The sequence below is a fragment of the Ochlerotatus camptorhynchus genome, unplaced genomic scaffold (genome assembly GCF_037179485.1).
Source record: "Ochlerotatus camptorhynchus isolate MF236.1 unplaced genomic scaffold, CSIRO-AGI_Acam_v1.1 ptg000146l, whole genome shotgun sequence".
Taxonomy (NCBI): domain Eukaryota; kingdom Metazoa; phylum Arthropoda; class Insecta; order Diptera; family Culicidae; genus Ochlerotatus; species Ochlerotatus camptorhynchus.
In genome coordinates this window covers 2,580,321-2,652,409 of record NW_027040636.1, presented here as the reverse complement: position 1 = coordinate 2,652,409, position 72,089 = coordinate 2,580,321, and the positions used below count along the sequence as shown (strand labels likewise).

The following is a 72,089-nucleotide window of genomic DNA, read 5'->3' as shown; positions in this document are numbered from 1 at the left end:
AAAGCTTAAACGCGTCGGACTTTTTACGATAAACCTCAGTGCATTGCTGGTCCCACCAAGGGGAAGGAGGATTCCTACGGAAAGACGTTCCTGGAACCGGCCGAGTTTGAGCTTGAAGCGCGCTGTCCAAGATCAGATTGGAGAGGAAGTTATATTCCTCCAACGGTGGAAGCCCTTCTACCGACGTAAGGGCATCTTCTATCACATTCTTGAACTTTGTCCAATCGATATTACGGGTAAGATCGTACGCGACGTTAACGGGTTCCGACGGATTGAACCCACTGGCAACTGAAACTTTGATCGGCAAGTGATCACTACCGTGGGGATCTTGGATCACATTCCACGTGCAATCCAACGACAATGAGTTAGAGCAAAGTGTGAGGTCTAATCTACTTCCATTCGAGGATGGGCCAGCCAAACGTGTTACTTCTCCATTGTTAAGAATTGTCATATTAAAGCTGTCGCAGAGGTCATATATCAAAGTAGAACGGTTGTCATCATACAGTTCCCCCCAGCCTGTACCGTGGGAATTAAAATCTCCCATAATCAACCGTGGAGCAGGAAGTACCGAACAGATATCTGAAAGTTGTTTGCGATTAACAACGGCTCTAGGAGGAATACAAACAGAAGCAATACAAAGGCTCTTACCTTTAATAATAGCCTGACATGCAACAACTTCAATACCTGGAAATTGTGGAAGATTCACTCTATAGAAGGAATGGCACTTTTTGATCCCCAAAAGTACCCCTCCTCCACGCGAATCCTCACGATCCAGTCGAATAATGTTAAAATCATAAAAAGGAAGATCGATATCTGAAGAGAGCCAAGTTTCACAAACAGCAAATGCATCACAATCATTATTGTGAATTAAAAACTTAAAAGAATCTAATTTAGGAATGAGACTTCGACAATTCCACTGTAGAACAGTGATCAAATCCCCGACCTCGTTTGGAAAATTATCCATCGAAGGAAATGATTGCTGCAATGAGGGGCCACTTCAATGTCAATTGCTTCAAGAGAGTCTTCACAGAAGGAAGCATTGCCAGAACAATGCTTTTGAGAGGATCAGAAATATTGAGGTACTTGAGAATATCGTCCACAATTTTATCAAATGAGAACAACCCGGATGAAGAAGGGGCTTCTGTTCTTAAAAATGGGCCAGCAGGGGTTTTTGATGTCCCCGGGAGAGATGGAAATTTCTGGTTATAGTCAGTTCTGCGGAAACCAGGAGGAGTTGAAACTTCCTTTTTTCCATCACTTCTTGATTTGGGCAAGCTGATTTGGGGTTCCTTATCTGCAACTTTCCGCGAACGGATGCGTTTTCGTTTCCGTGCAGAACCTTCCGGAAAACTGAAAGAAACTCCCTCCTCAGCCAAGTCAGAGTCAGACTCGTCATCAGACAAAACAGCAAAGGGATTTTTGTCGTTGGTTGATGGTGTGGCTGTCTTTAGCATTGCTGCAAAAGACTGCCTGGAACGCTCCTTAAGAGAGCGTTCTAGTTTCTCCCCGCGTTGTTTGTACGTCGGGCACGACGAGAGACCATGAGGAGTTCCCTTACAGTACACGCATTTTGGTGCAGTGACTGTGCAGGCGCCATCCTCGTGCTTCTCCCCGCATTTGGAACAGCGTGCCTTGCTGCCACAGTGAGAGGCCGTATGTCCCAACTGTTTGCAGTTTTGGCAGTTCATGACCCGAGGAACAAACAAACGCACAGGAAGCCGAAGTTTTCCCAACTCGATGTAGTGAGGAAGGGCTGAACCAGAAAAGGTCACCCGAAACGAGTCTGTGGGGGTAAAGCTCTTTTTACCCTCGCTGAAAGATACTGAGTTCAGCTTCTGGACTTCCAGTATCTCAACCGTGGGAAGCAAGGGGTTCTTGAAACGGCCAACCGCTTGCTTCGCCAAGATCTCGGGGGTCAGACTCGCTTCGGTGACCACACCTTCGATCTCCACATTACGAGCTGGGATGTACACTCTATACTCGAGTGTAAAGAGCTGGGAGGCAGCAATCTCGTTAGCTTGTTTCAGGTTAGAGACGACAACGCGAAGTTTATTGTACCTCACCTTCGAGATTTCGGTCACGGCCGAGAACCGCTTCGTCAGATCATTAGTAATTTGCATTACATTCAAAGGTTTCTTTTTGGGCTGAAAGTAAACAACCCATGGGCCAGTCGAGTCTTCTGGGTAGGCTCGCGATCGGGGGCTTATCTGTCCCTGTCCATTACCAGACTGAGATGACGAAGCAGGGATGGCATCATCTGATTTCTGGGATGACAGACGTTTTCGACCTTTCTTGCTATCGCGTGGCAAAGTGGTGTCATCTTCCGACAAAACGTCCATTTCGTCTTCCGACAAAATGTCCATTTTGCCGTACTAGTGGGAGCGAAAAACGCTCTACCACTGCAACGATAATCAAAATTACTCGGACACAATACACGAAGAAAAAAAATACTAACACAGAAACACAAACTTAAAATTCAATAGATGGGAGAAAGAAAGAAACAAGAACAAAAACTTATCTGATAATCCTATACTACTATCACCGAGCGTTTACACAGCAGCAGCGGTGCGACGCGCAGCTTTGATGATCTTCGATCCGCGTGTGCGGGCGGTCTTCGTTGGTGTGTGCTTGTATGAAGCTCGGCACTCAGCTGCACACACGATGATGGATGAGCGGTTTGAATGTGGAGATGCTGACACTCGATGACGATGATCCGTGTGCACAGGTATGCGTGACCACGCACCGATGGTGCGCAAAATGATTGGCGAATTGCCAATCGCAAAAACAATTTTCGATGATGCCACACTTTCTTCTCAGAAAAAAACTCACTTTTTGATAAATCTATCGGGAATTATGCCAGGAATCACTAAGCGAGAAAAACTGATTATTTACGTCAGATAATAGCGAGAAAACTTCCAAATTAACGGAGCGCGTAACAGGTCGACCGTACTTCTTGCTAGGACGCAGTGGTGTGAATGTAATGTTGTTGATCAGTCCTATTAAAACTTTTGAATGAAAGGAAGAAAGTGTCTTCACGTTGTTTCGGGTCCGGGTAATTATGTTGTCTTCCGCGTGGTCGGAATTTGACTTGTATGTGGCGTACCTCTTTTGTTGAAGCTGCACCTCTGGCGGAAATAAGTGGAACTACCGATGAGGAAAGCTTGACGTGTAACGTCGTTTAGGTTTTGTGTGATCTCTTACCGTGAGCTTCGGGGAAATATTTCGGGGTGTGAGAGATTATGCTGTTTTAGCAATAAGGTTTTCTACCCGATCAATTTCGGTGGTAGTGAAGCTGGCTCGATCTCTTCTTTTTAGGAAGATTACACTTGGACTCGCCCTTGAGGCAGTCTCATCCGGGCAAACTCAACATGGTATGCGGTCTCCTTTATCGGAGTGGCGCTTAAGCCGCATACTTATTCGAGATCGACCAGTGACGGCTACATCTTTTCGTTCAAAAACTCAAATCCACTTGAAACGACTAACAGGAAAAAGAAAACAAACCCACACTGGATGACAAACTGATGAATGCGTGTTCATCACGTGACGTCAGCGTGCAGCATCTTATACACTGGGTTAAAGCGAGGGTTGAAGCCTTTATTCAGTGTGAATCCAAAATTATCAGCTAGCGGGGCTTCATAGCCTAGTCAGTAAAGGCACGGTATTACCAAGCCGGAGGCGGCGGGTTCGATTCCCGGTCCGGTCGAGGGAATCTTTCGGGTTGGAAATTTTCTCGACTTCCCTGGGCATAGAGTATCATTGTGCTTGCCACACAATATACAAATTCATGCATTGGTATTGGCTCGAAAGCTCTCAATTAATAACTGTGGAAGTGCATTTAGAACACTAAGTTGAGAGCACGCAAGAAGCTAATATGCGCTAAGCAATAAGCTTGAAATGCGAAGAATAAGAAGAAGAAGAAGAAGAAGAATAGAAAATTATCAGGTTGCTTCGATATTCCATCAGCATGAAGGTTTCAAAATTTGGCTCAGTATAGCAACAATCAATACGAAACTAACGATTTTAAATTGGCTCACTACTTGACTAGCCTATTGGTCCCAAGCAAATCGATTACGTTCCCCATTATAGTATAAATTCCAGTACTACACTATGTTTGTTTTGATTCGCTATGAAAGTTTGACGTATTGATTGTTGATTATAGTTTTTATGGAATAATGGTCTAAAATTGATTTCAATTGAAGCGCGTGTTTGCTTCGAAAAGCACACATTTTTCTCGTTTTTTTACTTTGACGATCGATATCTCAGGAACTGGGAATGATAAAAGTTTAAAACCTTGGGTTTCTCTTAGTTAAAATGTTTACTATCAACTAAATATTTCGTAAAAAGGATTAGTGAAAGTCGATTTTTCGATTTGTGCCGCCTGGTCTGATAGTGGGATGCCATCACATCCGTATTCAAAAGTGACGCGATAGCATTTATCAAATTCGCCTCCCCATTGACCGTATTAACAACATTTTTTTTTGCCAAACCTATAGTAAACGATGAGTCCCACAGGACACGAAATGTTTGTTACCGATCAACTTGACACATTCAAGTTATCCGTGCTGAGAAGACAGTTGCACAACAACTGCGATTTTTCACCGGAAGTAATGAAGCGTTTTCAAGATAGGGCATCATCAGCGTTTGATGACCGTATAATGTCTCCACGTAGAACATGTCGTCCAGGGACCAGTCCTTCACCGTCCTATCTTCCGTACACGAATATAACTTATGAAAACCACCCCGGTAGCAACGTGTTAATGTTCCCAGCATTCACCAGCTCCAGTGTCCGTCCAGCTTTTAGTCTTATCGCCTCGCTTATCGGACACTAACAAAAACTTCAGATCCTGGCCAGCGAAAGAACTACCGTCTTCTGCGCCTTTGTCACTGCCAACCATTCCCGCTTGGCCAGGTCCCACCGGACAATGATTCCATTATTATTCGCCACGTACAAAAAAACCGATCATGGACAGTCAAACATAGACACGTTGGTGCTGTCAAATACGATGGATTTCTATATTGTTTAAATAAACATGTGTTTGAAATTAATTCAAACATAAATATTTTAGTTTTAACATCTTTTCAATTTACTTTGAATAATTCATATGTTTAGAGTAAAAATTTATATGTTTGATTTAAATGAACAAAATTTGTATCCGTGTACCTATTTGAACCATTTCCTTCAAATAATTTGAAAAACTTAGAATATTTAAAATAATACGTCTATTTAGTAGCCCTCACGCTTACCACTACACCACCGGCTTAATCTTATGTTAGTATGTTTCTTTTTAATTTTCGTGTTTAGGTGCAAATATTCAATTTTATCTGAATAACAAAAATATAAATACACATGGATAGTCTTTAAACATATTCTGACTTTTAACAAGTGAACCATCTTTAAAACTTGCTTCTGGGCTTTTCATGACAAGTTCTAGGATCCTGTCTCCCAGTATACAGTATGCCACATCCTTTACTATCCTTGATTTGTGTTTCATAGCCACTCGTCCAAATCTTAAATGAGATGAGGAATCAGGAACCAGCTTAGTAGCTGTTCGGCTGCCAAGAACGATCATTCGAACAGTGGACACTGAGCCATCCGCTTTATAGGCCAAATACGACAAATTGTTTTAGGGTGTTCTTACATCAGCGAATGGGTCCTTAAGTTCAAGTGAATTTACCAGTAGAACAAAAGCCTCGTCTTTTTCACTAATATCTTTCCTTATGGCCAACTCCTTAAGATTCCCGAAAACAAAACGTTGGTAAGTGTTCAGCAAGTTTGTTACTGCATAAATTATCAATATCAGCTAGCTCTGCGGCAAACTGATGTAACAGCGTCATTTGGCTATGAGCTCAACAACCTGGTTTCTTACTTCTTCTATTTCTAAGGGATCAGTAATACATCTACTTGGTCCGAATTAATACCAAACTGGTGGTGGCAGGTTAGATAGTCCACTCAAGCAACAATGGACTGTTCGTGGCAAAGGAGGAAAAGGTATTGGTAAAGAAGGTGCCAAGCGTCATCGCAAGGTTCTTCGTGATAACCGCCATCCGTTGTCTGGTTCGCCGTGGTGGTGTCAAACGTATCTCCGGTCTGATCTACAAGGTGTGCTGAAGGTGTTACTGGAAAACGAGATCCATGATGCTGTCACCTACAATAAACACGCCAAGCGTAAGCGTCCATGGATCTAGGTGTGAAGCGACAGAGACGCACTCTGTACGGTTTCGGAGATTAAATCATCACCAACTTTGGCAACAAAACGGCCCTTTTCTGGGCCACCAAGCTTATTCCAGTAAAAAGTAGGCATAGAATTTATCTGCTTTACACGCCCCCAACGACCACACAAAATGCTCTCCAGTTGTAATCTTGTAACCAAACTTGGAAGCAGGGGTTGCAAATGATTTTGATCGATTCTCTTCGTCAACTTTTTCTTTGAATCGCCACGGCCGGATATATTCTACACACAGTTCGATGGAAGAAGCAACAATCTAGCGTTGAATCAACAGCCAACCACACTCAGGGGATCTTGTATCGATATGGTCTTTAAGATGCATATCTCGGACCTTAGGTGCAAACGATTCATCACCTACTTCTCTTACCACCGGCCAATATTTACTGCTTTAGGCGTCCAAAGCGATCATACTGTTGGTATATATTCCATTGTGTATGTAGATTGTTGAAGCAATTTATTGAATAGTAATATAAATAATATTTTTCTTGATTACAGACCGAAGCAACAGAGATTAGTACCTATTCATTCCGTACCCTCCAACTCCAACAACCCTTTCGATGGACACCAGGAAAAAAACAACAAACGGTCCTTTTCAGGGCCACAAATTCAAAAACGGAAAGAGTTAAGATAATAGATGATCGATCAATTAAAAGAACTAAATGCTTTTCACATTTGTTCCGTCCACTAGTGGTCCTACGTCAAGCTTCCGTTCGTGCCCCTACTGATCATTCTTGTATGAAATTGGTTTGTTATGGGTTGTTTACGTTTGGAACCAGTTATGCGAGGTAGGCGACGATTGTTCGTATTTGACAGCCACCTCCCCCCTTGGTTTATCCAGAATCTGGGTACTCATCAAGATTTTGACAACTCCATACGCCATGTAAGAATGAGTATAATCTACCCAGTCATTAGGCAGAATCATTATAGCTTGTATAACATGTTATAATAAAGCATTTTACGAGACGTGTCTGATTCAACTCATTAATGAACTTTGACAGGAGACAGTTACTTAACGACTGTGAGAATCAACATCAATATCATCCAATTCTGTCAACCAAACTAGCTCCTGTCATTCCGTAAAATGGAATATAGTTTTTTTAAACACACCACAAACATGTTATAACTCAAAAGTCTGAACTTATCACTGACAAACCGACATGAATGACCATAGCAAAAACAATAAAATTTCTGACCAAAGCACACTACTGACATCTGGCTTCATGTTTGCTGAAAATATTTAGCTAAGCCATGAACCCGCATGCAAAAGTTATGAATTGCCCAACAAACATTGTAAGCGGAATAAGAGCTTATTAAGGCAAAAATATGCTTCTTCAGCTAAAAAATAGCTTATTCAGCTCTTAATCAGCACAAATTGTTTGTTGGGTGGTTCGTGTCTGATCTGTTCTAGACGAAAGTTAGCTTGTTTTCGATTTTCCGATGCGCCTGAAAGCACGCCTGAAAGAGGCTTCGAAGTGTTTCTAACGATACACCCCTCGAGCGAAAGAACTCAGCCATATTAACTTCTGCTGACTTTTGACATTTCCCGCAAGACACTAAACGAAGGCGAACACATGTTTTTGTTTACTACTCTGTGTTAGCTTTTGAGCGTTACAAACGTGCGTTTACCACCGCATTTATATTTTTTTGTAAATTCAATAGTTAATCAAGAGATTTTTTGGCAAAATGGGCAAAAGAGAGAAAAACAAGAAAAAAGGCAAAGGAGCCGAAAAAACAACGATTAAAACGGATAAAAAACTGGCGGCTAGGCAGAAAAAAATGATCGCAAAGCTTGGCGAGGTAAGCTATTATAGCCAGTTTGAAATCCAATATTAAATTTTAATGTCTAATCATAACTTTTAGGACGATATTGAAACAATTGTGGCTAAATATGAAGCAATAGAAACTAAATCTTCGGATCTAACGGAAGTTCTCTGTGCACCACCGACCGCAAGAGCCAATTATTCCATTTGTTCCCATCCGGATAAGGAAGAGATTTTTATTAATGGTGGAGAATTTTTCAATGGTCAGAAGACCTTTGTTTATGGAGATTTCTTCTGCTACAATATCACCAAGAACGAATGGAAAGTGCTTAAATCATCGATCTGTCCAGCTCCCAGAAGTGGTCACCAGATGGTTTCGGTGAGCACGGACGGTGGTCAAATCTGGCTTTTCGGAGGGGAATTTGCTTCACCATCGCAGCTTCAATTCTACCACTATAAAGATCTGTGGGTGTACCGAATTGCCAAAAAGCAATGGGAAAAAATCAATGCTGCAAACGCGCCAAACGCCAGAAGTGGTCACCGAATGGTTGTAACCAAGAAGAAATTATTTGTTTTTGGCGGTTTTCATGATAACAACACGTCCTATCGATACTTCAATGACCTACATTGTTTCTCGTTGGAGAATTATACTTGGACTAAGATAGAGCCATCTGGAACTCCACCAGCACCTCGTTCCGGTTGTTGCATGATAGCTAATCCCGAAGGAAAGATTCTCGTTTGGGGTGGCTATTCTAAGTCAAATGTTAAGAAGGAAATAGATCGTGGAGTCACACATGCAGATATGTTTGCGCTAACATCGGATAAAAATGACCTCGAGTCTTATAAATGGACAAGCGTCAAACCTGGCGGAAAACGTCCACCTCCCAGGAGTGGAATGAGTGCCGTGATTGCTGCTAACGGTAAAGTATATACATTTGGAGGTGTATTGGACACCGAAGAAGATGAAGAGGACGTACGAGGCATGTTCAGCAACGAACTACACTCGCTTGATCCGGCTTCGCATAGCTGGAGAAAGCTTGATCTGTCAACAAAGAAAAAAACCCTGAAACCTCAAGAAGCCGAAATGGAGGAAGAAACTAAGCCAGCTGAAGTGAAAACTGTTGTCCACGATGATGGCGTTTTTACCGTGTCTGTGGGCGGGCCTTCGCAGAGCAGTTCCAGTACTAAAATGAACTCAGAAACGGTTGATCTCGGTGGACCAACACCACGTATGAACTCAGGAATCGTTGTATGCAAAGGACTTCTTTACATCTACGGCGGTCTGTACGAAAGTGGAAGTCGACAGTATACACTGAGTGATTTCTATTCCATCGGTATGATATTGTCGATATTTCCAGTATCCAAAATCAATTAATCATTATTAATTTCACAGATTTGCATAAAATGGATCAATGGAAGACGCTTATCGCTAACAGTCTCACTGGTAATGAATGGCTCGGTTCGGATAGTGAAGATGGTTCTTCCGACGATGATGAAGGTTCCGATGACGATGACGAAGACGATGATTCCGATGACGATGATGATAGCTCGGATATGGACACCGAATAGTACTTCATTATCTTTGTCAAATAAACATGTAACAATGTCACTTGAACACAATCTATACATTAGCGAACATTTTATTTCTTCATTAGATTATGACGCTTTAACTGGTACCAGTGTTCGGAGCATGAGCATGATTGACCGCCCGCTGATGGTACTCCGTTATTATCAGATCAGCAGTAATTACACAGAACCAACAGGTTATCCTTGGGCCTAGTGTGTAAAACAAGTGATTTAAAAGGTAATTGGGTAGGAATGTGTTGATGTCATGCTTGCTTTGTTGGAAACCAAGAAATCCTCTGAACTTCCAAGAGAAATAACTGGGATGTTCGATAAAAGGGTTGGGGCAAGACTTCAATTTTACTAAAACAAAAATCCTATATTTTTGAAAACTGAACATAATCAATGATCGTAAGATCAGGTTTGGAAATGCTTATTACAGCTAAAATACTATTTTTAGAAATTATCACCTCTATTCCCGTTTTCGTACGAACCGGATTCGTTCGAAACGAAGGCAATTTCGCATTCCCGTTTTCGTTCGAAGCAATTCTAACTTTCGAACATCGTTCTTTCGAACGATTTTGGGCTATTCCCAATTTTGTACGAATGCGTTTTTTTTTTTTTGTTCGCTTGTCAAACTCGCGAATCACGAGACAGCCAGGGGATAAAAACTGATTTTTTTTGTAATGGCCTGGCCTATAGTACAAAAAATCTACAACCCAATTTTTGGTGAATTGGTTTTTTTTTTATCTAGTTCGTTTATTTGGAAGGCTCAATCGCGTTAGCTTTACGGAGCCGATAATTCATTGTTCACTGTGTGTAACAAAATTCACTTAATTCTATGTCAAGTAGGAGTTGGGCCGATTATTCGCGGCTTACTCGAGGTTAGAAGGGTACATTTTCGAAGGATAGGATCAGGGGAGGAGCTTGGGGTAGGGTTTCGTTGTCTCATCAGAGCGTTGTCGCCAGTATGAACGGTAGTGCTGTTCTAGCTTCGTCCGGAGTTCGACCGGCTATGGTGGGTGACCAGTGGGCGACGATGAGACTCATCGAGACGGGGGGACAAGACAAACAAAAACTAATAAAGAGAGACAAAAGACAAAAGGAATTAAATTCTTATACTAGACATTTGAAGAAAAACATAAACGGACTGCATATAGCAGAGATCACGGGTTGCCAACACGTCTCTGATAGGAACATAGGGTTGTCTTCCTTGGGCCTCGAGGGTATTCGACGCTCTCTGGCGGCGTCATTATCCGTACATTGCCAAACTGCGTGTTCGATGTCATCGTAACCGTTTCCACACCGACAGATGTTGCTGTCCACGAGGTTTATTCTATTGAGATGAGCATCTAGCGAGTAGTGGTTGGACATAAGTCTACTCATCACGCGAATGAAGTCACGACTTAAGCCCAAGCCTTTAAACCACGCTCTCGAAGAAACATTAGGAATAATTGAATGTAACCACCGTCCAAGATTTCCAGTGTCCCAATCGGTTTGCCAACTCGAAAAGGTACTCTGACGCACTAAACGGTAAAATTCATCGTGTGAAATTTGCCTGTCATACAATTCGCCTTCCTGCGCGCCCACCTTTGCGAGAGAGTCCGCCTTCTCATTGCCTGGGATTGAGCAATGTGAGGGGACCCATACAAAGGTAATCATATATGATCTTTCGACCAGCACACACATCTGCTCCCTTACCTTTGAAAGGAAATAAGATGAGTGCCTACCTTGTTTCATCGACCGAATAGCCTCAATCGAACTGAGACTATCCGTGAAGATGAAGTAATGGTCTGCCAGCTCAGCAACAAAAACGGAACAAGGTTCCTGAAGTTTGCGGAAGGCGCTAGAGTTTTCATTGAAGACACCGAAGCCAGTGGATCCATTGAGACGGGACCCGTCTGTAAAATATATTTTCATGCAATTGACTTGTTGGTACTTTTCAGTAAAAATACGCGGAATAATAATAGGTCGAAGTTGATCGGGAATCCCATGAGTTGCTTGTTTCATGGTCAGATCATATTCAATTGAGGAACTGCGATTGGTGAAGTGAACACGGTTTGGAGTATAACAAGAAATGGTGAATTGGTTGTTTGATTGTAATAATTTAACTTAAAATTACGTGTAGTAAAGATCTCATATGGAAATTGATTGAGAAATCATGCAATAAAAATATTATTTAGAAATAAAAATTTTAAAACTCGAAGTCTTAGAAATATGAAGGATGGAAACAATTAGAAAATTTTGGACAAAGGTATTTCTGTTACAGCTCACATAACAAATATTTATGTAATAATGACTCTAAAACATTAATACAAAAAACTTGAATTCTGAAGCCTGCAAAAATCCTGAAAAATTTAGTATTTACATATTGGAACATTGATGTACATTTTCAGTAAACATAGTACACACATTGTGGCAAATTTTTAGGATGAGCTCAAATTTACTGTTGAAACCGTCAATAGACAGACAAAGAGACGATTTTATACTGGTATGCAACCCAACTAACATTTTCAGCTTTGTAAGCCAACTTTTCCAGCGTTGTACTGTAAAGTAGCTGAAAAGAAGCTGCAGATACAGCTACAAGCAAAAGCTAGCAAAATAGTTTTGGAGAGCGTTTACTCAACTTTCTCACAACCCTTATTCAATTTGTCAGTCGCACTGAATAACATCAGCCAATAAATGCTAATGTCACTTCTATACACACACTAATCAACACTAATCAAAACACTTGTAGCTGCAAAACAAAGCTAACAAAGTGAATATATTACTCATTTGATGGCTTCTAAACAACCAACCACTCTTGCTGAATAACATAAACATCAAAAGTGCTTTTTCAACAACTAAACAACCTGTACTCAGCTTATAAAGTGTGTTAGAGCAACTTCGGAAGCATTTTCACAGTCAACTAGATTTATTTTTAGACGTGTGCAGTTTTACAGCTTTTACTCTGCTCTTTTATAACTAGTCGAGAAAAGTGATTCATGTGCACTATTATAAAGCCTCTACTCAGTGAATTTGTTGTAGAAGGAAATGTTGATTTGTTTACACAAGTTCAAAGTGTTGGCGTAGCACAGTTGGTAGTGTCAAGGTTTGCCAATGAGGTCGTTTCGAGTTCGATTCCAGGTTCCTCCGGTGCAGGGTAAATAATTTGATGATGATTTGTAACTAATTTCGATTAATTTGATTCACAGTAAAATAAGCTCAATAAATTCCTTCATAAAAAAGCGTTAACAGTATTTAACCCGGCTTCAAGAGAAAGCTGTGTAGTGATTATTGGATTACCGGGAAAAGATTGAATAAGCGCCTTTCAAGTTCACACACAACTTAACAGCATAATAACAGCTGTATAGAAGCGTTAATGGGTATGCAATAAGAGCTTCTCCCAACCGTTCCAACAGCCATAAGTAGCTGAGTAAGTTCGCCAGATTTGCTTGTATAGAGGTTGAGTAAAGGTTTCTTCATATCGTATAACGTTTAAATACAGCTTGAGGCTGTATAAATGAAATGAGTAAAGCGTTTACCTTGTGAAAATTGTTAGTTGGGAAGCTCCGTTATTATTTTTTTTTAATCTTTATTTTAGAGATTTTTATCTCTTGCAGCTCCGTCAGACATGAGATTAATTTTATCCACATTTAACTGCTGTTCTGTACGTAGAAAAGCAATCATTTTTTAGATAAATAAGTTTACAGATACAGAATCATGGTGCAAATCTTCTGAAATTACTACGTAACTCATATGATTAATTTTTCATTCGTGTTTAAAATAAAGTCAGGCTCTTTAGTTTACCCCATGGGAAGTAGAAACCGCTGCGGACTGTGGGGACGCTTCCATCTTGTCAGCCATCTCCGCCAGCTTCGTCAATGAATCGTCGCTGATAGTCAAAATTAGGCGAATATGTGATGGCATTCGCTGCAAGAAATTTTTTTTCAGGAGGTTATCGTTCACGTTGAGGCCAGTGGAAAGTTCTTTCATCTTGGACAACAGATGCATGGGTCGCATATCACCGAGATCGAATGTGCCAAGAAGCCACTCCAACCGGGCTTCTGGTGAAAGAGCTAATCAAGCAATCAACCTATCTTTGACAGTCCGCATCGTGTTCTCTTGTCGTGCGCATCTATTTGTTTTTTGCTGAAGGAAGTCTTACCAACAATCAATACGAAACTAACGATTTTAAATTGGCTCACCACTTGACTAGCCTTTTGGTCCCAAGCAAACAATTAACGTACCCTATTCTATTCGAAATTCTAGTACTACGCAATGTTTGTTTTGATTCGCTATTGGCGTTGACGGCGACTCTGTAGCTCTTTACTCCTATGAGAAAATCCATAAGCAAACGTCAGACTGTGCGTGAAACATGGCGGACTTTGTACTATCCTTTCACTCCACCGAAAATTCCCATAAGAAACTGTCTATATTTGCTGAAAGAGCAAATTTTTCGACGGTGCCGTCAACGCCAATGAAAGTTTGACAGATAAAATGAGGGGTTATTGGTTTTTCCTATGTTTCGAGGGGTGAATCGATTAGCTTGGGACCGAAGAGAGTACCAGAGCTGAGCCAAAAACTTGTGCACGTTATTTCGGGACCTTCTGGTCTTAGAGTTACCTCTATGGTGTTACCATAGAGGTAACTCTAAGACCACTGGGTCTCGAAGAAAATCATTATTATTTTTGGCTCACTCAGTACCAGAACAACGGTCCCAAGCAGTCCCAAGCTATTTCACTCACCCCCGCATGTTCTGCATGAATCCACACAGCCCTGATGTTATCTGTCAAACTTTCATAGCGAATCAAAATAAACATAGTGTAGTAATAGAATTTCAACTAGAATAGGGTACGTTAATCGTTTGCTTGGGACCAATAGGCTACTAAAGTGGTGAGCCAATTTAAAATCGTTAGTTTCGTATTGATTGTTGGTGTTACTGCTACCTAAAGCTACAACAAATTTAAACAACACTTTTCAGAGCCCAATATACCTGTAAATGTTCTACTAATAATCAATTCGAAACTAACGATTTTAAATTGGCTCACTACTTGACTAGCCTATTGGTCCCAAGCAAACGATTAACGTACCCCATTCTAGTCGAAATTCTAGTACTACGCAATGTTTGTTTTGATTCGGTATGAAAGTTTGACAGATAAAATGAGGGGTTATTTGATTTTCCTATCCTCTTATCCTTATTTGGACCCTACCCTACCCGAGGTAATCCTGCTTGGATATCGATTTGGAAAATTCCTCTACGATCCTTAAGATTCTTATAGCAATCTGCTTGGAAATCGATTTGGATAAACGTTTTACTGCCGCCATGGCACCTAAGCGCAAATGAAAGGGGCATTCTCTTGATCCCCCTTCTGATGAAATTAATTTGAGTAATCAATTTGCTTTGCTCACGGATGATGAGAATGATCCATCATCCAGGAAAAATTCTAATAAACTTTCCCGGCTTAATGCCAAAAAGGAAAAGATTCCCCCTACTTTGATAACCACTTCCGATTTTGACCTTCGTGAAATTCAAGCTTTCACTGCAAATTGGCCGCCGAGGTGAATACCGTGTATTGGCTGAAACCTTGGACGGATTCAAACGTCTTCTCAAGTATATTACCATAGAGGTAACTCTAAGACTAGTAGCAACAATCAATACGAAACTAACGATTTTAAATTGGCTCACTACTTGACTAGCCTATTGGTCACAAGCGAACGATTAACGTACCCCATTCTAGTGAAAATTCTAGTACTACGCAATGTTTGTTTTGATTCGCTATGAAAGTTTGACATATAAAATAAGGGGTTATTGGTTTTTCTTATGTTTCGAGGGGTGAATCGATTAGCTTGGGACCGAAGATAGTACCAGAGCTGAGCCAAAAAGTTGAGCACGTTATTTCGGGACCTTCTAGTCTTAGAGTTACCTCTATGCTAGTAGGTCCTGAAGAAACATGCTCAACTTTTGGCTCAGCTCTGGTACTATCTTCGGTCCCAAGCTAATCGATTCACCCCTCGAAACATAAGAAAATCCACTAACCCCTCATTTTATCTGTCAAATTTTCATAGCGAATCAAAACAAACATTGTGTAGTACTAGAATTTTGACTAGAATGGGGTACGATAATCGTTTGCTTGGGACCAATAGGCTAGTCAAGTAGTGAGCCAATATAAAATCGTTAGTTTCGTATTGATTGTTGATATTACCATAGAGGTAACTCTAAGACTAGAAGGTCCCGAAATAACGTGCTCAACTTTTTGGCTCAGCTCTGGTACTCTCTTCGGTCCCAAGCTAATCGATTCACCCCTCGAAACATAGGAAAAACCAATAACCCCTCATTTTATCTGTCAAACTTTCATAGCGAATCAAAACAAACATTGCGTAGTACTAGAATTTCGACTAGAATAGGGTACGTTAATCGTTTGCTTGGGACCAATAGGCTACTAAAGTGGTGAGCCAATTTAAAATCGTTAGTTTCGTATTGATTGTTGATATACTGCCGCTCTTCGCATGTCGGTCCCATAGTTGTTTTTGTCAAAACTGAGTTTTTCAATGCAAATGCTAGATAATCACGCATATTTTCACAATACTGGATGAACTCAACAACTTTGTTCTGAAAAAGTTTGGAAATACAGTCAAATTAGTTGTCCCATCACATAAGAAGCAATGGTACGAAGCAAACTTAAAACGTGATTTTCTCGGCTTACTGATTTTCGCTATGGGACGGACATGCGAATAGCGGCAGTATAGCCTTCTACCCAATTAGGTTTTGCACCGTCGGGGTTGACCTCAATCTGATGACAGTTCAGTGATACTGTTTACGTGGACTTTTCTCACATTGGACTAGCCTATTGGTCTCAAGCAAATCCATTCTAGTCGAAATTCTAGTACTACACTATGTTTGTTTTGATTCGCTATGAAACTTTGCCAGATAAAAAGAGGGGTTCGTGGATTTTCCTATGTTTCGAGGGGTGCATCGATTAACTTGGGACCGAAGAGAGTACCAGAGCTGAGCCAAAAAGTTGAGCACGTTTCTTCGGGACCTTCTAGTCTTAGAGTTACCTCTATGGTACCAGAGCTGAGCCAAAAAGTTGAGCACGTTGCTTCGGGACCTTCTGGCATAAGAGTTACCTCTATGGCACTACCACGGAGAAGAACATGAGTCTGTATAAGGAGATGGGAACGGAGAATCATTATAAAAATGAAAGAAAAGTGGATGATCTGCATTACACTGTTACCTGACGTACACCAGGTAAGCGTTCCTCGGTGCTACCAATTCATCACGTCTGCTGAAGCCACGTATGTTGCTCAACTGAATATCTTCTGCGATGCAAGCGAAAACGGAATCGCTGCCGTTGCCTACTTTGAATTTGAAGAAGATGGAGTTATAGAATGTGTGATGATTTTATCTAGATGGGACGGTGCGAATGGATATTTTTGGTCGATTGCTGAATTTTTGTATGGGCCTAAATTAGTGGCATATAGTCGTTATTCCAAATCTTTCTCGTTCATCTTCAAGATGGACACACAGAAAAAGCGCATGGGTTTCGTAGAAGTAATTAGAATTTTTCAATTAATTCAATACCTATATATATGCACTATTCTGCCGTTATAAGCATAACTGTCCCATGTTCTATTGAATCCTTAAGGACCATAATTACCCACTAACATTACGTTGGCTCGATTAGCATCACCCGGCGGACCCTTGAATCCTGCATTCGTTTTCATTCAAATTCTGTTTCTATTCCCACTTTTCTTTACAAATATTGATAACCACAACATGGCAAGTGTAAACGTAAGGCGACTAATAATCATGCCATTCTAAATTGAGTTATTTACTAAAAAGCCGGAATTAAAGGTAGTCTATTTGAATAACTATTTAATGTTGTGACTATTGACATTCGTAAAGAAAAGTGGTAATAGAAACAGAATTTGAATGAAAACAAATGCAGGATCCAATATTCGTTACTACACTAGGGTATGTCATCAAAATAATGAAATGCAATTCAGCAGTTAAGTATTTATGGATTCTTGCTGTCAAAAAGAAAGTACAGGTTTTGTTTAAAGAAATAGGGCTCAATATTTTAATATAAAATACATTCAAAACAGAGTGTTGGTTGTTCCTATTTGCTTTAGTTAGGTATTTCTTTTAATCCACACAAAAATTGTCAACGCTTAGTACGCGCGATCACTGAATGAGATGGGTAAGTAATTTAGCCAAAGATTTTTGGTTTCCGTTTTTATTGAACTGATGGCTTTACACATGATTTTAATGTTTGAAGTACTAAAAGAACATTCAAATGAAACGAAATCTAACACATGACAATACCTGGACTAGTTTAACAATACACATAAATTGATTGCAAAAATATACCTGTTGGCTAAATTCTTCTCTCACATGTTGTTGTTTAAAGCTTGTTTTCTACTTTTTTGTTTTCCCTGCTGCTAACACTTATCGAGCGAATATTTAAGTAACTCTTTAAGTAAACAGTTTCCAGTAGTTTCAGATTAATTTACGAGCCATCAGAATTCAGAGCTTGGCTCCCATCTGAACATTGCAATTTTTATAGTAACAGGCGATTAAAGGTTAACATTGCTATTAATGCACCTATTGTTGTTGTTTTGCCTGTAGAAAACTGCAAAAAATGTTTATACACCATGTTATTTAACACGTTCCTCTGCGAGCAATAGTTTTGAGCAAATAGAAAAAATACAGAGAACATCCATTTGAAGTCATTTTTAACAAGAGATTTCTAATCTAATACCACCGATTGTTGAAAAATCAATAGAAGAAATCGTTCATTCTAAGAAAAATAAGAATTGGAAAGATGCACAAGAATAAGATCTTGTGAATCATCTTTAAAAATGCTGTTCGAAGAAGAACACACCATTACAAGAAGAATTATGATTTAATAGAAAAATAATAATCATACACTCAATGACATTTAAGCTGTACCGTTAATCATTTTTTGCGAGTGTCCATTTGCTCTAAACTCACCTTCATCTTGATCTAGAATAATAAAAATAAAGAGAAAAGAAACAGAATTTTATACTAATATATAACATTTGCCAATAGGATAAACTAAAATCGACGCAAGCAATTTTGAGCTACTGAATCGAAACTCAAACGGAATAATGAAATAACTACGATAATGCCAATGGAAATGAAAGTATGACTAGGCAAGGACTTGACAATAAATGGCTACTTATTGTGTATTGATTTAACGGTATCTTTGAGATTGTATAACAACTCAGATGCATTTGATAGGTGTATATAATATGTAGGAATTAAATAAAATGTATGAAAAGTTTGTGAAAAGGAATAAATTTTAGAATAACTGAATGCCATCAATATCATATCACTCAAAACATTGCTAAATAAATGTAGGTGGTATCATTTATAACAGATAGTATGCATCAGGTTTGGATTAGGTTGTTATGATGTTCTTAGTTCGGTAAAAGCTTTTAATATTGCTGGGTAATACCATGATACAAATCCAAAACTCATGCAAGTATCCAAGATGTTGTTTGGGCAGAAACATGAAAATTTAAGCCAAACACTAGATATTTGTTTCCATGTTCAAAGATTTTAAGTACAGATAGAAGTACATAAGAAAACAAAAAAAAATGTCAAAATAGAAATCTGGAATAGATTTTTATAAGCAAAAAGTATCAGTCCTTACATTACGTGATGGTTAGTCGTAGGGAATAAAGAAAACTACAACGTTAATTGATATTCAAAAAGTAAAATAAGTATACGATGCATCCCAAACAGTTGTTTTGGACACAATAGGAGATATAATGCGGAGTGAGCATGAAACAATGTCTACATTCATCAAACATTTACTTGTCACTGTCGCTGGGTCCAGTGTTTGTAGCGCTGTGACAACAAACAGTTTTCTTACCATGAAGTGAGTAGCAGAATTTTTTCGTATTGCTCCAATCCTCCTTCAGCGATAAATTGAACATCGAGTAATTTGGCTGTCCGGTGACTTCTTTAACAATGTTAAGAAATGTCGGTAAAATACCCTTCAGCTTATCACCGCTCAACGAGGTGTACGTCTCCAATAAGATTAGCCCTTTGCACCTGCGAAAGATATAAATCCAAATGTTAGCTACGTTGGAGGAATTACAAATAATTGCGGTATTAAATCTTTTGCCTTATTTGGGCTCTATTGGTGAATAATCTAAGAAAAATATATTAGGTTAGGGTTGATGGGGGGGGGGGGGGGCTAATATTTTGTGACAAGCAATGCATTAGGTATAGGAAAAAACGTGTCGATAGGGGAGAGGGTGTACATTTTTCCTCGATTTAGCGTGACATAATTAATGCATGGGCCCTTATAGATAATCACATAATTTGTTGAGCACAGTTGCTTTACAATACGTCTACCTTGTGCAAATAATATGAAATGAGATTTACATTAACATGTCGATGATCTAGATCTCCAAAATCTCATGGAATCATGAATCCGTACAAAAACAAAGAGTCTCGCTGCAAAACATGAGCCTAAATGTTGTTGTGGTATGTCGGAAAAAGCATATATCAATTCAAGAGACCGGAGATATTTTACAGGTTAATCGAAATCTTGTTCGATGTCCACTCAGAATTTTTGAGCATTTTGTGCATCACGGAGATTCATAACATAATTTAAAATGTTTAGTTGTGTTTAAAAATAACATTGTAGAACTATCCAAATCATCCCGGATATCTTATCTTGAAGTTTTGCAGACTCAACAATGCATACGATGATTTGACTTAATGATAGAATGAGTAAACCTTCGTGAAGCCAACAATTGGTTTGGTTTATTAAGTTTTGTAAAATTTCTAGAGTTCAGCTGTTTATTTTTTTAAATAATATACTCACATTAACACTCGGATCATTCGTTTTACAGATGTCATAATTTTTAGTTCTTTGATTGTGTCCGGTGTAGCTTCGTAACAAGATATGTCTCGCTCAGGCTTTATACTAGAACTACTTCACTCGGAAAATTGTAGCAAAAGAATTCAAACACTTTTCTTCCAATGACACCAAAATAAATTCTTAAAATTTACTCTCTAAGCTATCGTGGTCGGAAAAGCGGCAAAATCATCGTTTTCCCCGTGCGCGAATAGATTGCGAGTGAAAGAAAAGTATAGAGTTGTTGTAGTTTTGAGGATTTTTGATACTGTGGTAAAGACATAATATGAAAGTTGTAAACAGATGATTATAATGGTGTATGCGATATAACTTGATTGGTTCCAAGTAACATTGCAAATTGTATATGATGCTTCAAGACCAAATTATAGTCTGCAAGAGTATGAAAAACCAAAATTGTTACTTGGGATGAGTATATATGACCTTTCCCGGTGCGATTTGGGTTTTCCCACATTTTTCCCGGCAAATCCGAATTTCCGGTTTTTTCCCGCATTTCCCGGTTTTCCCGTTTGAATGGACACCCTGTATTTATGCAACTGTAACTAAAACTTAACTTAAAGTAAATATTAATCTTTGCTTTTGATTTTACTTTTGATTGACAATTATTGAATACAGATGTAGTAAGGCCAATAGGACTTTAAAACTAAAAAAATGGATTTAAAACGCAAAATTGAAGGCATGATTACTTAATACCAAAAAAAGAATGGCATTTAAATGGCTAAAAAACGCCCAAAATAGCTCAAAACATACCAAAAAAGTATAGGTTTGGTGTAGGGTCGGGTGGGGTAAGAGTGCCACCTTAACAATCGTACGTTCTATATATGCCAAATAGTGGATATTTATAGGAGTTTCTACACCGTTTTGCAACTTCATATTATTGTCTTCATACATCAGCAATGTAATGCCAATTATGTCTCGTCAAAAGTTGTTTACGATTTTTTTAAAATTTCATCTCAAATCTTTTTTTTTTAAACTGCAATAGGGCAAGAGTGCTAACTCCTATGGGGCTAGAAATAGCTGATATTGTTTACTCAATTTAACTATTGAATTTTACAATATTATTCAATAAATAGCAAATTAACAAATGAATTTTAGAATATTATTCAATACATAACAAATGAAATCAAATGAAAACTATTGTTGATGATATTATTTCATGTAGCTGGTTTTATCAAATTTGGTGAAAACAAGCTTACCGAAGACTTAAATGGGCAATGAAGCAATTTCTTTTACATTTTTTATAATTTTATTCATAAATATAGGGGTGGCACTCTTGCCCCGTGTGAGGTTCATTTTTAGGAAAATTATTTTTGACCAATTATAGGGAATATCTAAAATTCCTTTATATTGGTGTTCAATAAATCATTATTAGTGATGCCTCAATGCAGAAATTGTAGACACCAAAAATTCCAAAATCATTGTTTTATGATGTCTAATTATTATAAGTAATTTCGATTTTTGACACATCAGCAAAAAATGATTTTTTGCAATTTCAGGCAGAACTTTCTATAATGCTGCATAGGAACACCATTCATAGTTTCATGGGTGAATTAGCATTGAAAACAGGTTTATTTCCTACCACTTCTTATACGTTCATATTATAGTGTATTCTAATTAAGGCTTATGTTATTCCCATATGCCATAATTGGCACACACCATAATAGATATCCATAGCTGGTACGTCCACCCTATCCTAGCTATTAACAAAAAATGCGCTAAAGCGCCAAATCAGTGCAAAACATCAAAAATGACATGAACTGTGCAAAAATGTTCTGAAAGCAATTAAAGAGTAATCAAAACACTTGAGTAGTATCAAAACGATAAAGTAGTACTCAAACTAAATGGAAAGTACATCAAAACGATGTAACCTTAATAACGCCAAGGTACCCCTTAAACACACAAATGGTATTTACATTCCTAAATGATTTTGAAACGTCACATTTTTTAAGAAAGTAAGATTCTGTTACTTTACGTTTAAATAAGCCTACAAGAAAATTTCAATTGTTTATTGTTTATTGTTGTTGTATATCAGGCTGATTGTAGCACCAATGATATAAATCATATTCAAGGCATAAATAGATAACAAAAAAGGTCGTTTCTTTGGTAACGCTTAAGGTGATTCGCTGTGCCATCCTTATTCTCGTAACCACTTAGCAACTTTATGTGCACAAATATCGGCTTCTACGACACGTGCAACATTTAAATTGTTACTCCACGTTTGTTGCACTGCAGCATACATGAAGTAGCAATTTCAAATGAAATGGAGTAATTGAAAATTCGAAGTGGAAGTGCATGTATAGCCTACGTAGCCGCCATTTGTGGACTCTACAAGGAATCACCTCAACTGTCTTATAATACGGAGCCGAAAGTATTAAAACTTGTCCACAAATGTTTAATAATTTAATTATTAACAACAGTCAGCTGTAAACTAGCAAAATTTCAAACCAGTAGGTTGTTATTATAGTTCATTTTTTATTATCGCGACATCATTCAAAATCCAGATAAGTTATGCACAAAATTTTAATAACATATGACTTATCTGAATGTCTGCAACCCAACTGAGGACAACCCACGGACCATAGGTCACCGTGACGATTCTTTTCCAAATAGTATGCAAACATTAGGATTAGAATTTTTTAGAGATACGGTAAATGTCGGCTTCGGCACCCATTAATTGTTTTCATTTAAAAATTTAAATGTCAATTTCACTGTATTTTTCCATCAAAACACTTCGCTGAATGTACTCTAAGGAAGCCTTAGCCTGAAACTTCAAAGGCACAAATGTCAGCTTGCACAAAACATACAAATTTGAAATTGCTACTCTCTGTTTGTAGTAGCACAGCAAACAAGGAGTAGCAATTTCAAATTTGTATGTTTTGTGGAAGCTGACATCTGTGCCTTTAAAGTTTCACGCTAAGGCTTCCTTAGAGTATTACCTTAAACGATTCCTTATATCGCGAATACACTTGTATGACATACCTTTAGCATGAGCCTTATTTGTATAATAAAACTCATGCTCATCCATGGTCACACTTGTATAGTTTATATATAGTTTTTGTTAGTGCTCATAATTATCATACAATTAATGCTCATGCTCACAGTTTGTCATACAAGTGTATCCGCGGCATTAGTCTCTCAGCTTCAATCTGATTACATTTTTACGACTGAGCAATCCTGTTATGCCAGATTTTTCTTTAAATGATATATACACACTACAAAGTGCGGCTGATTTCGAGTTGCCGATAATTTCCCTATTTCGTATGCTAAAAACTTTGAATAAAACCAATACCATGAATTGAACACAATTTCAGATCTTCAAGATCGAAATTCCTTAAACTCAAGATTTAGAATTCAAGATTCCTCAGACTGTTTACAGTACACCATTAAACTGATAGTGTTTTAAGAATAAAATAAAAACAATTCGGAAAAAAATACGTGCATCGCAAAAAAAAACTGCATCGATTGTTTTAAAAATCTTCAGTCATATTGTGTCATAAACGTTGTAAAAGTTGCTTGCAACTATAATTCCGCTAAATGAAACAAGTTTTAAGGTTATGTACTTCAAATGTATTTAACAACTAGTTTTATGCAAGAAATGCATATCATTTAGCGCATGTCGTAAATTGTAATATTGTTCATTGACCGAACGATGAATATTTATGTTTTTTCGGCCTTATTGGATTTTCGGCCTTTTGTGGTAGGTTCATACATTAATGACATTTTGTGTTTCGGCCCTTTGTGGTTTGCCCTTCTATTCTTATCCCTAAAACTCATCGGTGATCAGAGTTGGTTGGAAATGCTATCTAACATGAAGCTTTAGTGTGGTTAGCTAGAGAATGATCTTAGAATAGGGTAGGTAGATAGTTCCGTTAGAGTATGGCAGTATGAAAATTGAATAGAAGTTGAAAACGAGCGAAGGGCCATTAATGCGACAGTGCAAGTGAAACGCACATTCTTTGCCTAACCTGTACGATGTACGCGGAGATTTGAAGTATTTTATCGGTTATTTTATCACGGGCAAAACTCATAGGCGAAATAAACTCACGCATGAGATTTGAGTTTTCGAGTTTTTCCGAACTCTGTTGACTTTCTTTCAGCGAGTATTGCTCAGTGGCATTACATTGGCAAAATGGCACGCCAACTTTCAAATGGTTTTAAAACTTTTAATTGGATTTTGAATCTTAAAAAAAGCCTGGCTAAGAAAATCATCTTTAATCATACAAAAATCAGTGGAAAATTCGAATGATGTTTAGCCAAAATGAATAGTTTGAAGCCCTATTTACATCATGAATACAAATTGAATATTCAAAGTACACTTTTGAATCTTATGCAAGACGATTTAAAAAATATTCGTTTCGTAACCGAAGTTAAATGAGCACCCTGTCGGGATGCTATGAACGACCTTGTAAACAACGGGTTATATATTATGTTCTCTTGAGGCTTTATGAAGGGTCAACAATGAACAGTTTCTGCATAAAAAGATTCAACAGAAACAATTATTTTCTGTAGAATATATTAAATTTAAGAAGTACTGCCTATTTAAGGCTATAGGGTTTCAATTTCGCTGTCACTTAACTTATATTGCAAACATTTTTCTTCCATAAAAACACTGCCGGACAGTGGAAATTGGATTGTATATACATACATATATACCGGGATGTTCTGAGGCATACCACCTTTGATCACGAATTCCTTCGGAAGGACCAGGTTTTGGCAAAAATTAAGGAGGAAAGTGAATTGCTGTAGTCTTGTAGCTTTAAGTTTTTTTTTAAGAGCACAATGTACTTCATTTCATCATTAAACCCTATGTATACCGCGGCATAGCTGTACACTGAAGTCTACACGGTTTTTTTAACGCGATTTTTTACGCGGTTTTTTTTACACAATTAGTGCCGCTGATTCGCGATTTACACGGTACGTTTTTAACGATTTCTCAACAACGATTAAACCTATCGACTTGATTTCAATCACATTATTTGTTTCAAGCTACCTATAGCTAATACTTTAAAAAAAAAAATCATAATTTTTTGTGTAAATACAGATTATTTTTTTTAAATTTGTCCATATGGACCATAGCATGCTATAATTACGAATTTTAAAAGTATTTAAGCATGTAAAAAATCAAAATCTCGGTAGGTTTTTTTACAGGTTTTTTTACACGGAACAAATCCCCCGTGTAAAAAAAGACCTGAGTATATTTCAACTATAGATAGTTGATTGGTTTTTTTTTTTGGTAATTCGCCTCTCTCAATTATAATAGCTTACCTTGGATGACCGGGTTCTTTGTAAATATCCATTTGGAAATATTGGTTATTCACAAGGAAGCAACGACGCTTCTTATAGATGGTAAAGTGTGAGTCGTCACGCTGTGTGAGCATGTTCAAGTAGTCTCGATGTGTAAGTTGTGTCTTCACTTCGATCGATTGGCCATGAAGATGTGGCCGACGAATCGTATGGATGTAGCTGAAGTGGCCGTTTTGACCACGTTTTCGAAGCCTGGCTTGTACTCTCGGCCCAGCTGACTGTAGATAGTGATGGACAACGTCGAAATCTTGAAACGCTGGGAAGGCGGAATTTGGTGGTAGTTCCGACACTAGAAACAATCGATAACATTAGTGATACACTCAATCATTGTAAATGTATAAAATTACCGAGAAATTTGACTTTCTTTGAGGTAGTCAAAAGACGATCGCCAGTATCTATACCAAGCTTCTGACACACACATTCAATCATGCGGTTCATCTTACTGTCGAAATCAGTCGAATTATCGATAACATCGAAGTATGGGTGCCCTATCCACGCAGCTGCCGATTTGTAGTCCAGCTCACGTGCCAAACCTACTCCTTCCGATCGGCAAGCATGATCTTCTGTAGAATAGAACGCTTCTGCACCGTTGGCTGCGGAGACCATGTGAACAATTTGGTTGTAACGGTTATCTCGCAATTCCACTGAGTTCCAACTGTTGGTCCTCATCATTCGGTCCCACTTTTCTTTGGAAACAACTGAAAGTAATGGTAAGACAATAGTAACAGATTTCAATATGAACAAAGCAAACATCAATTCCGCAACGTACATGCACTGGCATCCATTACTCCTCGATCGCAGATAATCAGACAGTTTCTCGTACATGATTTTCCAAGCTCAAAAAAGGTGTTCTCCATTTGAATCATGGTACGGAGCAGATTTTCCTGAAATTTGTATGCTACACAAAAGAAATATTTATGCATGTTAAAAAAATAATTGTGTTTACTATTTACTAAATACATATGTTATGAATATTAATACAGCATTCAACAAACAAACAAAGATAAATCAATAAACATAAAAAGAAAAAAGTAAATGATTTATGTTTCTATATGTTATAGGCGGATAGAATGCAACAGATGTTTTAGGGATCATCTATAAACTATGCGAATGGCAGCAGCATTGTTCTCGCTAATATGAAATGATAATGTTAGATATAACAAAAAGAACCATACTTATATCCGTTAAGAGATTTTTCACAACTTAAAAATCCTCTGGCCAATTTACTTTCAATAGCATATTTAAACTTCAAAAAGTACCGCAGCTTGGGTAAAGAAGAATTGCATTATAACACACCATCGACTGGAAATGCTTTCGGCAACGTAGCGCTTTAGGTAGTGATGAAAGTGATGAAACGTCGCTAGAACTATTCCACAGCCGCAGACAGTAATGAGCAAAAGCGGGCGTACACTTTTTGCCTACTTCATACTTCATACTTCAAATCTCCACGTACATCGTACGGGTTAGGCAAAAGGTGTGCGTTTGACTTTGTACTGTTGCATTAATGGCCCTTCGCTCATTTCAACTTCTATTCAATTTTCATACTGCCGTACTCTAACGAAACTATCTACCTACCCTCTCCTAAAGCCCATTCTCTAGCTAATAAATTAAATTAAAGCTTCTTGTTAGATAGCATTTCCAACCAACTCTGAAAATCGCAAACTTCGCGTGTGAAGTAACATGAAAACACTTTGAATGAAGTTAAATTATACTTCTTAATCATAAGGGCCTAGCTGCGATGATCGATGCTCTTCATCGATTATCTCTTCGCATTACCACAGTTCAGTGAACCAATTTTCCGAACTTATCACAATACAGTCAGTGTAGTTAAAGGGTGTATTAAAGAAGAATGCAGTATTAGCTAGAAAAAGCGACATCAAACGCGTCGAGAAATGTTAATCCAAAACAACAACATAAATGAAGAGAATCGATCATCGCAGTTAGGCCCTTATAATTCTAAACACAAGGTGCAAGATAGTCAAGCAGCGTTAAATGCTTTAAAATCAAAAACTTGCACTTCAAAACTGATGTGGGAATGTACTGAGTTATTGCAACGATTGTCCTATCGCAATAAGATCAACATTTATTGGCTCAGAAGGAAATAAAAAAGCTGATCAATTGGCAAAATTTGGGTCATCCATGCAATTCAACCATTTTTTGTAAATATCTTTTTATGCTCTCAAAATGGAGATAAAAAATTGGGTAAAAACAAAGGTAATGCTAACTGGAACAATTGTGATTTTCACGTCCGGTTGTATTGGTGCGATATGTGAGAGCGTGTTAGTGAAAATCCGAGGAAAATGAATAACAAATCGCTGTCATTTTGACAGATCTAATTTCATAAATTTTTTAGGTTAGTCTGAGGAAAATAATAAACAACTTTACACGGCGATTAAAACTTCACTAATCTCTATTGGATTCTTTAATTTAAAAAAATATGTATCGGTTACTATACATCTTGTGAAAGAGCTTCATTTTCTGAGCACAACGATATTTCTTCTTCTTCTTCTTCTTTTTCTTTCCTTTATTTAACGTCGGTCTCTGTTCCGCAATCTAGTGCCAATCACCGACGGACATCGATTGCTTTCCATTGACGGCAATTGAATGTGGAGGAAGGCAGCTTCCACACCTGCGTAGGATATCGCACCCATTCAACACACATGAGCCGGGACCAACGGCTTTACTTCCCTTCCTTTCGATCCCATTCCATCTCGATTTTTAAAAATCAACATAAAAAATATTTGACACTGAACTAACAAATTGACAGCTCGCTCCCATACGAAGTACAACCGAGGGGCGCTTAGATTGTGGTTTTGCTGATGTTCTCACACTTATTTAAAATATTTCTATGCAATTACCTCAATACCCCTAAAAACCCAATTGGGCCATGACCCAACTAGCGGAGGCCCAATTAACAAAAAGTCCAAGTATTAAATGCCCAACAAGGGCTTAGACATAGATTTGTAGTGAGTAGGCAGGGGAAAAAATAAAAATAGGAAAAGTGTACAAGTTGTGGTGGTGGTCCTTTAATTGGCCATGTGCCTCAAACCTCAAAATTTCCATTAAACTTAAAATTTATTTCACAGGATTATAGCATAGAGGTAACTCTAAGACTAGAAGGTCCCGAAGAAACGTGCTTAACTTTTTGGCTCAGCTCTGGTATTATCTTCGGTCCCAAACTAATCGATGCGCCGCTCGAAACATAGGAAAACAAACGAACCCCTCTTTTTATCTGTCAAACATTAATAGCGAATCAAAACAAACATAGTGTAGTACTAGAATGGGGTACGTTAATCAATTTACTTGGCACCAATCGGCTAGTCAAGTAGTGAGCCAATCGTTAGTTTCCACCGGTTGATTATAATCTCAATGCTGTTCTGCATGCCTCGGTTGCAACATTTGGAAAAACTTAATTTAGGCCGTATGACCCATTGGGGAAGCACTAGTGCCATAACTGTCACACTTTCCCTAAACAAAAGCAGTATATAATTTTCAAAACAACAAACTGCCTTGGCAACCTCTGCCTAGGTGATTTTCTGCAACACTGTCAATGCAATCCAGATAGGCGCTACTCGACTGGCTCTGACTATATACAGCAATTCCATCAAAAAAGTTAGAGTGGACCTTAGAATTTCGTAGCAATTGGTAATTTTGTTCCTTATCGAAAAATATTATGCTTATTTTTCGGACCACCCTAACACGGAAAGTATTAGAATAGTGCCTTATAGTACGTTCAGACTACAGAGTTATAACATGTTATAGCGCTATATTGATGGTGGTTTCTGTGTTGCAATTATTTGACAACCGTTATAACATGTTATAGGGTATACGTCCCTAACCTCGGTCTAATATGCAGCCATCGATTACGTTTTTAATCATAACTCATCAATGAATTTACCTGCAAACGATATTCTACTGCTAAATGGTATGCTTAGATATGCTTATCATGTCGTTTGCTATCAGAAACCACGAAAAGTTGAAAAACTTACTTTTTTTAAGACAATAACTCACGAGGGAAATGTATGTAATATGGGTCTATTGTCCCCAAATTGGGTCTATTTATGGATGCAACTTCGTCCTATCTTGTTCGATCCTCAAAAAAACGCTCTTGGTAACGTTTTCTGATGTATTTTTTTTTATCACTATCACTGTTAACTTAATGCTCTTCATTCCTTAAAACATTTCTTAGAGAAAATTTTACGAAAACTACATTAAATCACTCAATTTAAAAATTAAAAATTAAAAATTTCGCTTATCGTCTTTTGACCGCAGAATATCTAAATCAGAACATTGTGATGTTCATTATACAGGTTTGGCAGAAAAAATCTCCCTTCCTGTTCGTTCCTTATCATCCAAATGCAAAACAACATTGTTGACGTTACTCTTATTGCTATATGCTGTCAAATGAATTTCATGGGCCATAGTTAGGAACATAGAAAAGAAATGTGTCCCTAAAGTTGGGTCCATGTTTTACTTGTGAAAACGTTGTTAAACAATTAAAATAAACATAAAATATTCAAACAGCAACTGTAAGTTTTACGTCTAGTGTGTATTATCAGGTAATTCCAATCAATAAATGCCATAATCAGGCCATTTGATGATCGTCAGTCAACCTTCCCATCTTAACCTTATAAGTCATGGCGGCTAAAAACTCCGAACATTGTGATATTCTCAACCAGTTTTATTACTTACGAGAGCTGAAAATGTATTGAAATGTTGTGATATAAATTGATTTGTGTGTGGTACACATTTATCAACCATCAGTGATCAATATTTTCCTTATTTTTTGTGTAATATTCCTTAATTAATTATTTATTTGCGTGATAGGCCGAATGAAAGGACTAGACCCACATTACATACCGTAACCCTAACTCTGTAGTCTGGACAGCGTTTTAGTAGTAATGATCTTCCGGATTGCTTGTGTGTGCATAGTTTAGGTGCAAATCAGTTCAGATTTGTTGAAAATCGTAAAATAAGACAATTACCGATGGAAACTGGTCAGATGTTCAATGAAAACTGCTTTAATTTGCGTTGTTAAAATCGCTATTCTCATGTAAACAAACGGTTTGGTTGTCGTTTCCTCACGAACTCGCGTGGCGCACTCTACGTTGGTGGTGCATCAAAAAGGCCTATTAAGAAAAAGTGCAGAGAGTAAATTTAATCATTATGTTCTACTATCATAATCATTATGTTCTACTATCAAAAATACCCCGCTCATGTAATTATGATTTGCACATTAAATAATTAATAAATTTAATTAAGAGAAACAGTAAAAGAAACGCCTTTAAATATAATACGTTGCTCGAAGGGTCATTGCTACGTTAGTAGAAAACTCAAGGGCCACTCAATAGGCATATAACATAAAAAAATCTATTAGGATTTTTAGTTGTTTACATAGATTTCAACGGTTCGACCACCGCAGCAGCAACCAGGTATAAAAAATGCTCAATTTGCAAAATAAAATCATTATAAGATTTGAAAAATCATCATCACTTTCATAGTTCTTCTATTCTCCACGGTAGCTAACTAGGATTTGCCAATATTTGTATTCCCGTTGTTTCGTCACAAACACTAGCAATGACAGGGTTCTGACACCGCTTCGGTCACATGAGATTTCGTCACTTGATATAAAATTAAGAAAAACATGCGGTGGAAGAACAGTTGCAAAATAATGTGACTTATTCGTGCGACAGTTTGAGATTTTCTCAAGATAAGCTCAACTAATTTTACGTCACAATGTAAAAAACTGTGCACTATCCTATAGATAGGATCACATGTGTGCGTTAAGTCAATCTGAGAAATGTAAATAATTCACGAGTAAGCCGAATAACCATTATCTGCCTCTGCCGACGTATGTGATTGCCTTCTCGCTTTTATGAAATGGTACACTTTTTTGCGAGAGTCAGTTAATCCTAGTCCCGAGCTGATAATAAAGTTGTACACAAAAATCAACGGAACAAAAGGGGCTGTTCATAAACTACATTCACCGAATTTGAAATTTCAAACCCCCTCCTTGTGTCTACGTTTCGAAATTTGTATTGACCTATTAACTTGACGACTCCCCCCTCTAAAGTGTATATATATATATATGTAGTTTATGAACAGCCCCTAAGCAGATTCAATCAAAATAAGAAGAATTCACAGTCATGCAACTACCAGTACACAATGGTCCGCAAAGCCAAATTTAAGGCGACAAAAATGAAGAAAATTTGTATCTTTAGCAAAGTTGCTTCAGATGAATTGTTCTACAATTTTGTAGAACATTGTGCTGGTCTATCTCAAATAACTAAAAAGTTGATATGTTGAGCTCAACCACTCTAATTTAACTAACACGAAGATTCCATTTATCCAAGACTTACGGTTTGGCGCAAACATTTTTGCCTTCCTAAATACGGCTTTGGTACCATTGTGCAGTGGCGGAGTGTAGGTGCAGATGGCAATGAAACTGCGATGTAAATATTGCAATTCATTTTTGCAACATATTTTCACTGACTACGTACCTATATAAAAACATCACGTCAACGGATTATGTGACGTACCTCAATGTGCTAGCTTATATTCATTTATTGCGCTTGAATAATAATATTTGAAAAACTGTGTTTCAAAGCAAATTACAAAGAAATCAGTGAGTCATGAATATTGCGTGAAATAGTATAAATGGCATTGGATCTATCGAGTAAGATTCGCAAAATGTAGGTACTCTTCTCCAACACACATTTGAAAGTCAAACGGACCATTAGTAGAAGCTAACAATGAATGAAGCTCGCTTCTATTTATATAGCAAGTGCTTTTTCCTCACGCTGATTTTTCGTGAAATTCACGATTCGAATTTACTCTGCGCAGGAACAACGATTATATAGACAGGGTTACAGTGGGCTTGGTTTTTTTAGCCGCAAGATAACTCAATACATCGACGACGGTTGTGGCGGAAAAAGATAAACTTGAACACGGTGTTGGTCAGTGGAAAGGTGGGATTTATTTTATTTTTAATCCTAGACAGCTGTGTTATGATGGATCTTTCAGTAGCAGCACATTCGATCGGAAAACGTCAATCTGTTGCAGATTATATAGGCCATGGGCGTTTTAAAATATACATAATGCTTATTTTGTGTGCATTTCTAGTTTGATTCATAACTCAACAAATATGAGCTTGAGCAAAAATAGTAAAAATTGCGAGGAGACGACTATATCTAAGACAGAGGATTTTGTTTTACTGTCGTAAAATAGAAAATTGTTGCGGAATAGGATATTTCGTAGATTGATATCCCAACTAACAATTTTCACAATGTAAACGCTTTACTCATTTCATTTATACAGCCTCAAGCTGTATTCAAACGTTATACGATATGAGGAAACCTTTACTCAACCTCTATACAAGCAAATCTGGCGAACTTAGTCAGCTACTTATGGCTGTTGGAACGGTCGGGAGGAGCTCTTATTGCATATCCATTAACGCTTCTATACAGCTGTTATCCTGCTGTTTAGTTGTGTGTGAACTTGAAAGGCGCTTATTCAACCTTTTCCCGGTTATCCAATAATCAGCTTTCTCTTGAAGCCGGGTTAAATACTGTTTACGCTTTTTTATGAAGGAATTTATTGAGTTTATTTTGCTGTGGATCAAATTAATCGAAATTAGTTACAAATCATCACCAAATTATTTACCCTGCACCGGAACCTGGAATCGAACTCGAGACGACCTCATTGGCAAACCTTGACACTACCAACTGTGCTACGCCAACACTTTGAACTTGTGTAAACAAATCAACATTCCCTTCTACAACAAAATCGCTGAGTAGAGGTTTTATAATAGTACACATGAATCACTTTCCTCGACTAGTTATAAAATAACAGAGTAAAAGCTGTAAAACTGCACAGGTCTAAAAATAAACCTAGTTGACTGTGAAAATGCTTCCGAAATTGCTCTAACACAGTTTATAAGCTGAGTACAGGTTGTTTAGTTGTTGAAAAAGCACTTTTGATGTTTATGTTATTCAGCAAGAGTGGTTGGTTGTTTAGAAGCCATCAAATGAGTAATATATTCACTTTGTTAGCTTTGTTTTGCAGCTACAAGTGTTTTGATTAGTGTTGATTAGTGTGTGTATAGAAGTGACATTAGCATTTATTGGCTGATGTTATTCAGTGCGACTGACAAATTGAATAATGGTTGTGAGAAAGTTGAGTAAACGCTCTCCAAAACTATTTTGCTAGCTTTTGCTTGTAGCTGTATCTGCAGCTTCTTTTCAGCTACTTTACAGCACAACGCTGGAAAAGTTGGCTTACAAAGCTGAAAATGTTAGTTGGGATGCTATTGTGTGATTGTTCAAGTGTTGCTTGGGATTGAGGAGGACTGAGATTTAGATATGATGCCCTCTCAAAAAATTGATAAGGGTTTCGCATTCCAATATTTAGTGTACAAGGTTATCCATGGCGATATTTCTCAGTAGAACGGACAGCTACTAGTCAACAAAGCTGGACTAAAACCAGTTTGCGAAAATCTCGGCGTAACTCATACGATTTATAATAATATAAATTATACAAACAAATCGAATAGCATATCTAAATCAATCGATTGTATCATTAAATGACCGGAATGTTTATTAACTACGTACCACGAGTTCAAATATCATCCCCGGACAAGTCAAGAATGACCCAAAAGTGTTAAAGTAAATGTGACTTTGCCAGTTTTTGGTCCTAAAGGGTGATACGGTCAAAATTTGGTCAATATCAACTTGACGAATTTCTTTCAATTTTGCATTTAAAAAACCTGAACACCCCTCATTTTGAAGGTGTGTGTGTGTGTAGAATGTTGCTCCTATTTTGATTTTGGAATTCACTCTTCAGTTGTCAAAATGCCGTCCAAGCAAGAAGAGCAGCGTATCAAAATTTTGCTCGCGCATCGCGAAAATCCGAGCTACTCGCACGCAAAGTTGGCAAAATCGCTAAAAGTCGCCAAATCAACCGTTACAAATGTAATTAAAGTGTTTGGGGAACGTTTGTCGACAGCCAGGAAGTCTGGATCGGGGGGAAATCGAAAACCGGAAGCCGCTGAGACGACAAAGAGAGTTGCCGGTAGTTTCAAGCGAAACCCTAACCTCTCTCTCCGAGATGCCGCAAATAAGCTGGGTGTATCGTCTACAACCGTGCATCGAGCCAAAAAACGAGCCGGACTATCGACTTACAAGAAGGTAGTGACTCCAAATCGCGATGATAAACAAAATACGACGGCCAAAGCGCGATCCCGGAGGCTGTACACGACGATGCTGACGAAGTTTGACTGCGTGGTAATGGACGACGAAACCTACGTCAAAGCCGACTACAAGCAGCTTCCGGGACAGGAGTTTTATACGGCAAAAGGAAGGGGAAAGGTAGCAGATGTTTTCAAGCACATGAAACTGTCAAAGTTCGCAAAGAAATATCTGGTTTGGCAAGCCATCTGTACCTGTGGCTTGAAAAGCAGCATTTTCATAGCTTCCGGGACTGTCAACCAAGAAATTTACGTGAAAGAGTGTTTGAATAAACGTCTGCTGCCTTTCCTGAAGAAACACGGTTGTTCCGTACTGTTTTGGCCGGATTTGGCATCTTGCCATTACGGTAAAAAGGCCATGGAGTGGTACGCCGCCAACAACGTGCAGGTGGTTCCCAAGGACAAGAACCCTCCCAACACGCCAGAGCTCCGCCCAATTGAGAAATACTGGGCTATTGTCAAGCGGAACCTAAAGAAGACCAAAAAAACTGCTAAGGGCGAGCAGCAGTTCAAGGCAAACTGGCTTTCTGCGGCGAAGAAGGTGGACAAGGTGGCTGTACAAAATCTGATGGCAGGGGTCAAGCGTAAGGCCCGGCAATTCGGATTTGGAAAAGCGGAAGCCTAACTGAATATTTTTCCTGAATTTTATACTAATTGAACTTGAAAAAGAAATTTAATTTGATTTTTTAAATAAACGATTTCACCGATTTACACGCGTTTGTGGACCTTTATGCTTTTTTGAGCAGTCTGCCTTATAGCGAATTTGTTTATTATTCAGTTCCAACCTGGATCGGGTATCAAGATCGGCTCTGCTTGTTTTCTAACAAACGTCAGTTTGATCGTTTGTTTTTTAAAGCTACCTCAGGTTCAGGTTCGCACTGACAAAAAGTTCGGTTTCACACTGCGTTGGAACTGGTTCCAACCCCGATAATAAACAAATTCGCTATTAATTAATCATATTGTCGAGCAGTTTTGGGACGACCTTCTACCAGCGATTTTACGGAAATGAAACAATCAATTTCAGATTTTTCAAGCATTTTACAAATAAGACTCTATTTTCTCGAGGTTGTAGAAGAAAAAATATTAGAATATTGTTCGAGTGGTAGGAAACGTCATTTTAAACTGCTCGAATGATGTGATCCATTAAGATTTCAATAATGCAAGCCTTCATTCCTCAATGTTGAAACAACAGATCGCGATCACTACTACTATAGTAGCCCAAAATATGCCACAAGGGTTAATTTATACAAATGAGTCAAGTTTAAATAGCGATGAACTTTGCCAGGCCACATATTAGAATGATCGTGAACTTAAAAGCTGCGTATAAACCGAGTAACATATCTTCATTTAGCTCTCACACACTTTCTCAGGTCTGCCAATTCGTCTGAAGGATGATTGTCGGTTAAAACATGGAAAGCGAAAGACACGACTAACATTGTAGCACATGAATTGTTAATTGATAATTAAAGCATGGTTGCAATTAGTTGAAACATCATCATCACACTGGACATCTCTGGTGTCGTTCCTATGAAATGTGTCATTTAGAAACTCACCCTCGCTACCATTAGGTTTATCGGCAGCAGCGGCCAAACAACGGGGGCAGGACGCAGTCTTATCAACGCTATGATCCGGGGTACCATCTTTGAAAACTGTCCGGTTATTGCTCGCTTTTTGGTGTACTTCTAGTATTATAACGATTACAAACTTGTTATTCAATTCTCTCGGAACACATATATATGTGATTATCCAACAAATTAGGGTGTGGCTTATTTTTTAGTGAAACATAGGAAATTATCACATAAGCTTCAAATAAGTTGCTGTTCGACATATCAGAGGAATTTCTGCTCATACCGAACAAAGACTAGTACTTCAAAAAATAAGTTTAATAAGTCCTACCCTAATGTGACTGCACAAACAATGGAATGAAATGTTATGAAGCGTAATGCTAAAAGCAAAATCGTTAAATTATTGCTCAAAACGCAGATCAGCCGTATACACTTAGAAACGATTACCGACTTCGGTCATTTTTACAGAACTTTCAACAGCTGAACTGTTCGGTAAAAATGAGGCATTTTAATTCATTAGTTAGAAGGCTTCAATCACTACAATGGCAAGACTCGATTATTTAAGTAAGGCTGACAGTGTCTTGAAATTATAATTTAGTGATACAGCTTTTGAAATGAGGGTCAAAGTTTTACCAAATGTTCAATTGTTGAAAGTTCGTTAAAAAATTACCGAAGTCGGTAATAATTTGTAAGTGTATTAAGTCGCATCACAATCCAATAAAACAATCTAACATTTCAAAATATGTCTAGTAACAGGTATTACGTACAGACCGTCCGCAAATGGATAAATCCGGACTTATTCGCTATTATGGCGTACATGCTTTTGTACGCAGACAAACAGATCAATCGCCGATTGATCAAAATGGTAGGGGAATCATTCATCTACCTGATTGTGTTGTTAGTTTCCGAGATTCGGCTTTTATTCGCAAGAAACGTATGGCAATTGACATGTTTGTTTACAAAAGCATGTACGCCCTAATTACGAATCCGACCGGAAATGTAATATTAGGGTGCTTCATGTTGGAAAGAATGTTTGCAGCCACCCTTACCCTTTGGGGGTAAGAATCGTAATGATATCCAACTTTTTTTTTCAAAGCGAACGCATTGGATCAGTTCCAGGTTACATAGGATAAAAAAAATATAAAAATTGGGACCACCTTCTCCGATTTGCAAGAAATTTTACATCATTGTATGTTATGGTCAATCATTCATATTTTTGCAAAAAAATTACTATTTTGGATCTTGTAATTTGTTTCAAAATGACGTCTTTGACATTTTACAATAAATTGGACTTCTGATCGAAATGACATCTGATACAAAGTTTTTAAGAAAAGTAAAGTCTTTCTGAGAAAAATAGACACGGTACATTTGTTTAGTAATTTGAGTAAAGCTAAAGCTGTATCACTAAATTCTGAAAAAGGGTTAAAAACTGAAAAATCTTAGAAAGTATATCTTCAATATTTATAATTTATTTTTAAAGTCAAGCTCTGTCCACAGCAAACTAGTGGAGTTTTACAAAAATTTACAAAAATCGTAGAACGTCAACTTTTGGTAATATGCTTCTTGTAAACAAGCTTTATTAAGTAATTTTTGCACAGATATTGGTGTAGAACGTCTCTAATATTGTTTATTGTGTATAAATTACATAAAAAACAAGACATGAACCAGCCTCTGGCTGGAAGTCTCGCTAATAAAGATAACCTAACCTACATAAAAAACGTACCAGCACATTTGACCAAAAGTGCTTGTTCTACGATTTTTGTCAACTTTTAAGGGTCCATGCTTTTAAATACTCCAAAAGTTTTCATTTTTCATGAGCTTTATTTGAAAGTAAATATAAAAATTGAAGATACACTTTTTGTAAGACCTCCATACACAACAATAGGCTGTTTCCCTATAAAAATACCATTTGTGCTTTTCCCAGAAAGAATTTATTTTTCTCTACAACTTTGTATCAGACGTCAGTTCGAGAAATGACGTTTCCGTACTACAATCTATTGAAAAATAACAAAGGGCTGATTACTTTACCCCCGCTTAAATTTTAAGCCGGTTTAGAAATCGGCCATAAAAAATGTAGATTTTTATGTTTTATTTTGTATTTAATAGGGTGGCATAGCACCGAATTACGGACATTTCATTGTTTACAAAAATACATATTTCGTCTACTTTGCATCATAATACATATGTGTGATGATTCTGAGTGTTTGGATTTAGAGCCTCCTAGAATTATTCGATTAACAACTAATCGATTATTTTTTGATCGCTGTGCTATCATTTTTCCACCAAAGAGAGTGCAGCATATGTTTGAAACGATATGTGATGATCCTCTGGAGAAGTTTATGCATATATCAGCATGATATAACCGATTACAAATATATTACTTTTCTCGGTTCGTTAATCGATTAATCGATTATTCGAATAAAAATAGGCAATCACTAGATGAATGTAAAACGTCATTTCAAATTTAAGGCCGTACATAAATAATGATACAATTTGAAAGGGACCGGGGCTAATCACAAATTACGTCCCCATGGTAACTGAAATAAACACGAGTGCGGACCGGTTGGTAGTATTTTTCGCTATGTGTCATAGATAATTTTATGTAGATATTAGTGGTTGTATAAAGAATAACGTATGCTATCAGTTCAGTTATCAAGTTAACATCAACTATTTTGAATCAGATCGTGTTGAGTTTTTTTTTCCTCTGTTCGGGACCTAACACTACTGCGACCAGTAAATTGATCTATTGTAGTATATCCCGTGTCCTTAGTTTAGTGCATGTCGTATTACTCCGTCACTATTGAAAAATGATGAAGTATTCGATGTTTTTACAGTTGCCACTCTTGCATTTATCGCAAGGATGCGACTCTAATTGAAAGGTCCCGCTATTTATACCCTTCGGAGAGTTGAAACACCCTCCAAAGGCGCGCCCCTTTGTCAGTCAAAATTGGATTCCTTAGCAACAAAATTAAGGAATGACACCGATAATGACCATGCATCAGAACCCTAGTCTTAACCATTTCAAACTAGGGAACAACGAATAGAAGATTAGGAATCACATAGATGAAGACAACTAACTCATTTTTTTCCTTGTTTCAAGATCATCCTCGGTAGACAAGGCCGAGTCTTGTCACTATCAATAAGGCATAAAAAGTAACAAGGACTAAGATGTGTTCCTTGGATTACTGAAAAATGTCAGGACTAGGAATCGGTGGTAGATCTTACATCCCGTAACGTACCACGAAAAGGTGATGTACCCACGTTACGGGGACTGTTGTTGGGTTTATCGATACGTTGTTTGTTTCTTCACCCCCTTCCCTTATTACCTATTTCAATTTTCGAACCCTAAATTTCAGTTTCATCCTTAACTCAAATATTCGCCCGGATTATTTTAAAACAATTTAACTGGTTAAGACTAGAATTTCTTACACGGTTGACTACAACAACTCAGCGAGAGAATTCAATTGCCTCAGTGCATTTTCTTTCCATACGAAATTTACTCATATTTGGAGAAAAAAAAACTGCACTTACTTATAGCTAATGAGTAACTGCAGTTTTTTTTTCCAAAAATGCAGTTTTTTTCCAAATATGGAAAGAAAATGCTCTGAGTCAATTGAATTCAGTCGCTGAGTTGTTGTAGTTGACCGTGACGAAGAAGTGGGAGCTATCCGTTAGTGATATATTGCGGAAAATCTTAGTTATGTCGATTTCATTGTTACCTGGACTACGGCCGGTGTAGTGAAAAGCCGTACGCCAAAATTGTAGATCATTGCTCGATTTTGACAGTTCACACAGGTTTTTGCATACTAGCATAGAACAGAAGAGGAACTTCGGATCAGAAAGTGGCCCCACTTTTCATTGGAGAACACAAGCGCACCTAGCGATAGAAGATATCTGCTGCCTGCAGTTAAGATAGGAAGCATGATATGATAATGTGAGTGCGCATAGAAAGCCCGCGTGGAACGCTACCACAACGCATCGCTGGTTGAGCAGAAAAACGTACCACTTTTTGATTCACCGATTTGTTTGCACTTCCCCTTCTGTTCTGTGCTTTTAGTTTAGAGCATACTGTCCGTTATAACCCCCATAGTTAAAGAATATAGGATCTAGGCGTTGTAAAAAAAAATATTAACTTTTTTTAATGCCACTGAAGAACAAAATGATTACACCTTATTTCTAATTTTCAGAGCAATGTACGTGAATATTTCGTTAATTTAAGAGAAAACGGTATAAATATACCCACTAAGGGGCGATATATACTTGTTTACTATATCGGTTTCTTTAATTCTGGAAAAGTTGCCAGTCTTCTGGATGAACTGGAATTTCCAATTTATAATGCACTAATTTTAATAAATATGCTTTCATTCTTTCCTTTTGATTACATACAATACACATCAAATATAAGCGGTATAATTAGCTAGAAAACAGTAAAATTCTAAGACACAAATCTGTGTCGCCTTTTATTGTGGGTGAAAAAGTCAACAGAAAACAGTTTTAAAATGTGGCGACATTTTTGGCCCACTACATTTGTAGGGTACCATAAAGTGCCATAATTCTCCTCACCTATACTTAAGGCCTAATCCTGCGCAGTTTATTTTCCCATTCTCTGCTTGTCCCTCAACCAGTTCAGTCAGGTTTTTGCTCGCTCTGTCGAGTTGTTCAATTGATAGTTTGTTCCAAACGTTTATTCGCGTCGTCAGTAGTGTAGGTTATAGTCTGGCAGATAGAATCTCGGGAACCAATTGAGCTGTGATGGGAAGACAGGATCCGTGAGAAAGCAGAGAAGAACAGTGGTGAGGGTAGCACGAGTGTACCTATTTCAAATAGGTACGCTACTCTTCCTGCCGATGTTGGGAATACCACCTCCGTCACGGTGAAGCTATTCAAGAAGAGGAAGAAAAACCAGGACCAGTCCGATGGTGCGAGTGGACGTGACGATGTCACCGCGACGAACGTCAGCGATATCGGTGATATGGGCGACGGCATCGGCAACGAAAATTCTGCCGACCCGAGTGCGGCAAAAGTGCAGCTACCTCCATTGGTAGTGAAAAATGCCCATCTTAAGGAGCTCATCGCGGATCTAGCGACGCTGGGCGTTAAAGCCGAATACAAGTTGGACAGAGTCGATACCAAGGTAGTGCTCCGTACCAACGCGGAGTATGACTTGGTCGTCGTCTACCTGAGGACTTCCAAGGTGGAATTCTTCACCCACGACATTCCCGGTGAGAAACCGTTCAAGGTCGTCATCAGGGGCTATCAAACTTCGAACCGAAGTTTATCGAAGTTGAAATCAAAGCTGGCCCCAAGTGCCGTCTATTGGATGACATGAAGAGACGAGAATATGAAGGCGTATCCGGATTACCTTTTCTTGGTACACTTTCAAAAGGAAACGGTGACTCCGAACGCTCTGAAAGCCATCCGCTCCATCAATTCCATCGTCCGCTGGGAGCCATACGGTGGCGGCCATCGTGATGTGACTCAGTGCCAACGGTGTCTGAACTTCGGACACGGCACCCGCATTAAGCCACGCTGCGGCAAATGCGCTCAAGACCATGCCACCTCCGAATGTGCTGCGGATGAAGCTGTGGCGCCAAAATGCGCCAACTGTGGTGGTGCTCACCAAGGATCCGACAAACAGTGCCCTAAACGCGAGGATTTCAAGCGCATCCAAGCGTCCACCAACAATCAACCAGGACGAAGGAAGGATAAGGCCCCGGCTTTCAGGGCGGAGGACTTTCCGCCTCTTCACGGGTGCGATCCACCCCCCTCCCTCAAAAAACGTCTGGATCTTCTGCTGGACAAAGCTCTCGATCCCCCCTGGAGACAACCAACAGCTCAAACAAACAATCCCGATCTGTTCTCAGCGGATCATCAACATGACCGGTGCTCTACGTAAGTGCCGCGATAAGCCCAAACAGATCCAAATGCTCGGTAAGTTCATCATCCAGTATGGTGTCTAAACCACTAACAATCGCTACCTGGAACGCTTCCTCTGTGAGAGTTTAACAGATTGAGCTTACCGACTTCCTCCGCAAGTATAGCATCGACGTGGGTCTTCTAACCTAGACCCATCTAAAGTCCGGTGACAGCTTCTGGTTGTCTAAACACATCATTATCCGGCTTGATCGCACCAGCTCCAGCGGGAGTGGTGTAGCGGTCATCGTCAGAAAGGGAATGAAGTTCTGCACTCTGACAGATTTACACGAAGAGGCAGGCATTCCCAAAAATGTTAAATTTCCATATGTAGGGGATCGAGGGGCATTGTGCGCAGGTGAAACATAATAAGGCATCCTATGCGTTAGTCTTGAATTTCTAATTGTTCAAACAAATGAATTGGTAGTATCTTCAATATAATGTATATTCAATAAGACTTATAAATTGACAGAGGAATCAAGGTTATGCTAAGTATTAAATAAATAAATAAATATCCATATGATATTGAACCTGCTACCCACTAATTCGATTTAAACAATTAGAAATTTAAGGCTAAAGTACAAGATGTTCATTATGCCCCACATGTTCACTACATATTCCATTCCTACCCCTACTGTTACATACATATCTACACTGAGGCAAATAAACGTAAGAATTTCTAAAGGCTCGACTTATGAACAACACATATTAATTTCATAAGCGAGACTTGAAAGAGTTTCGTCTAACATGAGGTAGCTCTTACACGCCTATAACAATTGCATTATACCAAGCGTTGAAAGACGAGTGGTCAGCACAGAGGTCCCGTAATCTCAACTCCTATGGTTCAGTTCCAGTCAGCTCAGTTTTATTATTTTTAAGTCAAACCTAATTTTTCATAAGGCAAATCAATGAAATGTATATTGATTTCTTGTGATTAAAATTCATACGTAGTTCATACGGAATTCTTACGTTCTTTAGCTTCAGTGTACAGTAGTCAAGCACTGGTATCAACTTACAAAAAACAGTCTTAAAAATAACCATCAGGTCAAATTAAACAAATTCGGCATATTGAACAATTTTGATTTTATGAGGGTTCTGGAGACCATGATTTAGATTTATAGCATGATTTAAAACCTCGATAAAACTTGCAATGATACTTGTGATGTGTATGAGTGTTTTCATAACACTAAAAACTTTGCGTTTAGGTTCAAGTGTTCCTCGAAGCACTTCCAAAGTTATTAATTAAGAGCGTTCAATGCCAACCTATGAATACATAAATTTGTATATTATATAGCACAAGGACATCTCCTGGGAAGTCGATAAAATTTCCAGCCCGAAAGATTTTCTATGAACCAGATCGAGAATTGGTTGGATAATAGCGTGCCTAAACTGACTATAGTCAGTCTATAGGTAAATGTACATTTTTACTGCAGAGATATCACCAGTAAATTGTATGGGGGCACGACATTTTTCCCGAAATTTTTCCACATAACATTTTCACGACATTTACCACCTCTGCTGAGCCCACCAATTGTCCATGAGCTTCATAAATATAGGATTGTCTAAGTTTAAGTCAAAACTATTATTAATTTACGACTCGTGTCGTTTTTGTTGCCATTGAGGCTTCCTTGATGGACTCAATTGCAATAAACCACACCGGAGCAGCACGCTACATGTCGACAAAACAATACCATGTGCGTGCCAATAAGCAATTAACTTTTGTCGTCAATACCTACTCAGAGTTTTAATTTGCTTTATTCCTTGCAAGCTGGGGGAAAACAGATACGACAGTTCGGATGTTTATTCAAACTTCAACTTCTGTAAACAGTATCGATTTTGCTTCGGAGACGTTTTTTAACCTTGCTTCGTCTAGAATTAGGCATATGTCTTATCGACATTCTCAGGGTCAATGCTCATCAAGTTGCAATTCTAGCATTCCTGCATGCAAAATCGACGTTTCCCATTTGTTGTGAGTAATGACTAATTGGATTAGAAATATGGACAATGTAGACAAAAATAAATAAATAAATAAAAGCTTAAACATGCATGTTTTCATGGTAGGTGAGTAAATGATGTTAGTATGATGTGAATATTACGGAAAAGAATAATTAAATTAAACAAGAAAATTGATCTCACCTTCATCCGCTGTCAGGTCTGAAAACTTGATTCCACCACTGCAAATGGAAATGACAGTCGGAACCTTATCATTCAATTTATGTGCAAGATTCATTTGAAATACGATTATTTAAACAAATGTGAACATTGGAGCCTTAAATATGCAGAATTGATAAACAATAATCGAAACTGAACGACAAAATCTAACTAGGAGGGATTAAAATAGAGATCACTAAACTATTTACATTTTGCATTGAAGATGAAAAAGATACATGCCTTTATACGCACAAAGATAACAAATCTAACTGTATACTATGCATCCGCACTGCCGTAGTATTCGTAAGTGATGCCTTTGAAATCTTATGTTTATGCTCCACTTATGAATATTAGGGTAGCAAGGTGATCTCTACTTATTAATCCCTGTGATAGTATACACTGCAATAAGCTAACGGGTGACAACTAAAGTTTTCAATTATTCTCACTTCGGAAAGTGGTCTATGATCAAAAAGCCAGTGAAGCTAGAAACCTTCAATACTATTCAAATTGATGGTTCACATTTTTTTAATGTTTTACTTATTTTAGTTACTAGAATTCTAAATTACATTCAGACTAACCGGAAAACAAGTTACTTAACTACAAGCTGAAACTATGTTCATACAGTTATCACAAATAATTGAATGTTTTAGTTGCCACCTATTATCTTTCTAGTCACATTATCGCTACTTCATACAAATTTTCTCGAAATTCCAGTCTAGAAAACCAAGTCGATTCTTTTTCAAAAACGTTATGAAGCAGAGATATTGGACAGCATTTAATCATCACAAATAACTAGAAAAATGAAACTTTGCGATATATTCATTCTGATTTACAATTCTACTACTAATCATGTTCACAGGTATTATGAAATCGTACCTGAGGAGAACAGTGGCCGTTTCAGGCACTCGAAACACCTGTAAAAATTAACAAATCGAACAAAATATTCTATAGAACTCTCTATTGTTGCTTTCGTATCTACTCTACTTTCGAAACGGTGAATTATAAGAGATGTTGTATGTTGTAGGTATATCGTAGATTTTGCGATGTTTGATGCTGTGTTCGATTGTGTTTGCCTGGAAACAAACGTCATAGTTATTAACCAACTACGTTCAGACTATAGCTGATATCTTGACATCAAATTGCATATATATGATTTTCTGTGAAATTTTTTCGTATAAGCTTAGCAAACGAATGGCTGAAAGTCTCTTTAATAGTAACCTGAATAGTCTGAACGTACTATTACGTTGCATACATTTGAAATATAGCAATTTCAGAACTCTCAAACAGTTCACCCCAATGGGTCTGGGTTCAATGCCAGCCGAGGGCGGTGGGATTTTTCTGAGGCATAAAAATTTCTGGTCACGTCTTTCTTCGGAAGGGAAGTAAGGCCGTTGGTCCCGGCCCATGTGTGTGTGTTGAATATGTGCTACGCAGGTGTGTGGAAGGTGGGGGCACATTGCGCATCTCGAAACATTTTGTACGAACACTTGTATGAAAAAGTTTTTCGTTTCGAGATGCGCAATGCCGCCCCTGCCTTCCTTGCACATTCGATTGCCGTCATTGGATGGCAATCGATGTCCGTCGGTGATTGGCACTAGATTGCGGAACAGAGACCGACGTTAAATAAAGGAAAGCAAAAGAAGAAGAAGAACTACAAGTCAAGAACAAATTTTCATTACGTCGAAAGTAACAAAGGTAAACAAAGTCGAGCTATCAGTGTCAATCGATGCTCCTGCTATTACACTATATACTGTCCGAATATAGGATCACATCCTATTTTAAAATTTATTTACCACTAAAATTGCTTTTTGACGTAATCACCTCCGATCAAAATATTTTTCGATGAAGTTAAGTCACCCGATTTCTATGGAGATGCTGTTTGTCTTAAGTAAAAGCGCAGGGAAACCCGTTGAAAGTGTACGTTCGTCGTTTCGCTTTCTCATTATTAAAGTGAATAAATCGAACTGTTTGTTACTAAGATGATTTCGGTGGTCCTTAAATGATGAATGGGCTGCACGTAAGGAGACGTGATTGATAATTCTCCCGAATATTCTGGTAAATACACTTTGACTTAGGTAACATTAGGGGGCCACCAAACGACGTATAATAGCTTTTGACTCAAAAACCAGTATTTTTCAGTATTAAAGCTAGCGATCTGCTTTGTATGATTAAAACCCTGCTTAATATGTTAAACATTGCTATTGCTATCACTATGGGATTATATGTGTTTAATTCGAAATAGGAATAACTTTTCAGTCATCAATACAAATCTTTATTTTTCTCGGATCGGTGCGAATGTTACTTTCCATATAATGAAAATTTGCTCTTGAAGTATTGCATTCATTACTGACAATATTTTAGTAATTTTAGATGAAAAACTTTTCTTCGCATTGTTTAGTAAATTGTGGTATTTATAAGTTATACCAAGCACTTGTTTGACTATTTTCAGGTTCTATAATTCTAGAGTAACATTTGAAATGGGCCTATGTCCAAAACGTAAACAAACCAGAAAATGAATTTTAAATGTTGACCGCCATTATTCAATTCATATTTAAGAAGATTGAAGTATTTTAGGCATTTATATTGTTCGCAATAACAATAGTAACTGTATCTCAGTATACAACATCCAAAATATGCGAAAAGCTTTCAAAATTATATGAAAATCGATAACAATATAATTTCATAAATTAATAAGCCTTTTTTGTGATCTTTCAATGGATAGGCCCTTTTTGTTAAGCCGTTGTGCTTGTCATCATAAATGGTAGGCCCTTTGCTAAGCCTTTTCGCAACGTCAAATAAATTCAAAACAAATCATCGGCCCTGCCTCAAGCAGTAGGGCCTAGCTTTGGTTTGAAATTTTTCAATCATCGGCCCTTCTACGTCACTAGGCTTATCAATGAAATGAAATAAATGAATGGTTGGCCGCTTTAGCGTGCGGGCCTATTAATGAATCGAAAAATTTCGTTGATCGGCCGTTTCGAAAATCGAGTTATTTTTAATGATTTTTCTCGATTATGCGGAATTTTCCTACACGATTAGTAGCTATCAAGCAGTGCTAAGGAATGGTATCAAAACCCGATTTGTTTACGTTTTGGACATAGGCCCATTTCAAATGTTACTCGAGAATTGTTTTTGTCTACCAGAAGCTCCTTTATCGACATGAAATTTTTCACTTCTGAATGAATCTGGTTGCCGTTTACTCTGACGAAAAATAAATCACAAACAGTGCTGCTTGTTCGCAACATTTTCCCTTGGCGGGACTCTTATTATAACATCGACTCTGCTTTTTCTAGCTCTGTATTGATATGTGAGATGAATCAAGAGCACAATACACACTCACAGTAATCACAAAAACTGTTTTATGACTATAAAGTACGCATTTTTGAAAGAAAACGGGACTACCCATAAAATGACTAAAATTTTACACATTTATGTGTAATTGCTAGTACAAAAATGAATAAAATTTATGCATTTATGAGTAAGAGATACTCATAAAAGGTATTAAAAATACACATATTTTAGGTGTAGTCCCGTTTTAGCCGAATATGCATACTTTATAGTCAAAATTTAATCCTTTATAGTCATTTTTGCGTATTTAGCAGTTTCCGTACACAGCGAAAAAATACTACCCAAAATTAAAGTTCTTTTTAGTCAACATTGAGTTCAGCCTCTCACTTGCAATCTTTATGGTTTTCAAAACAGGAACGAGTGATTCGACCCAACGATATAGTTCAACCCAATAAGTTACTTTTGAGTAAATTGCATATTCTCAAATTTACGTGAATTAAACTTAATTTTGGGTAGAATATACTTAAGAGTAGGTTATTTTGTTTGCTGGTGTTAAATGGAAACTACTAATTATGCGATTTACTCAAATTTGGGTTATTGGGCTGAACCCCGGAATTGAGGGAAAGTACTTAATTTTGGGTAGTTTTTCATCTGTGAATGATGTATAGACGAGTGCACGGATGGATTTTAGTTCACTCATTCGACAAAAAATGACACAACAGCGGGGCCCTGTTTACTAAAAATGAACACATGAATAATACTCACGTAACATTTGAAACCGGCCTATCAACTTTCGTACACAAAACTTGTTAAGCCTTTTTCGCGCGAACCGAATACGCCCACGCAAACTAACAACACCATCGGGTAGGGTAAATTATCCCCTTCCCGATAGTGCTCTTGGTTTGCGTGAGCGTACTTCAGTTCTGGTGAAAAGGACCTAGCCAGTTGTTTACAAAAGTTGATAGGCCCTTTTCAAATGTTACGCAAGCATTATTCATGTGTTTATTTTTAGTAAACAGGATCCCGCTGCTGTGTCAATTTTTGTTCAGTAGATGAACAAAAGTTCACCCGTGCACTCGTCTATTGACCAATGCACGGAATGAACTCACGAAAAAATTTGACTTTTGAGCGGTGCCGTGTTTACTAAAAATGAACACATGATGTAATGCTCGCGTAACTTTAGAATACCCACGCAAACCAAACCACTATCGGAAAGGGAACAGATCAACACGGATTCATAACTGGGCGTTCCACAACTACGAACCTGCTGTGCCTAACGTCTTACATCACAGACAGTTTGATTGCTCGGACCCAAACGGACGTTATCTACACAGATCTTACGGCAGCCTTCGATAAGCTGAACCACGAAATTGCGATCGCTAAGCTTGATAGACTAGGGATCGGTGGAAATCTTTTGAGATGGTTTCGTTCATACCTCACGGAGCGCCAATTGACAGTAACTTTGGGTACTTGTCGCTCAGCAAGCTTCTGCGCAAAGTCCGGTATACCTCAGGGCAGCCATCTGGGACCATTGGTATTTCTCCTCTACTTCGACGACGTTCACCATGTTATCACAGAGCCACGATTATCGTTTGCAGACGATCTGAAAGTTTTTCTGCGCATCAGCTCACTCGCCGACTGCCGTTCTCTCCAAAATCAGATTGACATCTTTGCTGACTGGTGTAGTCTAAACCGACTGGTGGTCAACCCAGCTAAGTGTACAGTTATTACTTTCTCACGCAAGAAACAACCGATTATTTTCAACTACAAACTACTAGGCACGACTATCGAACGGGTGCACTGCGTGAAAGACTTAGGCGTTTTTCTAGACTCAAAGCTGACATACTCACACCATATATCGTATGTCGTCGACAAAGCGTCCAGAACGCTTGGCTTTGTCTTCAAGATTACTAAGAACTTCACGGACATTTACTGCTTGAAATCGCTCTATTGCTCTCTCGTACGATCTACGTTGGAATACTGCTCTGCTGTCTGGAGCCCGAACTACAATAATGGGGCCGAGCGAATTGAATCTGTTCAACGACGTTTTCTTCGCTTCGCGCTCCGTAAGCTGCCTTGGAGATACCCACTTCGTCTTCCAAGCTACGAGAATCGCTGCCAATTGATCAATATCGAGCCCTTACGTATCCGAAGAGATGTTTTCAGAGCCTTAACCGTCGCCGATACTCTGCAAGGAAGAATTGACTGCGAAGCAATTCTGCAACAAGTGAACATTAATGTTCAACCTCGATCACTACGCAACAGTCTTATGCTGAGACTTCCACTTCTTCGAACTAATTATAGCATAGGGAGCGCTATTTACGGCTTGCAGCTAGTGTTCAACCGAGTAGCGTCGATGTTCGATTTCCACTTGACACGGAATATGCTTCGCCGAAGATTCTCTGCCTTTTTTGCTGACCGAAGGCGCTTGATACCCAACAGCTAAGTGTAAAATTTAAGACTTATAAATTTTTAGTAACTTGACAATGCTTTCCAAGTTATTTTCGTTTGTAACTGTAGTAACTGTAGTATATGTATGTCGTCTGTATAATCTGTATTTTTTACAACACATCATTGGGACTATTTCTAGTCTGTTGATGCAACCATAACAAATAAACAAATAAACAAATTCACCCTACCCGATGGTGTTGTTGGTTTGCATGGGCGTACTTTGGTTCGCGCGAAAAATGTCTAACAAGTTTTGTGTACATAAGTTGATAGGCCATTTTTAAATATTACGCGAGTATTATTCATGTGTTCATTTTTAGTAAACACGGCACCGCTCAAACGTCAAATTTGTTCATGCAGTTTATTCCGTGCATTGGTCAATACCGCAAATATGGACCAACAAAAAAAAAACATTAAATTTTTCGTAAAAAGTATTTTTTTTTTTCATTTGATATTTGGATCTTTGAAATTAGCCCAGTGGTTTAAAAGTTATTTTTTAAGTCATTTTTGAAAAAAAATGATTTTTTTTACCATTCTAACATGGAAATGGTCACCCTATTGACAAAAAAATACGACTCTAATATTTTGCGATGAGGGACATAACTATCAATTTTTACGAAATACTGAGAACCACTATATCGTTTTGCTATGGAATGGCTGTATATACAGCTGTATACACAACTGTAACTTAAAAAGTTTAGCTAGCTTGTACGGAAGAGCTATCAGCTTAGGTACCATCCCATCTGAATGTTTATAGACGTATTCTATGGCACGACTGTTAACTCAGAAACGTTTGCCAAAATACAAACGAACACAGCTTTTCACCGGAGAGATGTTCGGCAAAATGTTTGCGACTGCCGCAAACGAGTAAATCTCATGAAACTTGTTGTGATGATATACGAACACAAAAATAGAACAATTTACAATACGGACAACAGACTGAGCGAACATCTCATTTTGCTAAAGGAAAAATACCGCGCATCTCTTCTACATCCCGCTAGTACTAGGAACGATAAATACTTGAAATAACGGCAGTAGAGAAGATATTGGCACAACTCAGAGTTATTCTCATCATGATGTCAGCGTAAACTTACCTTCCACCCAAGGTTCTCGAAGAAGGTGCACAACCGCGCCTGACCGGTCGTTTTACCGCCGCAAGGCCCTGGAAGAAGATTGGCGAAAATAAAGAATGATTAATCCCCATTACTAAAGCAACAAATATTTCAAAATCACTAGATCCTGAGTAAGGTTGAACAAGATTCTTTTTTTATTATATATGTATTGTCTTTTACATAACGTTCCTGCAGACAACACAGGAATATGTTCAAGGGTAAAGCACAAATGCACAATAATTATCTATACATACATAGGTAATCTTTGTAGAACTTCGCAAGTCAATAAATGTAATACTGGGCAATGCAATTTTACAAACACACATGTTGCACATGGCCACTTGGTAATGAGCAGATGTTCATTCCTGCTATGCCTTTACCCGGGACAAACCAACGGTGTTCAGTAATGTAAAGCATCAGTCACATGAGAACTTTTCCATTTTCCATAAATAAAGCAATACCTACTCGTTGTGAGTCAGTTTACCTCACCACATTGAAAAGATTAAGATAAATATTGCGCACTTTACAACGCAAAATACACTGCTTACCTCCAGTCAGGACCAATTTATAAACCTTTTTCCCCTCTGCGGATCCTTCCATGGTGGTTTTCATTATCTTTAGGGGAGAACCGAAAGTGATAACGCGATTAACAATCGTATGTTTACGATATTCACAGATTTTTCACCAAAATAAAAACTCAGTCGTACACGTTGTGATGAAGCCTACGAAGTGGTCTACTCGCTGTTGGTTGCTGATTTTAACGATGGATGGTTTTCCTGATGCTGTTTGATTACCGGAGATTCGTTTTCACGGTTCTCAGAAGCGATGTTTGATGTTACTACTTCCTAGCTTGCTTAACCAAACTTAACACAATTCGAACACTACTTTACACTGTTGAGGATTGATTTAATTATCAAATAACTTGGTATATATACATTTTTGCAGATTTATTTTTAGGTATTTTTTTCATGAGAAAAACGTGTCCAATCCATGCGACTTTTCACTGCCAAATGAGACCGAGTTGTCAAACACCGAACCGAACTGGCGGCAGCATCGATTTTTTATTATTTTCATTTGATGAGTCAACGTTGGCACTCTTGCACAGTAGATGCTTCGAGTGCATGTCCGCTCATTTCATTTAAAAACAGTAAATTTTTGAAAAGTTATTTATTTGGGTTTTTATTTTTGAATCTACGATATTTAATATGGGTTTTTGTACAAAACTCAGATTTATTAAATAAACTTACTTTTTCTTATTTGGCTGGGACTTTTCGGCGACTTTCAACTTAGACTGTGTTCCATTTGGTGAATTTTAACTTAAATTTTACATATCGAAAATAAATTAAAATGTTCGAAAATCCTTCTGTTGTTGATCGGCCAATTTTCGTGCAGGTGTTTGTCAATGTTGTTTGGTGGAATATCATGTTCCATCTGTCAAATGTCACCAAATGGATCAAAGCCATAGTGTTCGTTAAGCAATTCCACAGTTGTTAATTGACAAATCCAAGTTTCAATCGACCACCGTGACGCTGCAATCGTAGGGGTGATAAGTCCGAAATAATGTGTCAAACTAAATACATTTTTGAAATTTCATCCAAAAAACTATTATTTTCTATTTATTCTAGCGAGTTTCTGTGGAAGTTAAAACATGATCCGAGCAAAAAAGTAGTACTCGTAATAATGGTACATAATGCTAAATTTTATCGTGCTTTGTTTCGAAAATATCTTCCAAATAAACAAACATCATCCAAATCACCCGATTCGCCAACCGACTAAATCTATTGCCACTTGTAATTAATTTTAGTTGGTGTATTAATCAGCAGATTAAATCGTTTTTCGTTTGATGATACACCGAGCAATCGGCCTATTTAATAGTTTTTCGTCGATGGATTTAGTCGGCCGACTTCGTCTTCTGTTTAATCGGCAGATGATTTCAAACCTTAACATGTTTTCTGTAATTTATAAGTCTTATAGTAGCTTTTTATTTAGGGACAATGTATTACAAAATAGTTTTATGCATTTTGTACAAGATTAATCCATTCTAAATAGAAATTTGCATGAAATTACATTGAAATTAATCAATTTTGAAAAAAATCTATGAAATTATCAAGGGCTGTCACAAACTTATCACCGTCGGTTAGTGCTTATTCCTGCCACCTGGCGCGCAGGAGTTTAAGTTGGATTTCTCAATTGAGAGCTTTCGAAGCCTCTGTTAATAAGTTTACTGGCAAAATATAATTTATTTCTCAAGAACATATAAAAAAAAACAAAATCAAAGATACATGAAATTTCAATGATCCCATCGAGCAAATGCCTCGAAACGAAAAATATGTTCATAAGCCTTTTAAATATTTGATCCCCAATGCGCTTTTATCGAAATAATGGAGTGGAGTAAAAAAAAAATTTCTTTTAAGCTCTAGATAAAAAAAACAACTACACGTTTTGAAATTTAAATTTGTGTATGTTGAAATTCATGAAATTACTACCGAATAAATAGTAAAAAATTTTGTCAACAGCATTAAAACCCGAACAACCAATGAGCCGAAGAGCTACGTTTCATGGATTCTTTGAACGAATTTTAGAGGAATTCCCGCTTCCAGTAAGCTACTTTTCGATTTTCGAACGATACTGGGACTGTAATGCTGCAGAGCTTCCCAGCATATTTCACTTAGTTTCGGAATAGTCATCCAAGTTTTATACACAACATTGGTTCGGACGTTATTGTTGAAGCTAAATTTTATGCCACCAAAGATGTACATGCACCCAGCAATGCTAGCGGCTGCGTCGTGAAAGAATAGTGGATAAGGTAACCCCGACTTTTGCATCAGGCGCCACTCAAATGTGGAGAGATTCAATTTCCAAATGTCCTTATAATATGATCGACCATCATATCCGCCAGCAACCACAACCTCCATTCCGTTATCAGTCTGATACTGAACACAAGAGTGACACTTTCTAGCCGCCGGGACACCCGGGCGAGGGAGATTGGTGTCGGGCTTAGTTTCTGTGTATGTCCACACGTTTCTTTTCAAATGATACGTCGGAATGGACGATAAGCTGAAAGCCGACTCGCTTGTTCCTCCACCAATAATGTAAATCCTTTCCCCGTCGAAGGCAAGCTCGTGCCGATACCTTCCAGGGGGATCATCACCAATATCCTGTCGACAAGCATAGGCACATTCCCATGTTTTAGATGCAACATTCAACCTGAAATAAACTCACATTTATGTCTACCTATCACATCAACACAACTCACTACATTACCTATAAACATCACAGGTGTAGTTAAAGCCCTCGGTTCCTCCAATGGTGTAGAGAAAACCGTCATGATAAAGAATTGTCTGACCATACTGTGCAGGTGGGAGATCACCCTTGACGGCTATCTCAGTCATTTCCTTCGGTTTCCTTGCGGGCTGACAGACATACAATCGATTCGAACAATTTACACCGAACGGAAAACCTGTACCTCCGAAGAGCTAATTAAAAACAAATATTTCAGTAAATCATTGTTGCAAATCAGATGCTTCATTTCATTTACTATCAATGTATCTCCGTGCAAAATCATCGCGTTAGATGCTAGCTCCTGCGGTAGGTCATTGCTGGGATCCATGATTAATGTCCATTCATTTTTTAATAAATCATACTTCCACAACTCTTGAAACAACGAAGAAGCATCATCGTCATCGTTAACCACTGCCATATTCGGATTGAATCCCCCAAAGCAATAGAGCGCTGAATCGCTACAAACGATCCTGTGACCGCTTCTGGCGTACGGCTTGGACTTTTCGTGTCCAGTGTTTGTGTTGCTTCTATGTTTGATCTGCTTCACTTCAAAAGGCCGAAATCTATATCCATCGTGAGCTTCAGCAGTAGAATTGTTTTCCCCACTCATGTCCTCGGCACTTACATCAACGACCTCGCGAAGGTGTCGAAGTCTGGGCACGTTGAAAAACTTGTTCAAGACGTCCAATATACGAGCAAAAACTTTGTATACCAATAAAATGAAAATTCTCATTACTTCCGCGTCAACAGTACGCTATGATAACATTTCCTGACAATTTAACTTTGCTTACTATTTATAGGGCGAGTATTATAAAGTAACGCGAAAAATTGAATTGAAATCCCAAAAATATATGTATTTTCCAAAACGACTGAAAAGATCCAAGAAGAGTGAAAATATACTGACACGGACGATTGACGTTTTTAACTGAGATTATTTTGACCGTTTGACGTTTTGTTCACAGTAAAAATGTCCTAATCCGGAAATTATCTTATTCCAGTACAGCCCTGAATTTTTATGGCATGAAAAGAGTCTGTGTTCGATTTAGGCTCTGAACCATTTTGGTGGATTATTTTAACTTTTAGTTAAAATTTGACAAATTGAAAGTTACACAGCAAAAAAGTTGTTGAATATTACATCGAAACTGCTGCAACCAGGTCAATCCATCGATTGTGTAATATCACATTGTACGATGTACATCGATTTTACGAACAAAATTACATCCATTGATGTAATATTGCATCTGCTTTTTGCTATTAGATCCGAGGGGGACGACTCTATCTACGATGCAGGAAAGATTGTGTTTTGCTGTGGCTAGCTGAGAGCACGCTGAGTAGATAGAAAGAAGATTGACGACGATTCTGAAGATTTCCTGCAAAAAGATGATGCGCGATGCAAGTAGATGCGAGAAATGAAAGAAGATTTTTCGAAGATTGATTCCCTAGTGTGAGATTTGTTGAGCATCTAGACTTGAGATTTAGATGTGTCGCCCCCCTCGATTAGATCATTATTTCATTCATCAGCTTGAATTACGTTGATCGTTATTACATTTTTTTGCTGTGTATCGATGAACCCTGCTATCCGAGCTTTGTTATTTCTGACAGACAAGAAGTTAAATTTTGACAACCATGGGTTGAAAACCGGTCGATCGACAGCACGGAGATATTCGAACATAGAAAATTACTTTTGAAATGTCACCATTTGGTGAATAATTCAGGCATAACATTTGATAACGGCACAAAAGCATTTGTAAACAAACTTTCTAAGGCCCTTTACACGCGAACCAAAATACGCCCACGCAAACCAACAACATCATCGAATAGGGGCAACTATCACCTTTTCGAAAGTGGTATTGGTTTGCGTGGGCGTGCTTTGGTTCGCGTGTAAAGGGCCTTAGAAAGTTTGTTTACAAATGCTTTTGTGCCGTTATCAAATGTTATGCCTGAATTTTCCCTTAAATTTGACAGATGGAAAATTTTCAAATAAACCTGCTATTTGAGCAGACTTATTTTTGATAGATCAGGACTCAATTTTGACAAACACCTTTTCGAATATCGGACGATCAGCAAGAGAGGGATTTTCGAATTTTTCTATAATTTATTTCGAAGTGTCAAATTTAAGTGAATATTCACCAAATGGAACACAGCCCTGGAGGGCTTTAGTTTTAACGTACAAACTATTTCAAAATTACCCAAATTTCGGTAGAATCCACCCAGATCGGTCAAAACTAAACCTACCCAAAAATGGGTAAACTATGTTGGGAGTGACAAATTGACAAATGAACAAAGTTGATCGGATTCTTGTTGATGTTGTCCATTTGCAAATATATTATATTAACAATATGATCCACTCTTTCGCTTTGCTGCCCGCATAAACGCGAACCATATCTTGACCTTACCGAAAATGGTTAAAAATTGTTTATAATCCTTGCTAAACTTTAACTGAAATGGTTATGGAACTTTACATGAACGTTTGTGTGATAAAGTTTTAACCTTATGTATTATGGTTTTTTGGAAGTGAACCTTACAAACAATGGGTTGTTAAGAACCATTACCATTTAAAATTTTAGTTTTCTCCATACATTTTCGGAAAGAGAACTATATTAGAACCTTTTTAATTATGATTTGAGAACTTTAATGGTAATGGTTATGGTATTCAGTAAGGTCCATGGATGGTTTTGTAACATCGATCAACTTTATGTGGAATATATCGCGAATAGGTTGCCTGTAAATTAATGATTACCAATTCGTGATATATTCCACGTAAAATTGACCGACAATACAAAACCATCCATGGACCTTACTGACTACCATAACCATTACCATTAAAATTCTCAAACCATAAGTAAAAAGGTTCTAATATAGTTTTCTTTCCGAAAATGTATGGAGAAAACAAGAATTTTGAATGGTAATGGTTCTTAACAACCCATTATTTGTAAGGTTCACTTCCAAAAAACCATAATACATAAGGTTAAAACTTTATCACACAAACGTTCATGTAAAGTTCCATAACCATTTAAGTTAAAGTTTAGGAAGGATTATAAACAATTTTTAACCATTTTCGGTAAGGTCAAGATATGGTTCGCGTTTATGCGGGTGGCGAACCGAATTTTTAGGGATGAAAGCACCTCTGTGGCCAAAAAGGCTACCAATGTATTTGTTTATCGTCACGAGGGGTAAACCAAATGAAAATTTGTTTAATATTTCACATGAATATATTTCAGCATTTAATTTTATTTGATGACAACCGTGAAATTTCAGATAAATTTTAAAGCAATATACACAATGTAATTATTGAAAATAATTTGACTCTTACTTTTGTAATAAGTGCTATATTGGCACCCCTCGATTGTAATTCAATGATTGTTGCTGACCTTTTTCAACGCTATATGGTGCGTGAAGCAATATTTTGCGGGTCGCCATTGCAACATTTGGAAACGGCATGAATGGATCATATTGTTAATATGATATATTTGCTATTTGCCACTCAATAAATAACCATAAAAGAGAGCTTAACGACGTGTTCGGGGTATCATTCAAACCATTTGTGGGATAGTTTACCCCAGCCCAGTGGCAGACACGTAGGCAACATGTTATACGGTGACAGCGGGCCCAGCACAGCAAAATAAATGATTTGAGTCCGGGACATGCTGCGTCAAACGCTGCTGTTGGTATAGGCCTTGTCACTGGCCTGGTTTACCCATACAGTTCGTTTATGGTATTTATTTATTAGCGTACACAGAAACAAAATCCATTGGCAAAAATACTATATTGATGGTTTAAATTAAATACTCACACCAATAGATTTGTGCAGAAACGAAATTCTTTAATTTTACTATTTTTTCTATCAAAACTACTATGCCGTTTGAGTAAGCATAGTAGTTTTGACAGAATGGTAGTAAATTTGATTATATTTTTAGTCAACTATACTTAAATCATGGTAGATTTAACGGCATTAAGCGTATAGTTATACTGAAAATAAGTGTTTTCTGCAAAATAGTATTCCTAACTATGGTTTTTGTTTCAGTGTAGGTTTAGTTTTGACCGATCTGGGTGGACTCTACCCAAATTTGGGAGATTTGAAATAGCGTGCATATTACGCTGCATCCCTGTGGTGTGCCATAATCAAAGTAATGCTATAAATAATAATTTCAAATATGTGTTTACGTCAAAATGTCATCCTCCATTTTTCGATTCGACAGCGGACTGGGCGTGTGCCTGGCAGAATGTTTGGTTTTCGAAAATAAAAATTCGATATATTTGCTGCATTTCTTCCGAACATTTGGCAAATTCATCCTTCAATGATGCAGCCTCTTATTTGCTACGCGTTTCTGTTAGCGTTTGCCGGTTTTATCTACGGTAAGTCCCTATTTTTCGTAATTTTCTGGTTGGCATAGATAAGTGTCGGTTTCCCAAACGGATAGCTGAAGGCTCTATAGGTACCATTATAGTTAGTAGCATTATTCTCTATTATTTAGCTAATTATTGTTTACTTTTGGTATGATGAGGAAAAATTATGTTATTATAATTTTTGGAAGTGATTAAATTATTTTTGTTAATGACACCTGTTTGAATCACATACTCAGTTGGGCGTCAGACGGTTTTATGTGCTAAGGTGTAGTGAAAAGTACATTCAATGTTACCACTACAAGCTTATACGTATATACATCATTGTTTATAAACAAAATGATGATTCACCTCAGGTGCATAGCTTTTTTCTTCTTTGGATTTGTCTTTGCAGACAGGTTAAGACCATGACTGGTCCATCTCGCCCTTCAGGTGGTTTGCAATTGATCATTAAATGGTTTAAATTTTTAGATGGTCAAGTTTTGAACCCACCACAGCATGCTTTTAGCGCTACTGTATATGGACGATCACATGTAAAATACTGTGGTAGCCACAGCATAGTTCTGTCAAAACCTCAGCATTTTCATTGAGCCATTAGCATTACGCTGATCAAATGTATCATTACATATTTCTTTCAGGTCAGCACAATTTTGATAATGTGGAGCTAGGAACGGAGATGGTATGGTGCGCCTCAAGTGAGGTAGAGATGTACAAGTGTCGTAACTTCACAGTTGCACTAGAGCGAGACCAGGCACTGTTTGACAATTACTTCCTAAATGTATCTTGTTACTTTGGTTTTGACCAGGACGAATGTATGCGACTTATAGATGAGGGCAAAGCACATGCAATGATGCTAGATGCCGGAGAAGTCTATACTGCCGGTCGACACCATTCGCTGGTTCCCATTATGCAAGAAGGGTATGACGGAGGATTTACGCAATATCATGCAGTCGCAGTTATTAAAAAAGACAGTCTGAGAGATGTTACTAACTTGAGACACCTAAAGGGAAAGAAAGCTTGCTTCGCCTGGGTTGGAAGTTACGCAGGCTGGATTGTTCCCATTTATACGGTAAGTTCATAAGATTGCTTTCACTAAAGATATTTTTCAGCAAAAATGGTCTATTCTAGTTGCAACGTGAGGGGGGTATGGACATAACAGATTGTAACAATCATGTTAAAACGGCTACTGACTATTTTGGCCCGTCTTGCGCTGTTAACGCTTTAGTAGACAAGTACAATCCAATTGGAGACAATTCGGACAAGTAAGGTAATGTGTATGCAAACTCAAAGCGTAAAATTAACGATCCTCTTTTTAGATTGTGTTCGCTTTGTACAGGAAAGGTTCCGGGCGGAAAGTGTACACCATCTGACCCTTACGCAGGCTTTGAGGGAGCTTTCCGTTGCTTGCTGGAAGCGGGAGATATTGCTTTCCTAAAACATACCACCGTAAATGAGATGGTAGAAAGTGATTTAATTCATGGTGTCACCGCCGACCAATTTGAGCTGCTCTGTAAGGATGGAACGAGGCAACCGGTATCCGAATATAGGCAATGTCATTGGGGAATGGCTCAATCCCATGCTTTAGTTGTGTCTTCTGCAAGAACAACTGCAGAACGACGTCGATACAAGAAATTTTTCACTCAAGCAGTTAATTTGTATTCAACGAAGTCGAAACGTTCGAATAGCACTCTGAACTCAGCGGATGATCGCCAGCGCAATCAAAATGATCGTTTCAACTCCAACAACCGATATGATAGCGGACGTTCCGATGATCGCTTCAATCGCTTCACAACAACCACAACAGAACGTTACAGTTATGGTGTTTACAACGATGATCGCAACTTTAGTGATCAAAATGAAACACAATTTTACGAAAAATTTAACTTGTTCGAGTCTAGACGATATGGCAAACAGCTTAATCTTATGTTCCAAGATACGGCTCGCTATCTTGCGCCTATCGAGGAAAACAATCAAAATTTCCAATATTATTTAGGAACTGGTCTAGATTACATCTACGGTGTCCGATCGTGTCCCGTCAGTCGAATGACTTTGTGTGTAACTTCTGAACCAGAGATGGAAAAATGTATAAAGATGAGAGTAAGTATTTTTTTTTACATTTGAATCATAGCAGTGGCAATAAACAGTATCTTCGATTCCAGACTGCGTTGAAAGCACAGCTCATAAAACCGGAAATGTTGTGCTTTAAGGCTCATTCTCATATAGACTGCATGCGTCATGTAAACTCAGGGCAAGCCGATGTAGTCGTCCTGGATGCCAGTGATGTCTATACCGGTGGTCTAAAGTATGATTTGCTCCCCTTCATGTCTGAAGTGTACGATCTCGGGCAACCCGAATACTACGTCGTAGCCGTTGCAAAGGAAGAAGATCCCGATACTGAACTGACGTACTTGAAGAACAAGTACACATGTCACTCGGGAATCAATACTGCCGCCGGGTGGATATACCCAATGGCATACCTGATTTCGAACGGATGGATTCGTCCATACGGCTGTGACAGTATTCGTGCAGCAGCCGAGTATTTCACCAAATCATGCGTTCCGGGAGCAATAAGTAATGAATACAATACAGGAGTGCCTTATGATAACTTGTGTGACTTGTGTCATGGAAGTAGTTTCCGTTACTGTCGACGAGATGCTTCCGAAGATTATTACGGTAATACCGGTGCCTTCCGTTGTCTGGTGGAAGGAGGAGGCCACGTAGCGTTTGTGCGGCATACAACTGTCGTTGAAAACACCGGAGGAAAGAAACGCGAGTGGTGGGCCAGAAATACGCTTCCAGATGACTTTGAGCTGCTCTGCCCTGACGGTACCCGTGCAGAGGTGAACGAGTATAGAAAGTGTAATTTGGGAAAAGTAAAAGCAAACGCTATCGTGACCAGAGGTGGTCACAACTATAACGCTACTCAACTGAATGCCTTCATCAATCTTTTAACCTACGCTCAGCAATTTTACGGCCGAAGGGATGCTGATGAATTTAGGTAAGTTATCATTATTATTGGCAGCCACTTACGTTCTACAATTTTCTATCGACGCATTCGCTCAGCATTCCTGATTCAGTTGAGAGGCTATAAAACGCAAATTACCCAAATTACATACTTGTATTACTTGGCAAGTTATAGATTGGATAACACTTCTTTTATCAATTATTCTAAAATTGACGAAAATATAGGATTGAAAGATAATTTCATAATTTTCTTATCTAAACATTACCATGTAGATTTTTTTCTAATCTACCCTATTAATTAACTTATTTACTTATTAATACGAAAGCTTCATCAGTCAGATAGCTTCTGCTGATTTGTAAGACTGAACAAGCCTTTTGTGTTTCTCGTCTTTTTGGGTGTTTTTTAGAGCTCTTGACTCTGTTTGCAATGTCGGTTTAATTATGGGATAAGCTTTTATGGGAAGTATTCAGCCAATGAGTATTATTCCTTCTTATTACCACCTGCTGCACACTGTTCCTGCTGAGCAGGAAATGTACTGAATGAATTTGTCTCAAGAACAAGTGATTCGTTTGCGGATCACAATATTCAGTGAACAATTTAATAAAAACTGTGATTAATTGCTTATAAATGATTTATTTATTTAATAGGTCGAATTCAGGGGCTACAACTTAGATATTTTACAGGAACCAGTATTTTTTCCGGGTTTTTGAATTGTTATAAAAGTCGGTAAAGATTCCAATGACCGTTATCCGGAAGCATGATTGTAATAAACAAATTTTATTTTCTATCATTAACCCTTTATAAGGCCGAGCGGACCAAGCATGCAATAAGCTCGTACTGCAATAAAGGATACTAGCGGTGCCGGTAGTGTAGTGGTAAGCGTGATTGCCTCTCACCCCAGCAGGCCTGGGTGCAATCCCAGTCAGAGCCGCCGGGCTAAGGTATAACATCTCTAATCACGCCTTCCTTCGGAAGGGAAGTAAAGCCGTTGGTCCCCGGTTCATGAGTTGATGGGTTGATAGGTAGGATCCAGGCCACCCGGGGGCAACTTGACAAGTCCAGTACATTTCCAGTGTACCCCGAAAATTTGGTGCTGGTGGTTCTGTCAAACTTACAAATTTCAGAAGTGTTATCTGAATAGGGCGAATGCGGAAATGACGTACAGTAAATAAAAAGTAATTTTAGAGATAATCTTATTGCATGTACATAATCAGTTAATGAATCTTTTTTTGTGAAGCCGCGTATGTCTTTGAGCAGAACAAAACCAAAAGCTTAAACATATGATTTGTAAAACGAAAATAAGTGATTGCCATCGAATGAATCGAAACAAATGAGAATTGAGCGTGGATACTTTCGATGTTTTCGACGCTATTGCTATTGTCGTCGATGATGAACAAATAAAGAATGGTTTTGCAGCGAGAAAGAGCGTACTAATTAAATGCAGCTAGTACTGCATAATATACAATTTGAGTTAATAGCTTAAAAGAGTACAACGTTAGTACAATCAACCGTATGAAACTAACGATTTAAAATTGGCTCACTACTTGACTAGCCTATCGGTTCCAAGTACATCTATAAGCGTACCCCATTCTAGTCGAATTTCAAGTACTACACTATGTTAGTGCATGGATATACGAAATGTTAGTTTTCACACAGCAAACTTGTTACTCACCGCGAATAAGGATCAATTTTTTATTTTTTTTTTTCACCCCGCAATATAAATATGGGGAAGTAAATTCATTTTATTGATACGGCTTTTGTCTTCATCGCACAGCTATGCTCAGGAACATTATTCTCAAGGCTGATAATATTCAAGAGCAAAATATAGAAGTGACCATAGTATATTTATTTCCATTTGATCATATAAGGAAGACCTCCATCAATCTGTTTCGATTAGTTTGGATTTATTTCATTTCACCACGAAAATCATAAATTCGCTCTTTTCATACGTCATTCTTGCTTGTTGTTTGACATCCATACATGGTGAAGCAAACATTTGGTTTCCCATAGAGAAATACCGTTGCGGCGGTGAAGGGCAGTCCCTTTGTTTACGTTGTGTGGCGACATCTACTATTTGCAAGTGGGTACGTGAAACAAATGTTATCTGTCACGTTGCCGGGGACTTGGATCCAGGTGTGGGAGTTGCCTCCCTGGCTTCGATAGCATTGGTGCTCAGCATGGATGACAAGATCGACGGAAAACAAATCAAGGAAAAAAAAAAGATACCGTTCACGTGGTGCAATAATCAAAAACAATTTATTTTTTAATAAAATAACCCAAAAAATTTGTATGAAAAAATTGGTTAAAATTTCGGATCTTCGTCAAAAAATTTCAAAGAGGTGTATTTTTTTCTGAGCGTGTATCAAAATTCCTGTAATGTTGACTATTGGTTGAAACAATATTCAAGGTTAATCTGTACTTTGATTGGTCTGTCGGCAGCATGAGCATTTGAGAAACTTTTTTCAAACTGCTATATTTTTAAGAACATGGTGGCGAATGAGCTGAATTATTAAACTTTTCTGACTGGATTAGTATGCATTCTTAAATAACGTCTTGTAAACCTATTGAGTGAATTCTTATAGTCTAGAGTAAAACTCATTTGAGCAAGTCAAGGCAAACAATGTCAATTGTCAATGACAATGCTGTCATTTGTAACGAAATTAAGTGACTTGAACCACACAATTACATGGAGCCGTTAATGCTAACAAGCATCTAGGTTCTGAACTGCTTGGATAACAATAATGTGACATAGACTGCACGAAATTACACTTTTTGTTACCAGGTGAATCTTTGTCATTGAGGAAAAAATAAATGAGATTTTGACGAAGATTTTTTTAAGGATCAAGTCTCAGTGACTATGTGAAGAAAATTTTTGTCAATATCGCGCGAAAGTCTGTCAATGACAATGACAAATCAAGCTGAACATTTCATTAGGTCGTAAGGAAAATTGACAGATTCTCTTCGTCGACTTTCTCTTTGTATTCCCACGGCCATGTAAAGACATTCCCAGGTATTTTCAGCACACAGGTCACTAAAAGAAGCTTTTATCAAGCATCTAATACTACAAACACAATAAGAAACGGTTATGTGCTCAAGTTATTAACGAAAGCGAAAGTCGACGAAGAGAATCGAATGTTACTTAAGACCTAATGCAATGTTCAGCTTGAAATCTCAGCACTGGTCACTCAAAATAATTCACACGTTATAGTTACGTGAAAATTCACATAGAGTCACTCTTTTACCTTTCCTGTCAATTTTACGTGACATGTGATACCACAAATGCATCAACGGAAATTCCCTTCGAAGTCGATAGATTTTTTAATAAAACGTAATGAAAACATAATTTGTTATCAAATTTTCGATTGACATTTTCATGCTGGACTTTCCTCGGGACATACCGTTCCGATTCAAATTTCGGACGATTCAAATTTCGGACACTTTCATTTTTAATTAAATATTACATCCAGTTAGAAACAAAGTAATAATGTTAGATGATCGTGGAGGGCACTAGTCAAAAAAATTTAAAATTTACAAGACATGTGGATCATATTCGACCGAGATAATCAACTTTTAAAAGTGTCCGAAATTTGAATCGGCACGGTATGTACTTCACAACAGTGCTGAGATTTGTCATTGTCATTGACAGACTTTTGCGCGATATTGACAAAATTGTTTTTCACATTGTCAATGATAGACTTGATCCTCAAAAAAATCTTTGTCAAAATCTCATTCATTTTTTCGTCAATGACAAAGATTCACCTGGTAACAGAAAGTGTAATTTCTTGCATTCTGAGTCACATAATTGTTATCCAAGCAGTTCAGGACGTAGATGCTTATTCACTTTAATGGCTCCATATAATTGTTTTGCTCTTGCCATTTAATTTAATTTCAAATTTAACTAATAAACAAATCAGCACATGTTCGTCACTGACAAAAATGCTACTGACAATTGACATGGTTTGCCTTGACGATGACTGTTAGCTCAAACGAGTGACCAAAGCAGAATTTTGAGTATCACCGTGTATTGTCGAAATTTTGCAGCACTGCTTCACAACATATTCTTGTAACTTACAACCCGAGCAAAGTCCAACATCAAAATGATAGCAAATACTAGGTGGAGTGAAAAGGAACCTCCAGAATGCGCTGCTACATGGTAACCAGCGTAATCACATTATTGTGTAAAATTTCACACATTTCGTGAAAAAAGGGGCCTACTCATAAAATGTGTAAACTGCGTGCCGTAGTCCGTTCATATTTATATATATATATATAGGAAGGCATGTCAAATTTCAATACGATACTGTCTTTAGTTTTGTTTTGACAGCTGATTGTTGTTGACGTGTGTGGCATCATGTTGAGTATGGATAAAAAGGATTTTCGTTCTCTCATAAAACATTATCTTTTGAGAGGCAAAACGGCGAAGGAAACAAAAGGAAAATTGGATAAATATTATGGGGCTAATGCTCCGTCAGATTACACCGTCAAATATTGGTTTTGAGAGTTTCGTGGTGGCCGCAACTCCACTACCGATCAAGTTCGCAGCGGGAGGCCCTGCGGTTACAGAGGACAATGTAAAAAAAAAAATACATGAAAAATGGTGTTGGCTGACCGAAAAGTGAAAGCAACAATCAATACGAAACTAACGATTTTAAATTGGCTCACCACTTTAGTAGCCTATTGGTCCCAAGCAAACGATTAACGTACCCTATTCTAGTTGAAATTCTATTACTACACTATGTTTGTTTTGATTCGCTATGAAAGTTTGACAGATAACATCAGGGGTGTGTGGATTCATGCAGAACATGCAGGGGTGAGTGAAATAGCTTGGGACTGCTTGGGACCGTTGTTCTGGTACTGAGTGAGCCAAAAATAATAATGATTTTCTTCGGGACCCAGTGGTCTTAGAGTTACCTCTATGGTGAAAGTGCGCGAGTTAGCAGATACCGCAAAGATTAGTACTGAGCGCACACGCCATATTTTGGGCGAGATTCTCACTCCTGTCAAAAAACACGAACGCGAGAGCATTTCGAAAGAGTGTTTGGACTTGCTGATGCGGAATCGGACGGACTTTTGGCGTCGATGGTAACTGTTGATGAAACCTGGATCCACTACTACACCCCAGAGAACAGAATGAGTGCCCGGCAATGGACTGAAGCCGGCAAGAGTGCTCCGAAGCGGCCGAGGGAGGCTCGATGGGTCGATGCGTCGGTTTTCTGGGATTGTCATGGCATACTCTTCGTGGACTACCTCGAAAGAGGAAAAACCATCAATAGCGAGTATAACTTTGCATTATTGGAGCGATTGAAGGCCGAAATCGCTGCAAAACGGCCTCACATGAAGCGAAAAAAAAAATTGTTTTTGCAAGACAATGCGCCGGCGCACAAGAGCATCGCAATCATGGCTAAAATCAATTACTTACGGCTCCAATTGCTTCCGCATCCACCGTATTCGCCTGGTTTGGCTCCCTCAGACTATTATCATAGAGGTAACTCTAAGACTAGAAGGTCCCGAAGTCTTTTTGGCTCAGCTCTCTTCGGTCCCAAGCTACTCGATGCACTCCTCGAAACATAGGAAAATCCGGGGGGGACGACTCTATCTACGATGCAGAAAAGATTGTTTTTGGCTGTGGCTAGCTGCACGCACGCTAGATAGAAGGAAGATGTGTGTCGATTTTGAAGATTTCCTGCAATAAGATGAAGCGCGATGAAAGCAGATGCGAGAAATGAAAGATGATTTTTCGAAGATTGATTCGCTAGTGTGAGATTTTTTGAGCATCTAGAATTGGGATTTAGATGTGTCGCCCCCCTCGGGAAAATCTACGAACCCCTCATTTTATCTAGCAAACTTTCAAAGCGAATCAAAACAAACATAGTGTAGTACTAGAATTTCGACTAGAATGGGGTACGTTAATCGATTTGCTTGGAACCAATAGGCTAGTCAAGTAGTGAGCCAATTTAAAATCGTTAGTTTCCACCGATTGCTATTATCTCTTCCCTAATTTCAAACGATGGCTCATCAATAAAAAAAAATCAGTGGAGAAGTATTTTGCAGACCTTTTCGGACGGGATCATGAAGTTTGAGAATCGCTAGAATAAGTGTATCGAGCTAAAAGGGACTATATTGAATAAAAAAAAACATTTAAAAAAAATCATTCCCAATGAGGTTACTTTTCACCCCACGCAGTAGGAATAAAATTTTCTTAATTTGATTTCAGTTTGCGTACGATTGGCAATTTTGATAACAAATTTTGTTTTGATTTTGCTGTACCCTGGGCATTGGCATAACTTTGAGGATTGCTTAACTGCAACCAAGGTCCCAGGGCTTGCCTGTATTTTTACATTTTGAAAGATGCATACTTGTGATGCCAGTTGTGATGCAGTGGACCAAACGTTCGTTGGAATTTAACTACTAGCCAAAATTAAATAATTGGGTTCTTTAATTTTGAAAAATGTATAGTTTTTAGACAACATCTGAAAGAGCTTCATTTTCGGAGCACAGCGATATTTTTTTCGAACCCACACACTTTTATCTCGATTTTTGAATCAAGATTTAAAGCAAAATAATAACTTCGCTGTTTGACACTAAACTAACAAACTGACAGCTCGCTCCCATACAAAGTGACACCGAGGGGCGCTAATACGGTGATTTTTTGCAAATGTAAAATAGTTCCAGTGTACCAAAATTGATGAAATTTTGGGTTTGGGTTCCATTTTTAATGCAGATCACGAATATGCATTTACCTCAATACCCTTAAAGAACCCAATTGTGTAGTTTATTGTTTATCACCATGATTGTTTTATTGTTGTTTTACATCAGCCTGATGAAGCCCCAATGATGTTAACCTTTATAGTAAAAAAATCATTCAAGCATGGTCATAACATAAAAGACTAAAGTGGTAATTTTTATACGATAGATGAGGAGATGAAAGTATAAAATTGATAGTTCCTTTTAGTGTACGGCAGTGTGAAAATTGCATATAGAGAATAGACAGCAAGCTAGGACAACTTTAGGAAGGTACAAATCGGTTTTATCATCTCTCTTTACCAAACTCTCCCTTTGGAGAGGGATGGTGAAGGGTGACCCAGAACTCAGTGATAATCGGCAAAACCTTTTTGACAGTTCAGTGGTACTGTTTACAAGCACTTAATCGTTTTTTCGAATTTATTTTTTTTTATTTTTGAATTTTAACTTGAAAATTGTTGCGGAAATTGCGCGGTGAAACGATGTTGCTCGAGGACATTGCAGAAGTGTGGTTTACATCTCATTGCAGTCTGAAAAATTATCGAGAAAATCTACCCAAGAAAAAATCGACTAAGTTAACGTAAACAGTACCACTGAACTGTCATCAGATTGAGGTTAACCCCGACGGTGTAAAACCTAGTTGGTAACAGGTTTGCTTTGTTTCAATTCAACTAGGTAAACGCTCCTATAGTTGCGGTACGTTAGAAGCGTTAGGTTCCTATAGTTGTGTATTGAGTCTCCATGCACAACTATAGGAACCTAACGCTTCTAACGTACCGCTACTATAGGAGCGTTTCCCCTAATTGTTTTGTTTTTGAGGAGCTTGTTTTGGTTATGCTTCCTCTCGGTAGAGTTGAAATTGTGCGCATTTTTTATCAAAACTAGAAATACTCAGAGGGAGAGATGGGCGGAGAAAACAAAATACAATTCGGCAGCAGGGATTTGTACCTAAATAATCTTGCAATCCTTGCTAGAAGCTAGCATTTCACATGACTTTTACTTTTGATTCGATTTACGTGCAAAATAGTAATTGAGTGCATGGCAATATTGTCCACATTTCTTTGTGCCAACTAAGATCAATTAATCAATAGAGTTAGAGTATTGTTTTTTTCTTCAAAAAACTAGTTGTATTTGAGAAGCACACTAAACATAAAGGTGATTGAATTTCTGTTCGATTGCAATACTCTCTAAATTAATCTAGGCTCAGATTTTGACAGTTCATTTGGCTCAAAACATTCCTTCCGCTTATCTCTCCTTCTGAGTATTTCTAATCAAAACAAGCACACCAAAATTAGTGATGTCCTATTTTTTAATTACTCGATTAACAACTAATCGATTAGTCTTTGTTCGATGTGATTTCTTTTTCTACCAATGAGAGTAAAACGGTGGGTGATGATCCTCTGGAGAAGTTAATGCTTATATCGACATGATAAAACCAATTTCAAATATTTTACTTTTCGGTTCGTTAATGAATGAAAATCAGCCATCCCTAGATTAATGAGGAAAGTCAATTCAAATATAAGGGCCGTTCATAAATAATGAGCCAATGTGAAAGAGTCCGGGTCTAATCACAAATTACGTCCCCATGGTAACTGAAAAAACCCGAGTTCTGACCGGTTGGTATGACTCAGTACTTGAAAATGAAACGAAAGCGAAACTTCAAAAAAATCCGTCGTTACCCTTTTTTAGATCACATGCTGTTCTTACATTAATATATAATTTGAAACCATCACTAGCATTTGGTTCGCGATATTTCTCTAGGGCGGATCCCTTAATTTTCATTAGGGCGCTCCTTTTGATATTTAATACTTCAAAATATACGGAAAAATCATAAGTTTCCTCCTGATAGTATCTAATAATACTACAGGAAATGAAATATTGACACTCCATAAGAGCAACATTGCCCCTATGCACCACTAGGGTGTAGGATACATAAGTAAGTAGAAGTATCATTGATACGTTATGTACATCCATCACTAGAGTATGTTTTGAAATACTTCCATAGGGTGGTAAAAAAAAAGCAAAAAACGTACATGTTTTGTATTATTCATTTAATGCTAGGATAAGCAATATTTACGTACTGCAACCAACAATATTTGTACATTTATAAGGTGATTTTTCGGTATTAAAAAACTCAAATTGATGATTTGGCGCCACCCCTAAATCATGTCCGATTGAGCCCGCATTTTGCACAGGGTCTTGTTTCGAGGTAATAAACATTTTGTATCTGGTCGGTTTTGGAAATTCAAGATGAACATTTTCATTGACACCCTAATAGCCATATCCACTCAACATCTAATGTTCTTGCTTTATATTTTCAGCTTCAGCTTGTTCTACTCAAATCCCCCATATCATGATCTGATCTTTTCGGATTCCACGAGAGAGCTGCGTCTTATACCCGGTGATAAACGTTGGTTTGATGCCTATCTTGGTGCAGACTTCTTGCGGGCTCGCCGTATCACCGATTGCCATGCAGGTGCGAGTTCTTTAAAGTTCAACGCATTGAATGTGGTTTTACTAGCACTAGTATTAGTTTTCAAAATAATCGTGTAGATAGTTTACGATGTAGTAATTGTTAAGTATTAATCGATATTCCGTCCGTAGGATTAATATGTACAAACTCGAATAACACCATCCGTCCTAGTTTTATAAAATTTACTAAACCATTAAACTTTCGCATGTTGTATTTTTGAAGTCTGTTGAAGATTGCGCTAAAACATGTTCTCCAAATTGTTATCTGCAGCAAACAAGTGAACCATCCAAACTTTTAGAGACGTAACGACAAGATATACTCGGGCCACAGTAGAGTTACAGTTTTATTAGGTATAGGTACAATTTGAAAATTTATGTAGCAATAAAATATAATGTTCAGAATCTAGTGCCGTAAGTGAAAGAAATTCATATATTATTTGACAGGCGACAGGAGTTAAGCATTTGTGATTCTGAACGCAAAAATGAATAATGATATTTTACATAAAAAAGTCTTTTCATAAATGATGACAGCCGATGACTAATTATTACCACACGATACATTCACGATTCTATAACATTCCCCAGAAAAGCATTGCCCAGAATGAACCATTCCCCAGAAAAGTATGACATGTATTAGATTGACTATTTTTGTTTATTATAGTCAGTCCTGGAATCACTCCTTACTATTGATGATACACTCCGTTTCCTTTTATGGATCTTATATTTATCAATTCCAAACCATTTTTTAGCTCTTTAGAAACCTTCAACAACCTTCAAGTTTTCAAGCACTTCGTACATCATTTAAAAAGTCA

At 37.9% G+C, this 72,089-nt stretch overlaps 4 protein-coding genes across 8 annotated transcripts; 2 read left to right on the top strand and 2 right to left on the bottom strand.

Annotated features, from left to right (window-relative positions):
• The first annotated feature begins 7,782 nt into the window (after window positions 1–7,782).
• On the top strand, window positions 7,783–9,707 carry LOC135700951 (kelch domain-containing protein 4-like). The gene is made up of 3 exons (XM_065221619.1): window positions 7,783–8,024; window positions 8,088–9,321; window positions 9,381–9,707. Exons 1-3 carry the CDS (start codon window positions 7,911–7,913, stop codon window positions 9,554–9,556), a joined length of 1,524 nt encoding a protein of 507 aa, XP_065077691.1. The 5' UTR covers window positions 7,783–7,910; the 3' UTR covers window positions 9,557–9,707.
• Window positions 9,708–17,534: 7,827 nt separating this feature from the next.
• Window positions 17,535–52,498, bottom strand: LOC135700989 (TRPL translocation defect protein 14-like). 4 transcript variants are annotated; one of them, XM_065221683.1, is made up of 11 exons: window positions 52,159–52,498; window positions 52,022–52,088; window positions 51,456–51,523; window positions 45,502–45,539; window positions 44,611–44,648; window positions 36,550–36,678; window positions 26,522–26,650; window positions 26,100–26,450; window positions 25,714–26,041; window positions 19,435–19,616; window positions 17,535–18,539 (listed from the first exon to the last, which is right to left on the bottom strand). In XM_065221683.1, the coding sequence occupies exons 2-11, from the start codon at window positions 52,083–52,085 to the stop codon at window positions 18,475–18,477; spliced, it is 1,392 nt and encodes a 463-aa protein (XP_065077755.1). In that variant the 5' UTR covers window positions 52,086–52,088; window positions 52,159–52,498; the 3' UTR covers window positions 17,535–18,474. The 4 variants fall into 4 exon arrangements, with proteins under 4 accessions (XP_065077755.1, XP_065077757.1, XP_065077756.1 ...); XM_065221685.1 differs by having other exon boundaries at window positions 36,550–36,675; XM_065221684.1 differs by having other exon boundaries at window positions 52,181–52,498.
• Window positions 52,499–53,987: 1,489 nt separating this feature from the next.
• LOC135700950 (kelch domain-containing protein 10 homolog) lies at window positions 53,988–55,593 on the bottom strand. Its single transcript, XM_065221618.1, has 3 exons — window positions 55,012–55,593; window positions 54,738–54,949; window positions 53,988–54,680 (listed from the first exon to the last, which is right to left on the bottom strand). Exons 1-3 carry the CDS (start codon window positions 55,486–55,488, stop codon window positions 54,023–54,025), a joined length of 1,347 nt encoding a protein of 448 aa, XP_065077690.1. The 5' UTR covers window positions 55,489–55,593; the 3' UTR covers window positions 53,988–54,022.
• A 3,390-nt stretch (window positions 55,594–58,983) lies between these two features.
• On the top strand, window positions 58,984–71,736 carry LOC135700967 (transferrin 2-like). Of its 2 annotated transcripts, XM_065221639.1 has the most exons (7): window positions 58,985–59,111; window positions 59,738–60,168; window positions 60,228–60,361; window positions 60,416–61,196; window positions 61,259–62,097; window positions 71,127–71,281; window positions 71,549–71,735. In XM_065221639.1, the coding sequence occupies exons 1-7, from the start codon at window positions 59,054–59,056 to the stop codon at window positions 71,557–71,559; spliced, it is 2,409 nt and encodes an 802-aa protein (XP_065077711.1). In that variant the 5' UTR covers window positions 58,985–59,053; the 3' UTR covers window positions 71,560–71,735. The 2 variants fall into 2 exon arrangements, with proteins under 2 accessions (XP_065077709.1, XP_065077711.1); XM_065221637.1 differs by having other exon boundaries at window positions 58,984–59,111; window positions 71,127–71,736.
• The last annotated feature ends 353 nt before the right edge of the window (window positions 71,737–72,089 follow it).

Excerpts from the sequence above, each read along its gene's own strand:
- LOC135700950 (XM_065221618.1), bottom strand. The coding sequence starts at position 55,488 with ATGAGAATTTTCATTTTATTGGTATACAAAGTTTTTGCTCGTATATTG. Across the intron at positions 54,950-55,011 it reads TGCACGGAGATACATTGATA|CTCTTCGGAGGTACAGGTTT; the intron begins GTAAATGAAATG and ends GTTTTTAATTAG. Across the intron at positions 54,681-54,737 it reads TACACCTGTGATGTTTATAG|GTTGAATGTTGCATCTAAAA; the intron begins GTAATGTAGTGA and ends AGTTTATTTCAG.
- LOC135700951 (XM_065221619.1), top strand. The coding sequence starts at position 7,911 with ATGGGCAAAAGAGAGAAAAACAAGAAAAAAGGCAAAGGAGCCGAAAAA. Across the intron at positions 8,025-8,087 it reads TGATCGCAAAGCTTGGCGAG|GACGATATTGAAACAATTGT; the intron begins GTAAGCTATTAT and ends CATAACTTTTAG. Across the intron at positions 9,322-9,380 it reads GAGTGATTTCTATTCCATCG|ATTTGCATAAAATGGATCAA; the intron begins GTATGATATTGT and ends TTAATTTCACAG.
- LOC135700989 (XM_065221683.1), bottom strand. The coding sequence starts at position 52,085 with ATGAAAACCACCATGGAAGGATCCGCAGAGGGGAAAAAGGTTTATAAA. Across the intron at positions 45,540-51,455 it reads TCGAGAACCTTGGGTGGAAG|GTGTTTCGAGTGCCTGAAAC; the intron begins GTAAGTTTACGC and ends TAATTTTTACAG. Across the intron at positions 36,679-44,610 it reads AGACCTGACAGCGGATGAAG|AAGTACACCAAAAAGCGAGC; the intron begins GTGAGATCAATT and ends TTATAATACTAG.
- LOC135700967 (XM_065221637.1), top strand. The coding sequence starts at position 59,054 with ATGATGCAGCCTCTTATTTGCTACGCGTTTCTGTTAGCGTTTGCCGGT. Across the intron at positions 60,169-60,227 it reads GGATTGTTCCCATTTATACG|TTGCAACGTGAGGGGGGTAT; the intron begins GTAAGTTCATAA and ends GGTCTATTCTAG. Across the intron at positions 62,098-71,126 it reads AGGGATGCTGATGAATTTAG|CTTCAGCTTGTTCTACTCAA; the intron begins GTAAGTTATCAT and ends TTATATTTTCAG.